This window comes from Mobula birostris, chromosome 29 (genome assembly GCF_030028105.1).
Source record: "Mobula birostris isolate sMobBir1 chromosome 29, sMobBir1.hap1, whole genome shotgun sequence".
NCBI lineage: Eukaryota > Metazoa > Chordata > Chondrichthyes > Myliobatiformes > Myliobatidae > Mobula > Mobula birostris.
This window is the reverse complement of record NC_092398.1, coordinates 30,959,701-31,031,789: the sequence shown is the minus strand read 5'-3', so window position 1 is coordinate 31,031,789 and position 72,089 is coordinate 30,959,701. Positions and strand designations below refer to the sequence as shown.

The 72,089-nt window shown below is 48.9% G+C and overlaps 2 protein-coding genes across 3 annotated transcripts; one reads left to right on the top strand and one right to left on the bottom strand.

Annotated features, from left to right (window-relative positions):
• The first annotated feature begins 12,356 nt into the window (after positions 1-12,356).
• Positions 12,357-39,037, top strand: ftsj1 (FtsJ RNA 2'-O-methyltransferase 1). 2 transcript variants are annotated; one of them, XM_072246935.1, is made up of 11 exons: positions 12,357-12,526; positions 13,442-13,575; positions 22,513-22,582; positions 26,501-26,603; positions 27,581-27,659; positions 28,886-28,938; positions 30,718-30,771; positions 31,648-31,750; positions 35,553-35,636; positions 36,677-36,780; positions 38,590-39,037. In XM_072246935.1, exons 2-11 carry the CDS (start codon positions 13,455-13,457, stop codon positions 38,854-38,856), a joined length of 1,038 nt encoding a protein of 345 aa, XP_072103036.1. In that variant the 5' UTR covers positions 12,357-12,526; positions 13,442-13,454; the 3' UTR covers positions 38,857-39,037. The 2 variants fall into 2 exon arrangements, with proteins under 2 accessions (XP_072103036.1, XP_072103035.1); XM_072246934.1 differs by having other exon boundaries at positions 12,357-12,538.
• On the bottom strand, positions 38,999-55,854 carry wdr13 (WD repeat domain 13). The gene is made up of 10 exons (XM_072246933.1): positions 55,729-55,854; positions 46,945-47,034; positions 46,134-46,371; positions 45,333-45,442; positions 42,870-43,000; positions 41,719-42,026; positions 41,054-41,234; positions 40,722-40,863; positions 40,518-40,636; positions 38,999-39,999 (listed from the first exon to the last, which is right to left on the bottom strand). The coding sequence occupies exons 2-10, from the start codon at positions 46,983-46,985 to the stop codon at positions 39,815-39,817; spliced, it is 1,455 nt and encodes a 484-aa protein (XP_072103034.1). The 5' UTR covers positions 46,986-47,034; positions 55,729-55,854; the 3' UTR covers positions 38,999-39,814.
• Positions 55,855-72,089: the final 16,235 nt, after the last annotated feature.

Below are 72,089 nucleotides of genomic sequence, written 5' to 3'. Positions count from 1 at the left end.
TTCATCCGCCTATACTATAGCCGTTGATATTTGCGGTCCTAGCTCATCCGCCTTCTCCATCATAAGTTCAGTTACTGAACTTGCTGGATCTGCCACTAGCCTTCGCTCGTATCCTGAGCAGGAACCCTTGCAGGTGCTACTGTTTCAGGATAGAGCGGCCCTGGAAGCAATGGATGACTGAGGGGTAACTCCACTTTCCCCAAAGCTCTGAAAGTCCCCAATCAGAGCCTCATCACCGGTTGCAGTTTAGAGTCATACCCAGGACTGAAATTTGGAGCCTACCCACACCTCTGCCTGTTGAGCCAAAGCCCTCTCACTCCACTGCCCGCTGTATATGGTGGTCTTTTTTTTTAAACCTTTGGCACTCTACATCACACGCCTGCGCAGTCTTCTTTTCCCTGAGTAGTGGAGGAAAAAAAAACACTTCTCTCCGAGATTTCTTACTCTTTCATTCTAGGCCACTCGCTCCGATTTTAAAAAGACCGTTGAAAATTCCTCTCCTTTTTAAACATTTGGCACTCTGTGTCACACGCCTGCACAGTCTTCTTTTCGCTGAACAGTGGAGGGAAAAAAAACACTCCTCTCTGAGATTCCTTACTCATTTACTCTCAGCCACTTGCTCCAATTTATTTAAGGGGTGATATTATATTACCTATTCTTTATTTAAGGGGTGTATACCTTGCCAAAAATCACTATAAGAATTATTCCCCCCGGATGGTACCGGTGGCCCAAATTTGTAGTCCTGACTCACAGACTACTGGGCCCTTGAGGCATGGGAGAAGGTGTTGCCTGCTTCGTACCGTTCTCCACTGGTTGGGAAGTCACCATGATCCAATCGGGTGGTGTGGCTTAGGGGGACAGAGGCTCTCTCAGGGAGTTCTGCGCTCTTAGTCGGACTCACAGCTCCCATATGGCTGATACTTATCTGGATGGTGGAAAGCACCATCTTCAATACTCCCAACTGCCATCTGGATTTCAGTCTCCACCTCAACCTCACGCTGATCCTGACTGTTCCTGAAGAGATCTGGCCTCTCCAAGCTGGTAACCTACCAGTTTAACCAGAATTTAGTACAAAGTACATTGGTCAAATGTATCTCTCACGCCACAGTAAATATATAATCGACAATGACTCATCCATCTCAACTGTAAAGGTGCAAGGGGACAGACTCAGAACACAATGTGGGGTGAACAAAATGATTACTCAGACATGCTGACAGGCCTTCCAGTAGAGACTAACAGGGGACAATGAAGTAGATTAGGTAACCGCAAAGGAACCAGGTACAAAATGACAATGAGTGATACCTTGTCGATACCAGGCAATGTTGCTGTAAGGCAAGGGTTATCATAATATCCAGGCATGGCAGGACTGCAAATATAGTCCAGAGAGGAAAAGTCTTTGAAGAACACTTCCCTTTGAACATCAGGGGTCTGGAGATGTGATCAGTGATCCAAGACACACACCATCTAAGGGACAATTGTTTCAAATTAACACGCACAACACACTGGAGGAAATCAGCAGGTCGGGCGGCATCCATGGAAATGATGAGTTGACGTTTCAGGCCGGAACCCTTCGTCAGGACTGTAGAGGGAAGGGGCAGAGGCCCTATAAAGAAGGTGGGGGAGGGTGGGAAGGAGAAGGCTGGTAGGTTCCAGGTGAAAAACCAGTAAGGGGAAAGACAAAGGGGTGGGGGAGGGGAAACAGGGAGGTGATAGGCAGGAAAGGTGAAGAAGGAATATGGGGAAAATACAATGGGTAGTAGAAAGAGGCGGAAACATGAGGGAGGTGATAGGCAGCTGGGGGAGGGGGCAGAGTGAGATAGGGATAGGGGGAGGGAATTACCAGAAGTTGAAGAATTCTATGTTCATACCAAGGGGCTGAAGACTACCTAGACGGTATATGAGCTGTTGCTTCTCCAACCTGAGTTTAGCCTTATCATGGCAGTAGAGGAGGCCATGTATGGACATGAATGGGAATGGGAAGCAGAGTTGAAGTGGGTGGCTACCGGGAGATCCTGTCTATTGTGGCGGATGGAGCAGAGGTGCTTGATGAAGCAGTCCCCCAATCTGTGTCGGGTTTCACCTATGTAGAGGAGGCAGCACCAGGAGCACCAAATGCAATAGGTGACCCCAACAGACTCAAGTGAAGTGTTGCCTCACCTGAAAGGACTGTTTGGGGCCCTGAATGGTGGCAAGAGAGGAGGTGTAGGGACAGGTGTAGCACTTACACTTACAGGGATAAGTGCCGGGTGGGAGATCCGTGGGGAGGGACGTATGGATAAGGGAGTTGCGGAGGGACCGAGCCCACAGAAGGTGGAGAGGGAAAGATGTGCTTAGTGGTGGGGTCCTGTTGAAGGTGGTGGAAGTTGTGGAGGATAATGTGCTGGATCTGGAGGTTAGTGGGGTGGTACGTGAGGACAAGGGGAACTCTGTCCCTGTTGTGGTGGCGGGAGGATGGGGTGAGGGCCGAAGTGCGGGAAATGGAGGAGATGCGGGTGAGGGCATCATTGATGGCGGTAGAAGGGAAACCACAATCCTTAAAGAAAGAGGACATTTGAGATGTCCTAGAATGGAATGCCTCATCCTGGGAGCAGATGTGGTGGAGGCGGAGGAACTGGGAATAGGGAATGGCGTTTTTGCATGTGGCAGGGTGGGAAGAGGTATAGTCAAGGTAGTTATGAGAGTCAGTGGGCTTGTAGAAGATGTCAGTGGACAGTCTGTCTCCAGAGATGGAGATCGAGAGATTGAGAAAGGGGAGAGAAGTGTCCGAGATAGACCAAGTGAATTTGAGGGCTGGGTGGAAGTTTGAAGTAAAGTCAATGAAATTGACGAGCTTATCATAGGTGCAGGAAGCAGCACCAATGTAGTCGTCAGTGTACCGAAGGAAAAGTTGGGGAGCAGTACCAGTACAGGTTTGGAGCACAGACTGTTCTACATAACCAACGAAGAGGCAGGCATAGCTGGGGCCCATGCGAGTTCCCATAGCTACACCCTTGGTCTGGAGAAAGTGAGAAGAGCCAAAAGAGATGTTAAGTGTGAGAACCAGTTCTGCCAACCGGAGGAGGGTAGTGGTGGTGGGGAACAGGGGAGGTCTATTATCCAGGAAGTAGCGGAGGGTTTTGAGGCCTTCTTGATGGGGAATGGAGGATTGGATTGGACATCCATAATGAAAATGAAGCGGTCAGGACCGGGAAACTGGAAGTTATTGAAGAAGTGGAGGGCATGGGATGTATCCCGGATGTAGGTGGGGAGGGACTGAACTATGGGTGACAAAATGGAGTCCAGGTAGGCAGATACAAGTTCGGTGGGACAGGAGCAGGCAGAAACTATGGGTCTACTGGGACAGTCAGACTTGTGTATCTTGGGGAGGATGTAAAACCGAGCGGTGCGGGGTGTGGGAATAATGAGTCTAGCAGCTGAGGATGGAAGGAGTTGATAGGGGCAGTGATGGTGCGGGACACAATGGTTTGATGTTTTTTGGTGGGGTCCTGATCCAGGGGTAAGTAAGAGGAGGAGTCAGAGAACTGCCGTTTGGCCTCAGTGAGGTAGAGGTCCGTCCGCCAGACTACTACAGCACCACCTTTGTCAGTGGGTTTGATGGTGAGGTTGGGATTAGTGCAGAGAGAGTGGAGGGCAGTGCATTCAGAGGGAGTGAGGTTGGAAGAGGAGAGAGGAGTGGTGAAGTTGAGATGGTTGATGTCTTGGCAACAGTTGGAGGTGAAGAGATCGAGTGCAGGTAGAAGGCCCGGGCAGGGTGTCCAGGATTGTTTCAAATTATCATCCATTTTCAGCTTAGTTTCTAATTACTTTTAATATGTGTATTGTGAAAGGAGACTGTTCTTTCAAATAGGGAAATCAAACATACAGTTTACCAAATCGTCAATGTTTGTAACTGCCAGTCGATTCTGTATAAAAATAGCATTTCTCTACTCAGAATTCTGAACAGTGTGGTGATGGGCCATGCTGTTTTCCTTGTGCACAAGTAAAATAAAGTCTGTGAGTCATAACTGTATTCTGTGTCTAGATATTTTATTATCGGTGACGTCACATGATGGCCTCCTACCCGGCAGCCTGACCTCACGCCAACAAAGCCAAATAGCTGAAACACTTCAGAAGGAGGGAGAGAGAATGGGGTGGGAGAGAGTAAAAGAGAGAGAATAAGGAGGGAGACAGCGATGGGTAAGTCTGTGCTACATTTCCCAACCTCGGGATGTTTCAAACGACATTTGCAAGAAACTAAGCATAGTGTAACATGGGAACACATCTGTAACACAGTCAAGTTGTAAAGAATAAGTCTGGAGATCAGACAATGTGATACCAGGGGATATACATGAAAGACTAGATCCAGCACCCACTCTTACTGGTGGGGCACTCGTTAAGTCTATCCCAGATTGTGTCCCAAACACAAACCATAACTCCATCCCTGACCCAAATCTCAATTTGCCATAAACAAATCTATAACTCAAAAGCCTCACCCTGCATTTATCACCTAATCTCTCATCCCTCACTTGTAACTTGTAAAACTAACCCTAGTCCCCAACTCTAAATAGTGTTCCTGATATATAACTGAACCTATAGACGTAATTCATGTCTAACCCTAAGTCCTGACTCAATCTGTAACACTAGCCCTCATCACTAACCCTAAGCCCTTGCCCTTGTCCCTGACCCTGATCCAGTCTCTAACCTTCCCTCATCTCTAGTCGTCATGTTTGGGTTATGGTTCAGGATTTAGTTAGGGATTGGGATTAGTGTTATAAATTTGGTATTAGAAACATAGAAAACCTATAGCACAGTACAGGCCCTTTGGCCCACAAAGCTGTGCCAAACAGGTACTTACCTTAGAAATTACCTAGGGTTACCCACAGCCCTCTATTTTTCTAAGCTCCATGTACCTATCTAGGAGTCTCTTAAAAGTCTCTATCATATCTGCCTCCACCACCGTTGCTGGCAGCCCATTCCACGCACTCACCATTCTGCGTTTTAAAAAAAAAATATATATATATATATATATATAATATTACCCCTGACATCTCTATACCTGCTTCCAAGCACCTTAAAACTGCCCTCTTGTGTTAGCCATTTCAGCCCTGGGAAAAAGCCTCTCATCATATACTCTTCTATCAGGTCACCTCTCATCCTCTGCGAGTACAAGGAGAAAAGGCCAAGTTCACTCAACCTATCTCATAAGGCACGCTCCCCAATCCTGGCAGCATCTTTGTAAATCTCCTCTGTACTCTTTCCATGGTTTCCACATCCTTCCTGTAGTGAAGTGACCAGAACTCAGCACAGTACTCCAAGTGGGGTCTGACCAGTGTCCTATATAGCTGGAACCTTACCTCTCAGCTCCTAAACTCAATCCCATAATTAAAGGCCAATGCTTTCTTAACCACAGAATCAACCTGTGTGATAGCTTTGACTATCCTATGGAGTCAAACCCCAAGATCCTTCTGATCCTCCACACTGCCAAGAGTCTTACCATTAACACTATATTCTGCCATCATATTTGACCTACCAAAATGAACCACCTCACACTCTTCTGCGTTGAACTCCATCTGCCACTTCTCAGCCCAGTTTTGCATCCTATTGATGTCCCCCTGTAACCTCTGACAGTCCTCCACACTATCTACAACAGCCCCAACCTTTGTGTCATCGGCAAATTTACTAACCCATCCCTCCCTTCCTCATCCAAGTCATTTATTTTTGGAATTGGGTTGGTGTTATAAATTTGGGATACAGTTCAGGAGTTATCATTACAGACTTAGAATTAGTTCCAGATCATCCTTTCTTAGATAAAGGGCCCACAACTGCTCACAATAGTCCAAGTGTGGTGTGACCAATGCCTTAGAAAGCCTCAGTATTACAACTATGCTTTAATATTCTAGTCCTCTGGAAATTAGAGTCTCTGTTAATTCTGCTGAAGTCACTAACTTCCCTCCAGCAGACTAGGAGCTCACTCCCATGACTGAATGCAGCCACTCATCACAGTCTGTGTTTGGTTCCCCTAGCATAGAGACGACAAGGTGCATACCAACTACAATATACTAGACTGGAAGGAGCATTATGGTCCCTGATTGGTGCGATGGGAAGAGGTGAGAGTGTTGTAAGCAGTTTCAAGACTGTTATCTAAGAAAGCATATGCTGCATTGGAGAGGATCCTGAAGAGGCTCAACAGAATTATCCTGGGAATGAAAGGGTTAAAAAAAAACGAGCATTTGATGGTTCTGGACCTGTACTTGCATAAGTTTATAAGAATGAGTGGGGAATCTCATTGTAATCTACAGAATACTGAAAAAGCAGATAGTGGATGAGGAGAGGATGTTTTCTATAGTGAGGGAGTCTATGACTGAAGCATATAACTTAGAATAGGAATGAGGGGGAATTTGTTTAGCCAGAGGGTGGTACATCTGCGGAATTCATTACCACAGATGGCAGTAGGGGCCAAGTCATTCAGTATTTAAAGTGGAAGTTTATAGATTCTTAGTTACAGGGAGAAGTCAGGAGAACAGTATTGAGGGGGATGCTATGCAATGATAGAGCAGACTCGATGGGCCAAGTAGCCTAATTCTGCTGCTCAGCCTATGGTATCTTAAAGGACATTGTGATTGCAAGGGGAAGTGCTGTGAGAAGAGTAGCGGTGGTTGCGGATGGACGAGGGAGTAACCAGCTGAATGTTCCCTGCAAAACCCATCATGTCATTCAGCTGGAAAGAGGGCAAATCTAGCCAAGGCTGTTTCTGGGACTCGGGGGACTGAGTTATGGAGGGAGGTTGAGCAGTTAGGGTCTTTCTTTCTTGGGGCATAGAAGAATGTGGGGTAACCATGTAGAGGTATGTAAAGTCATTCATAAGATGTTTTACTATTGACGCATGTACTAAGGTACAATAACAAGCTCATCTTGCATAATGTTCATCCAAATCAAATTATGACATGATGCATTGAGGTAGAACAAAGTAAAAGAAAAATTCAGAATAAAATGTCACAACTATAGAGAAGGTGCAGTGCAGGTGTGCAAGATGATAGGTAGGAAGCAGAGGGTGCAGGTTGAAGGTTGTCTCTGAAATGACAGCTGGGGACTAGAGTTGTGCCACAGGTTTAGATGCAAATGCACCAGGTCTGATCAGTAATGTATCCTGGAAAGTCAAACCAATGCAGGACTTGTACAACCAATTGTCGGGTGGAAGGGGACCTGAGGGGGGGGGGGGTGAAACAAATTTTTTTTTACACGGAGGGTAGTGAGTAAATGGACCTATCTGCCAGACAGAGTGTTTGAAGCAGGCACGGTAGTATCATATAAGAGGCATTTGGATATGTTTGGGAGCAAAGAAAATCAGTTTTATATTTTATATGAGTGTGCGTCATTGGCTTGATGAGGAATGTAGAAAATTGAGGAAAGCTGAGTGGGCACCATGGTGAGCATAGATTGGTTGGACTGATTGGCTTGTATTTGTGCTGGATTGCTCTCTGATTCTTAATACTCTATGATTCGAGGTAGATGTTCTCCTTGAGTTTGGTAGTGCATGCTTTCAGTCTTTTCTATCTTCTGCTTAATGGCAGGGGGACATCTCTGAGGGACATAAATAGGGTGAATGCAGACTCTTCCCCACCCCAACCCAACCCAGGATTGGAGAATTGGGAACTAAGAGACAAAGGTTTAGGTGAGACAGATGTAATAGGAACTTGATGGACAACTTTTACAAACAGAGAGTGATCCAGCTGCCAGAAGTTGAGTCAGAGTGGTTGTGGCAGGTACATTAAAAACATTTAAAAGAAACTTGGCCAGGTACAAAAGACATGGGAGTAGAGTGACATCCAGCTTGTTGAGAGGCTGATATCACTGCACCTCGTCTCTTGCCTCCTTCAATAACCTGGGGTAAACCCCATCAGGCTGCTGAGACTTATCCATCTTAATACTCATTATGTGGCCCAACATTTCCTTCTCCTCAACCTCCAAATGCCCCAATATATTTATACACTCAGCACTGACCTCTTGGTTTTCCATGTCCTTTTCCTTGGTAAATACTCAAAGTACTTATTAAGTACCTCACTCACATTCTCCACATCCAAGCAAATGTTCCCCCTTTTATCCTTGAGTGGTCCTACCCTTTTCCTAGTTACCCACTTGCTCTTGATGTATGTATAGAAAGCTGTGGGATTAACCTAAATCCTACTTGCCCCACCTAGCTTCCTAATTCCCTTCTTCAGTTCTTTTCTGGCTCCTTTATACTCGTGCTCCATTTGATCTTATCTTCTGAAGCTTTACCATAAGATTGAGGAGCGGAATTAGGCTATTTGGCCCATCGAGTATACTCCACCATTTCACCATAGCTAATCCAATTTTCCTTTCTGTCCCAATCTCTTGCTTCCTCCCTGTGTCCCTTCAGGCTCTGACCAATCTAGAATTATCAAACTGTGCCTCAAATATATGTAAAGTCTTGGCCTCCACAGCTGCCTGTGGCAAAGAATTCCACAGATTCACCACTCTCTGGCTAAAGAAATTTCCTCCTCATCTCTGTTCTAAAAAGACACCCCTCAATTCTGAGACTGTGTCCTCCAGCCTTAGACTTCCCACCATAGGAAACATCCACTCAAGACCTTTCACTGTTTGATGGGATTCAGTGAAGTCACCTCTCATTCTTCTGAATCCTAATGAATACAGGCCCAGAGCCAGCAAATGCCAGAGAAACCATTCAATCCTGGAATAATTTTCGTGAACATCTTTTGAACCCTCTCCAGTTTCAGCACATCCTTTCTAAGAAAAACCTGCTCTTAATACTCCAAGTGAGGCCTCACCAGTGCTTTATGAAGTTTCAACATTACATCCTTGCTTTTATATTTTAGTCCTCTTGAAATGAATGCTAACATTGCATTTGCCTTCCTCACCACTGGCAACGTACAAATTAACCTAAAAATTTAGGGAATCCTGCACAAGGACTCCTAAGTCCCTTTGCACTTCAGTTTTTTTGTATTTTCTCTCCATTTAGAAAATAGTTATCCCTTTCATTTCTTCTACCAAAGTGCATGACCATACACTTCCCAACATTCCATCTGTCTTTTCTTTGCCAACTTTCCTAATTTGTCAAAGTCCTTCTGTAGCCTCTATACTTCTTCAAAACTAGCTGCCCCTCCAACTATCTTCATATCATCTTCAAACTTTGCAACAAAGCCATCAGTCCATCATCCAAATCATCGACATATAACGTAAAAAGAATTGGTCCCCACACAGACCCCCGTGAAACACTACTAGTCACTGGCAGCCAGCCAGAAAAGGCTCCCTTTATTCCCACTCTTTGCCTCCTGGCAGTCAGCCTCTGCTTTATCCATGCAAGAATCTTTCCAGTAAAATCATGGACTCATAGCTTATTAAGCAACCTCATGCGTGGCACCTTGTCTAAGGACTTCTGAAAATCCAAGTACACAACATCAACCAATTTCTCCTTTGTCTATTCTGCTTGTTATTACTTCAAAAAATTGCTACAGATTTGTCTGGCAATATTTTCCCATGCTGACTATGGCCTTTTTTATCATGTTCCTCCAAGTACCTGGAGGTGTCCAAGAAAATCAACGCCAACATCTCAACCACAGAGGTCAGACTAACTGACCTATAGTTTCCTTTCCTCTCCCTTTCCCTTCTTGAAGAGTAGAGTGATATTTGCAATTTTCCAATCTTCCAGAACCTAATGATTCTTGAAAGATTAGATTAGATTAGATTATGAGGACACACAGTCCTCTTTTATTGTCATTTAGTAATGCATGCATTAAGAAATGATACAATGTTCCTCCAGTATGATATCACAGAAGCACAAGACAGACCAAGACTGAAAAACTGACAAAAACCACATAATTATAACAATAGTTACAACAGTGCAAAGCAATACCGTAATTTGATAGAGAGCAGACCATGGGCACGGTAAAAAAGTCTCAAAGTCTCTCGAAAGTCGCATCATCTCACGCAGACGGTAGAAGGAAGAAAAACTCTCCCTGCCATGAACCTCCAGTGCCGCAAACTTGCCGATGCAGCACCCTGGAAGCACCTGACCACAGCCAACTCTTGAAACCGTCCAAAAACTTCGAGCCTCCGACACCAAGCACCATCTCTGCCAAGCGCTTCAACCCCAGCCCCGGCCGCCAAGCAATAGGCAAAGCTGAGGATTTGGGGCCTTCCCCTCTGGAGATTCTTGATCGGACAGTAGCAGCGGCAGCGAAGTGGGCATTTCAGAAGTTTCTCCAGATGTTCCTCCGTGCTTCTCACATCTGTCTCCATCAAATCAGGATTGTGCACGGTACCCTACTTAACAAGTACAGATATCATTCCGGAGCGGCCATGCGCGCTGCGTCGCGCCGCCATCTTCTCCTCCCCTCTTTTACTAATCATTACTTAATGCCTCACAAAACTCTTCAGAACTCTGAGGTGTACACCATCTGGTCCAGGTGACTTGTCTACCCTCAGAGCTTTCAGGTTCCTAACAACCTTGTCTCTAGTTATGGTAACTTCACACACTTCATGCCCCCAGACACCTAGAACATCCACCATACTGTTAGTATCTTCCACATTGAAAACTGATGCAAAACTATTTATGGTTTTATACATATTACTATTTTAACTATTTATGGTTTTATTACTACTTAATTATTTATGGTGCAATTGTAACGAAAACCAATTTCCCCCAGGATCAATAAAGAATAACTATGACTATAACTAAAATACTTATTCAGTTCATCTACCATTTTGTTGTCCTTCATTACTACCTCTCTTGCACCATTTTCCATTGGTCTGATATACACTCTTGCCTCTCTTTTACACTTTACGTATCTGAATAAACTTCTGGTATCCTCTTTAATATTAGTGGCTAGCTTACTTTTGTATTCCGTCTTTACCTTCATAATGACTTCTTTAGTTGCCTTCCAATCCTCTAACTTCCCACTTAGTTTTATTCTATTATATGCCCTCTCTTTGGCTTTTCTGTTGACTTTGAGTTCTGCTGTTAGCCACAGTTGTGTCATCTTTCCTTTAGAATACATCTTTCTCTTTGGGATGTATATATCCTGTGCCTTCTGAATTGCTTCCAGAAATTCCATCCATTGCTGCTCTGCTCTTATCCCTGCCATTGTTCTTTTCCAATCAATTCTGGCCAACTCCTCTCTCTCATGCAATGTACATACTTTTCCTTTTTCTTCTTGATTAAATTCATCACCTCTCTGGACATCCAAGTTTCTCTCATCTTTCCATCCCTCTCCTTCTTTCTAAGGGGAACATTCCTTTCCTGTACTCTGTGCAATTGACTTTTAAACACCCTCCACAATTCTGATGTGGACTTGCTACGAAAAAAGGTGCTCCCAATGAACACTTCTTAGTTCCTGCCAACTGACCTTGTAACTTACCCTACTGCAATTTAAAATTCTCCCACAAGGACCTATCCTAATCCTTAAGGATATCTATCTTTATCTGTAGTTACCCTGAAAGTTCAGGATTTGTGGTCACTATTCCCCTGTAGACAGCATCCTAACATGCTACATCACTGATCAATACAGAAACTGCACTGCAGAGGACAAGAAGGCTCTATATCAGGTAGTCAAAACTGTCCAATGCATCACTGGCACCAGCCTACTCATCATCAAGGAGATATATATATATATATATAGATAGATAGATACATACATACATACACACACACACAGAATGAAATGAGCCAGTAACATCATGACCCCTCCCACCCTGCTCATGGACTGACTGTTTGTCCCACTCCCATCAGGGAGACTACATAGCATTCACACCAGGATGATCAGATTGAAAGACAGTTCCTCTCCCCAAGCAGTAAGGTTGATCAACACCTCCACCCACTAAGCCGCACCTCCCACCACCACTACTTCATTATTTCTTGATAGTCACTGTTTGTACAGGCACTTCTGAGTCTATTGTCACTTTATGCATATTCAATCAACCTATCTTATGTATTTATAGTAGTTAGTGTATATTTTATTTTTATTATTTTTGTGCTGTATTTGATCTAGAGTAACTATTATTTCGTTTACTAGTATCCTGGAAATGACATGAAACGATAAACATGAATCTTGAATTAATCCCCTTCAGTACTGGCAGTGGGACTGCGCCCTTGGTCTATAGCTACTCCCTCTTCACCACCCTCAGTACAACACATACAACATGCTGGACAACACATACAACATGCTGGAGGAACTCGGCAGGAAAGGCAGCACCTAGACAAATGAATGAACAGTCAGTGATACTGCACCATTACTGTATAACAGCACTGCCGCTCGCTGGTCACAAGCGGTACTGCAGCTCCACGCCACAGTGCCTCGGCAGGCCCCGCTGTGCCAGATGTGGTCCTGCGGACCGGGGGCTCCGGCGGAGGATCGATTTTCACCTCGGAACATCGACTAAATCCAACGTGTTGTCGACCGAAAATTATAATGGCGGCGCTGCACGGGGAGCGGTTTTCGGCTGAGGGTCGTGTCGGGAGGCTCAGGCACAGTGTGGACAGCTGCTGCTTGGGGTCCTTCCGTGCTGGCCGGTGATGCAGGAGGTGGTGGTGGAGGGGAAAGAGATGGCGAGGGAGGGGAGGCTGACAGGGAGGGAGGGAGGGGACGAGGAGGGGGAGGCTGACAAGGAGGGAGGGAGGGGACGAGGAGGGGGAGGCTGACAGGGAGGGAGGGGACGAGGAGGGGGAGGCTGACAGGGAGGGAGGGAGGGGACGAAGAGGGGGAGGCTGACAAGGAGGGAGGGAGGGGACGAGGAGGGGGAGGCTGACAAGGAGGGAGGGAGGGGACGAGGAGGGGGAGGCTGACAGGGAGGGAGGGGACGAGGAGGGGGAGGCTGACAGGGAGGGAGGGAGGGGACGAAGAGGGGGAGGCTGACAAGGAGGGAGGGAGGGGACGAGGAGGGCGAGGCTGACAGGGAGGGAGGGGACGAGGAGGGGGAGGCTGACAGGGAGGGAGGGAGGGGACGAGGAGGGGGAGGCTGACAGGGAGGGAGGGAGGGGACGAGGAGGGGGAGGCTGACAGGGAGGGAGGGAGGGGACGAGGAGGGGGAGGCTGACAGGGAGGGAGGGAGGGGACGAGGAAGGGGAGGCTGACAGGGAGGGAGGGGATGAGGAAGGGGAGGCTGACAGGGAGGGAGGGGACGAGGAGGGAGAGGCTGACGGAGGGAGGGGACGAGGAAGGGGAGGCTGACGGAGGGAGGGGACAAGGAAGGGGTTTGGGGTTGAGGGTGAAGAGGGACAATTGTGGCGGGGGTAGGGATTGGAGGGGAAAGGGAGAAGGGTTCTGGGAGAGACGGGTTGAGGGAAAGAAAGTGAAGGAAGCTTCCACAATCTGCCTGAGGGCTTCAGTCCCAGACTGGGGTAGTGCCAGTCAGGGAGGGCCCCAAGGAGAGGGGGACTGAGTCTTACAGTCGGCTCCACCTGACCAGAGTGCTCCTTGTCCCTCAGCTGACAACGGAGAATGGGGCGTTCTTCCAAGGATAAGAGGGACATCTACTACCGCATCGCCAAGCAGGAAGGCTGGCGCGCACGCAGTGCCTTCAAGCTCCTGCAGCTCGATGAGGAGTACGCTCTCTTTGAAGGTATGGTCCGTCTCACCTTCCAGCTGCCTCTCCCTCCCCAGAGACTGCCCAAACCGCCGAGACTTCCCGGCCGTTTTCTTCAGATATCGAAACAGAGCACAATGCAGGTCCCAGAGCCAGCGCTGCTGATTTGCACCCTTGGTGACCAATTAACCTGCTGACCGTACGTCTTTGAATTGTGGGGGTGGGGGGGAACCCTCGCAATTGTGGGGAAAACATACAAGCTCCTTATAGACAGAGCGGGAGTCCAGGCGCTGTAAAACGTTACACTGACCACGCTGCTCCAATGTTTAGTTTGGGTTTCGGTTGTTACATCTATTAGCGTCTTATTTATTATTATTTTTTGCATTAGTATAGTTTGTCAGTCTTTGTAGTTTTTCCCTGATTCTGATGTATATCTTTGTTCTACGATGAATGTCTGCAGGGAAATGAATCTCAGGGTGGTGTGTCTAAGCATCAAACACAAAAGGCTGGAGGAACTCAGCAGGCCAGGCAGTGTCTAGAGAGAGTGACCCAGAGAGTGGTGGATATATGGAATGCTCTGCCCCAGAAGGCTGTGGAGGCCAAGTCTCCGGATGCTTTCAAGAAAGAGATGGATAGAGCTCTTAAAGATAGTGGAATCAAAGGTTATGGGGACGGGGCAGGAAGTGGATACTGATAGTGGATGATCAGCCATGATCACAGTGAATGGCGGTGCTGGCTCGAAGGGCCGAATGGCCTACTACTGCACCTATTGTCTATACAGAAACATAGAAAACATACAGCACAATGCAGGCCCTTCGGCCCACAAAGCTGTGCCGACCATGTCCCCACCTTAGAACTACCTAGGCTCTACCCATAGCCCTCTATTTTTCTGAGCTCCATGTACCCATCCAGGAGTCTCTTATAAGACCCTATGTATCCGCTTCCACCACTGCCGCTGGCAGCCCATTCCACGCACTCACCACTCTCTGTATAAAAAAACTTTCCCCTGACATCTCTTCTGTACCTACTTCCAAGCACCTTAAAACTGTGCCCTCTCCTGCTAGCCATTTCAGCCCAGGGAAAAGCCTCTGACTATCCACACAATCAATGCCTCTCATCATCTTATACACCTCTATCAGGTCACCTCTCATCCTCCGTCACTCCAAGGAGAAAAGGCCAAGTTCACTCAACCTATTCTCATAAGGCATGCTCCCCAATCCAGGCAACATCCTTGTAAATCTCCTCTGAGAAGAGTCGATGTTTCGGGCCGAGACCCTTCATCAGAACTGGAGAAAAAATGATGAGGAGTCCGAGTTAGAAGGCGGGGGGGAATAAAGAGCCGGGAAGTTGAATGATGAAAGAGATACAGGGCTGGAGAAGGGGGAATCTGATAGGATAACATACAGGGAGGAACTTTGAACTTTTTATTTCCCGATTTCCCTGTTTTCCTGCCTGTGCAAAACTGGGGGACATCAGCTAAACTTCCGTTTCTTGGCAGCCACCTGCCACTTTTATCTCCCTTTTCCCCTAGTCACCGGTGGCTGAATTCTCCCAGTCGTGGAACACCCGGCTTTAATCCGAGCAGGAGGCTACTTGTCCAGGCTGCCTTGAAGTTACTGCGTTTCGTGGAGTGAGAGGTGAGGGGGGCGCTGGGCAGCACGGTGGCGTAGTGGTCAGCACAGCACTTTACAGTACCGCCAACCTGGGTTCATTTCCCCTGACTGTGTGGGTTTCTTCCTACAGCCCAAAGTCATACCGGTTCGTAGGTTAATTTGTCATTGCAAATTGTCCCGTGGTTAGGCTAGGAATTAAATCAGGGGATTGCTGGGAGGACTTAACTTAAAGGGCTGGAAGGGCCTATTGCATGCTGTATTATTCAATCGATAAATAAGTAAGACACGCTTGTTTGTTTCAGACAGGGTACTGAGTATAAGAGTTGGGACTTTAGAGACACAGGGCTTGGAAGTAGGTACAGAGGAGATGTCGGGTAAGTGTTTTACGCAGAGGGGTGAGTGTGTGGAAGGAGCTGTGGGCAACGGTGGTGGAGGCGGATACAATAGGGTCTTTTAAGAGACTCCTAGATAGGTACATGGAGCTCAGAAAAATAGAGGGCTGTGAGTAAGCCTAGATAATTTCTAAGGTAAGGACATGTTCACCACAGCTTTGTGGGTCGAAGGGCCTGTATTGTGCTTTAGGTTTTCTGTGTTTCTATGACATTGGTGAGACCTCACTTGGAGCACTGTGCACGGTTCTAGTCACCCAGATGTAGGAAGGATCTCATCAAACTGGAGTAGTGGGTGGGGGGGGAGTGCGGCGGGAAAGATCCACCAGGGTGTTGTGGGGATTCTAAAGACTGGGACTCTTTTCCTTTGAGCACCCAGGGAACCTTATAGAGGATTGTAAAATCACAAGGGAAACGGATAGGGGAGAAAGCCTCGAACAACACACACAAAACGCTGGAGGAACTTGGCAGGTCAGGCAGCGTCTATGGAGGGGAATAAACAGTCGCTGTTTTGGGCCGAAACCCTTCCTCGGGAACGGGAAAGGAAGCCAGAATATGAAGGTCACATCTCATCCTCCTTCGCCCCAAAGGGAAAGTCCCAGTTCACTCAACCTATCTTCCAAGACCTGCTCTCTAATCCAGGCAGCATCCTGCTGGATCTCCTCTGCACCCTCTCTAATCCAGGCAGCATCCTGGTGGATCTCCTCTGCACCCTCTCTAATCCAGGCAGTGTCCTGGTAGATTTCCTGTGCACCCCCTCTAATCCAGGCAGCATCCTGGTGAATCTCCTCTGCACCCTCTCTAATCCAGGCATCATCCTGGTAAATCTCTTCTGCACCCTCTCTAATCCAGGCAGCGTGCGGGTAAATCTCCTCTGCACCCTCTCTAATCCAGGCATCATTCTGGTAAATCGCTTCTGCACCCTCTCTAATCCAGGCAGCATCCTGGTGGATCTCCTCTGCACCCTCTCTAATCCAGGCAGCGTGCTGGTAGATCTCCTCTGCACCCTCTCTAATCCAGGCAGCATCCTGGTGGATCTCCTCTGCACCCTCTCTAATCCAGGCAGCGTGCTGGTAGATCTCCTCTGCACCCTCTCTAATCCAGGCAGCATCCTGGTAGATCTCCTCTGCACCCTCTCTAATCCAGGCAGCATCCTGGTAGATCTCCTCTGCACCCTCTCTAATCCAGGCAGCATCCTGGTGGATCTCCTCTGCACCCTCTCTAATCCAGGCAGCATCCTGGTGGATCTCCTCTGCACCCTCTCTAATCCAGGCAGCATCCTGGTGGATCTCCTCTGCACCCTCTCTAATCCAGGCAGCATCCTGGTGGATCTCCTCTGCACCCTCTCTAATCCAGGCAGCGTGCTGGTGGATCTCCTCTGCACCCTCTCTAATCCAGGCAGCGTGCTGGTGGATCTCCTCTGCACCCTCTCTAATCCAGGCAGCGTGCTGGTGGATCTCCTCTGCACCCTCTCTAATCCAGGCAGCGTGCTGGTGGATCTCCTCTGCACCCTCTCTAATCCAGGCAGCGTGCTGGTGGATCTCCTCTGCACCCTCTCTAAAGCATCCACCGCCTTCCTGTAATGATGTCACCAGACCTGAGCACAGTGCTTCAGGTGAGGAGGGAGTAACTGAGAAATTTGATGAAGGCGGGGAGGCAGAAGTTGTCTACCTAGACTTGTGTAAGACTGCTGATGAAAGTCCTACACAAGACCGGAAGACATAAAAATTTGATTGTGGCTGATTTCCCTCTCAACCCCATTTTCCTGCCTCCTCCTCATAACCTTTGATGCCCTGACTGTTAAAGAATCCATCAACCTCTGCCTTAAATACACCCGACTTGGCCTCCACAGCCGTCTGTGGCAATGAATTCCACAGATTCACCACCCTCTGGCTAAAGAAATTCCTCCTCGTCTCTGTTCTAAATGGACATCCTTCTATTCTGTGCCTTCTGCTCCTAGATTTTGTTTTTTAAAAAGTAGTGAGGTAGTGTTCATGGGCTCAATGGACTATCAGGTGGCGGAGGGGAAGAAGCTGTTCCTGAATCACTGGGTGTGTATCTCCTCCCTGATGGTAGCAATGAGAAGAGGGCATGTCCTGGGTGATGGGGGTCTTTAAACATGTCTTCCGCCTTTTTGAGGCATCGCTGCTTGAAGATGTCCTGGACACCACAGAGGCCAGTGCCCATGATGGAGCTGGCTAAGTTTACAACTCTGCAGCTTCTTTTGATCCTGTGCAGTAGAGCGCCCCCCCTATCCGCATACCAGACGGTGATGCAGCTCGTCAGAATGCTCTCCACAGTACTTTTTTGTGCGCCATACGCTGCCAGAGCCTGGGCGACCACTTTTTTTCACGTAGTTGTCTTGTAGGAAAGATTCTGTGAGTGGTCGCCCACGTCCTTCTCACAGCGCGTTTTTTTTTACGAGGCCCAGCTGCGAGCTCGACACTCGACACTCAACCCGGCCTGGGAGCGGCCCGACTGGGTGCAAACTCGGGAACCTTCACTCCAGTGTCCGGCGCTGATGTCACTGCGCCACCACCTGGCCTCTCCACAGTACATCTGTAGAAATACGAGTGTTTTAGGTGACAAACCATATCTCCTCAGACTCCGAATGAAATATAGCCGCTGTTGTGCCTTGTTTGTAACTGCATCGGTATGTTGGGTGCAGGAGAGATCCTCAGAGATGTTGACACCCAGGAACTTGAAGCTGCTCACTCTCTCCACTGCTGACCCCTCTGTGAGGACTGCTGTGTGTTCCCTCGTCTTGCCGTTTCTTTGTTCCTGGGTGTCAATATCTCTGAGGATCTAACCTGGACCCAACATATCGATGTAGTTATAAAGAAGGCAACACGGCAGCTACATTTCATGAGGAGTTTGAAGAGATTTGGTTATCACCTAAGACACTCAAAAACTTCTTCAGATGTACCGTGGAGAGCATTCTGCTAGGCTGCATCGCTGTCTGGTGTTGGGCCTGGGCTACTGCACAGGAACTCATGAAGCCACAGAAAGTTGTAAAATTAGTCAGCTCCATCATGGGTACTAGCGTCCGTAGTATCCAAGACACCTTCAAGGAGCAGCGCCTCAGAAAGGTGACATCTTTTATTAAAGACCCCTATCACCCAAGACATGCCCTGTTCTCTTTGTTAACATCAGGAAGGAGGTACAGGAGCCTGAAGTCACGCACTCAGCGACTCAGGAAAAGCTTCTTCCGATTCCTAAATGGACATTGAACCCATGAACATGACCTCACTTGTATTATTTCTGATTTTGCACTTTTTTAATTTAACTATGTAATATACATATATATGCTTACTATAATTGATTTACTTGTTTTTTTCTATGTTATCATGTACTGTATTGTACTACTGCCGATAAGTTAACAAACTTCGTGATATATCGGAGGTTGAAAGGTTCACCTTCTTATCAAAGTGTACAACACTGAAATTCTTCAATTCTCTGGATAGCTGTGAAACCAAGAAAGAAAAGAAAGGCCGATGATCGTCACCCCCAAATCCCACCTCCCTGAAAAAAAACAAACAAAATGAAACAGGCACATTGACACCCAAAACCCTCAGTTGGTTTTCATAGATCTGTAATCACACTGCACCGAAACAGGCCCTTTGGCCCCACCTTTCCATGCTGACTCTGTTGTCCCATCTGCCTGCATTTGGCTGTCTCCCTCTCCTGTCCGTGCAGTTAATAAGATGCCTCTTAAATGTTACTGGTGTCCCGCCTCAGCCACCATTTCTGGCAGCTCGCTCCCAATGCATGAAGAGGCTGGCCCGATGTCCCTTTGAAAGTCTCACCTCTGATCTTAAACATATGCCTAAACCCTCTTGTTCTTAACACCCCCTCCCTGCGGGAAAAGAAGGTGCTTTCAAATTGATTCTGCCCCTCACGATCTTCCTAACCTCTATCACAGTGGTTCCCAGCCCATGGACCAACATCAAAAAGCAACGTGTCCGTGTTGGGAACCCCTGGGACCAGCACATGAAGACAGGAACAGCCCCTTTAGGTTGGCCATTTCCACCAAACACTTCTCTAGGTGTACGGTGTTAACCATCCAATCTGGTTGCATCACGGAAACACCAATGTCTGGAGATGGGAAAGTGTCCAAAGAGTGGTCACCCACCACAGAAACATCCACTGGAAAGCAGCATCCCCACCGTCTGGCCCACCTTCTCACATAAGTATTATCATCAGGAAGGAGCTACAGGAGCCTTCGGATCTACACCGTTAGGTTCAGGAACAGTTATTACCCTACAACCATCCGGCTCCTGAACTGGCATGGGTAACTTCACTCACCTCAATAATAAACTCATTCCCAGTTTTATTTATTTGCGCAAGTTCTTTGTCAGTCTTAGTTTCTGTATATTTTTTTCATAAATTCTGTTGTATTTCTTTATTTTCCTGTAACTGTGATGAAGAAAATGAATCTTAAAGTAGTTGGTATCCGTCTGTCTCGAAGGACAATGGGTGATGATCATCATCACACGCCTGGGCAGAAGGTATGGAGATCCTGAGATGCCCAGTCGTCCAGATCCTCCTCCCGACCTCACCAGTGTGGTCCAAAGGAAAGCTTCTGAAGCAATACATTTGGCACCAGCTTGGATACAGGAGCTGCTGGAAGGATGTTCAATGACGTCCGGCCGCCTTAGGGGCTCCGCTCCGGATTTGCTGTCTGGGTTTACTCCTTTTCTCCCGGGGCTGCCCACAGGGCAGTGCGGCTATCCACCCATAGCTGGGGATCTGGTTCACGAGCACCAGGGTGTGTCCAGGCACCTGTGGGCCGCGTGCCACGTGTGCAGAGGCCAGACCTCCTCCGCCTCCTCTGTAGTTCAGCCCAAGTCTGAAAGGAGTTCAGTTTCCGTGTGTCACCAGCGAGGAGGCGCTACGTGAGGCTTGCTGTTGGGAGAGGCTATGTACTGGCAGGGAGAGACTTACATATTCAGCTCGTCTTTTCGCTGTTTGTGATCTGCTGCTGTAGCCCATCCACTTTAAGGTTCGACGTGTTGCGATTTGAGTTATTGTCACCTTGAGCTGGTGTGGCCATTCTCCTCTGACCTCTCTCATTAATGAGTTATTTTCGCCCGCAGAATTGCCACTCACTGGATTTTTTTTTTGTTTGTTTCTCGCACCATTCTCTGTGCACTCTACAGAGACTTCTGTCTGAAAAACCCAGATCTGAGCTACTCAAACCACCCCATCTGGCACCAATAATCACTCCTCGGGCAAAGGTCACATTTCTTCCCCGGTCTGGTGTTTGGTCTGGACGGCATCTGAACCTCTTGACCGTGTCTGCATGCTCTCCTGCATTGAGTTGCTGCCACATGATTGGCTGATTAGAAATTTGCATTAATGAGCAGGTGTAGCTCATAAAACAGCCCCTGAGTGTGGACGTAACCTGATGATAGACTTTACTCTGAGTTTGACTTTAGCAGCCTTGCGCCGTAAGCTCAGGTTTACAAAATTGTCCCTACTGCTCTTGAACGGGACGACAAAGTGGGCAGTGAATGGACGGACGTTTTCTCCCCGCAGGTTGGGCGAGACTGGAACTGGAGATCATAGGTTCAGGGTGAAAGGTGAAACATTTAATGGGAGTCTGAACACTTGCTCAATAATTTTTCCCTCTCTTTTTGCACTAATTTAATTTATTTTTAATACATACTGCCATTTATAGTTTTTATCACTATTGCATTGTAATGCTGCCACAGAAGAGCAGATTTTACAATATATGCCGGTGACGTTAAACCTGATTGCAATTTTAAAACTTCTTCACGCGAACGGGGTGCGAGTGTGGAACGAGCAGAAGTGGCGGATGCAGGTTCAGTTGTAACATTTACCCAAAGTTTTGGATGGGAGAGATGTGGAAGGTGATGGTCCAGCTGGCACCGAACTGATGGGCCAGATGGCCTGTTTCTGAGCTGTAGTGAACACACATCTGAGGAAAGACATTCTTGCCATAGAGGGAGTACAAAGAAGGTTCACCAGATTGATTCCTGGGATGGCAGGACTTTCATATGATGAAAGACTGGATCGACTAGGCTTATACTCTCTGGAATTTAGAAGATTGAGGGGGGATCTTAATTGAAACATATAAAATTCTAAAGGGATTGGACAGGCTAGATGCAGGAAGGTTGTTCCTGATGTTGGGGAAATCAAGAATGAGGGGTCACAGTTTGCGGATAAAGGGGAAGCCTTTTAGGACCGAGATGAGGAAAAACTTCACACAGAGAGTGGTGAATCTGTGGAATTCTCTGCCACAGGAAACAGTTGAGGCCAGTTCATTGCCTATATTTAAGAGGGAGTTGGATATGGCCCTTGTGGCTAAAGGGATCAGGGGGTATGGAGAGAAGGCAGGTACAGGGTTCTGAGTTGGATGATCAGCCATGATCATACTGAATGGCGGTGCAGGCTTGAAGGGCCAAATGGTCTACTCTTGCACCTATTTTCTATGTTTCTAATGTAGAGCGTTACAGCAAAGTGCTGCCCCTCCAATTTCAACCTGACACAAAGCCTCAGCATTACATCCTCTTCTCATCCACTTATCCCTCTGCGATAGATTCCATCTGGCTCTGGGAACCTATCTACCCTAATGTGTTTCTAACTTGTCTCCTTCCTGTCAAGAGCTGTCCAGACACTCCTGGTTGAGCCATTCCACACAGACGCCAGGATCGGGGGCAGGACGACATCACAGATTCAAAGAAAGAAAAAGATTCGCTTTATTTGTCATGTGTGCGTGGAAACGTGGTGGAATGCGTTATTTTCGTCAAATCAAATTATGCTGGTGGCAGCCCACCAGCGGTGCCACGCTTCCGGCGCTACCGTGGTGTGCCTGCAACTCTCTAAACCTAACCCGGACATCTTCAGAATGTGGGTGGAAACCGGAGCATCTGGAGGCTGTAGATCTGTGTTACTAATGGTATATCCCCCTCCTCTCTCCCCCCCACACCCCCACCACCCATTCACAGGTGTCTGCAAGGCAGTAGATCTGTGTGCTGCGCCTGGTAGCTGGAGTCAAGTCCTGAGCCGCAAACTCAAGTAAGTATTCTTCGGAATGTTCAGCAGGACAGGGCCCTTGGCCCAAATTGCTGTCGTCATCGCCTTCTCAAACCCATCACCCCTATCGGGCACAGATCACCAACAGCAGCTCACCAGAGTCCTCTGCCCTGGGCCAGCAGAAGGCTGATCGGCCTCGTGGCTCCTGCTTTCTCCCCATGACCTCCTACGTCTCTAGGAGAAGGTGCTTCCTCTCCCAGGGATGAGGTCTTTCGAGCTTCTGTAGCTCTGGGGTTTTACAGATGCGGTTGCTACCCCCATGCCCAACCCTCCTCCTTTCGCATTGGACCGTCCGTGGCAGAGTTCCATGATGTTGGAACTAATTATACTAGTAATTAAGCACGTAACTAAACTAATCCCTTCTCCGTTCTCGGCACACAAAAATTAGCTTTATTTGTCACTTCTGTTTTGTAACTTCAAAACGTTAAACTAATTCACATGAAGACACGACAGTCCAAAATGTAAGTCTTAACGCCGTCTGTAAGCGAGGCGCACACGCATCACATGGTAGCGTGAAGATGCATACAATTCATGTATTTATGCATCTAACCTGTAATGAATTATTTAAATAAACAATGCTTAATCAACCAATATATACACACAAGATTACTCAAATATTAAATACACAACATGGACATCGAATCACACAGTGAAATACGTCCTTGTGCCAATGACCAACGCAGTCCGATGATTGTGCTGGGCGCAGCTCACAAGTGTTGCCAATATATCATGCCCACAACTTACTAACCCTAACCCTTCACCTTTTGGACTGTGGTTGGAAACCCTCGAGGTCACAGGGAGACTGTACAAACACCGTACCGACAGTGGGAAACCCACAGGGTCACAGGGAGACTACAAACTCCTTACAGACAGTGACAGGAATTGAACCGGGGTCGATGGTTGCTGGCGCTGTAAAGCATTAGGGCCACCCTGCCGCAGCACCGCCTAAACTAGCTTCTCTCCCTCTGCAATCAAAGATTCAAAGTAGGTTTATTGTCAAAGTGTGTATGCAGTATACGACCCTGAAATTTGTCATCTTCACAGACAGACACAAAACAAATAAAACCATGGAGCCAATCCATTCAAAGAGAAAAAAACATCAAACCCCTTCCCCTCCCCCAGGAGCAAAAAAAATTGCACAAACGGCAACAAGACAAAGAGTAAAAACACAGAATATGAAGCACAGAAATCAAAAGGCATATTTCAGTACAGTTCAACTCAGTGTTCATTATCTACAGGGTAATCTCTCCATTCTCTGCACATCATGGGCCTATCTAAGAGCCTTTGAAATGCCTCTGTCGTATCTGTCTCCACCTCCACCCCAGCACCCACCATTCTCTGTGTAAAGAACTTATCCCTCACACCTCCATTGAAATTATCCCCCCCCCCCCCCACCACCACCTCCTCTGGTGTTAGACATTTCAACCCCGGGAGAAAGATACTGTCTACTCTCTCTATACCTCTTATAAACCTCTATCAGATCTCCACTCAGCCTCTGCCGCTCCAGGAGAAACAATCCAAGTTTGTCCAGCCTCTCGTTATAACATGCAGGCCGCATCCTGATGAACTTCTTCTGCACCCTTTCCAAAGCCTCGACCTCCTGCCTACAATGGGGGACCCATTCATTTTTCTTTTCTCTGAAGGGGTTGGTTCCACCGTTAGGGTTAGAACTGTATGCAATACTCTAGACGTGGGCTAGGTAGGGTTTTATAAAGTCACATGTTTTCGTGATTTTTCAACTCAATGCCCCCAATTAATAAATGCAAGCATAGCATACGCCTTCTTTACCGTACGGTGGGGGAGATTAGGACAAAACGGCACAGCATCAGATGAGGAATTCCTTTAGCCAGAGAATGGTGAATTTGTGGAATTCATTGTCACAAACAGCTGCAGAGGTCAAGTCACCCAGTAAATTTAAAGTGAAGGTTGGAAGGTTCCTGATTAGTAAGGGCCTCAAAGGTTACGGAGAGGAAACATAAATCAGCCATGATGGAATGGTGGGGTAGCGGGATATGTAGGGTAAGGCACTCCGTTCCTCTGCTAGCTGAAGGTCACCCTTGGGCAAGGTGTGGCACCTGCTTAGCCCCCAATCAGGGTCATGTGAAACCACAGGGGCAGGTGGTGGATGGTCGTATGAGCAGCCGGTGCAGATCACAAGTCCTGGTTGTGCAACCACTGACGCCAGGCAGACAATCTCTGAAGAGTATTGATAATGGCTGGGGTCACCCATCTTGTAAAGACACTGCCCAGAGAAGGGAATGGCAAACCACTTCTGTAGAAAAATTTGCCGAGAACAATCTTGGTCATGGAAAGACCGTGATTGTCCAAGTCAAACAACACAGCACATAATGAAAAAACAAAACAGTCAATCTTTCTAGAGCGGAAGTGTCTGGTACTGGTGGACGTTTGAGAGGGCTGGATGTTTAAAGGAGACGTGTGCAGTTAGTTTTACGGGGAGAGGTAGGTGCCTGGGGTACAGGTTGCTGGGGAAGGTGATAGACACAATTACAAAGGGTTGTTAACCCATGAATATGAAGGGGACAGAGGGATATGGATGATGTACGGGCAGATGGGAGACGCATGAGAAACTGCTGTGGCTGCAGTCTGTGAAAAAGCAAACTGCTGGAAGAACTCGGCGGGGTCAGGTAGTGGACAGTCAGCATTAAGGGTCGTGACTCTTTGACTGAAAGATAGAGGGGTGGGGTTGATAGCTGGTATAAAGAGATGGAGAGGAAGGCGTAAACACAAGAGATTCTGCAGATGTTGGAAATCTTGGAACAACACAGCGCTGGAAGAACTCAGCAGGTCAGGCAGCATCTGTGGAAGGGAACTAAACAGTGAACATTTCAGGCTGAGACCCTTCATCAAGACTGGAAAGGAAGGGAAGTAGAGCCTGAATAAGAGGTGATAGGTGAGGGGGAGGGGGATGAAGTGAGAAACTGGGAGGTGACAGGTGGAGGAGGTAAAGGACGTAAAAACTATCTGATAAGGGAGTACAGCGGACTGTGGGAGGAGAGGAGCCAGAGGGAGGTGATGGGCAGGTGAAGAGAAGAAAAGGGAGGGGTTGAGAGGGGAACCAGAGTGGGAAGTGAAAAAGTAGGTTGGGGGAGAGAAACTACTGGAAGTTAGAGAAATCAGTGTTCATGCAGTCAGGCTGCAGGCTACCCATGTGAGGTGTTGCTCCTCCAGCCTGAGTATGGCCTCATTGTGGCAATAGAGGAGGCCATGGACTGACATGTTGGAATGGGAATATGGATTGTTATAAAAATGGATGGCCATCAAGAGATCCAGCCTTTTGTGGCAGAGTGAGGGAGCTTGACAAAGCAGTCCTGCGATCTGGCCTGGATGGTGGATGCTGGTTTCCTGTGGCAGTGCCCCTGGTGGGTGTGCTCAGTGCTGGGGAGGGCCCAGGCCTTTTCTGTGATGCACGAGGTTGGTGGCTGGGATGGGCACGTACTGTAGACTTCCCTGATCGTGGGTATTGGTGTTTCCGTACCAGTCCATGGTGCAACCAGTCAGGACACTCTCCACTGTGCATCAATAGAAGATTGTCAAAGTTTCAGATGATATGCCGAATCTACACAAACTGTTAAGTGGAGGCACTGTTCTGCCTTCTTTGTGATGGTACTGGTCTGAGAACAGATCCTCTGATCCGATAAAGCCAAGGAATTGAACTAGTAATACTCTCTTTTTGCAAAAAAACAAATTTCAAGACATATTGTATTTCAGTGATGTCAACCCCACACTTCATTGCAGCCATTGGCCACCAGGTGGCTCTCTAGCCCAGAATATCCTCCACCTCTACCAACAGAAGGTAAACCCCATGATGAATTTACAAGGGAAAACACCAAACCCTATGCCGGCTTGAATGAAAGCCCCTGTATTTGTTCTTGCCCACAGAGGGAAGAGTGGAGATGGTCTGGATACCAAAATCGTCGCTGTAGATCTCCAGGCAATGGCCCCTCTCCCTGGTGTCATCCAGATCCAGGGAGACATCACTAAGGTAACGTTCCAGAGCTCGTTTTGGGCCCCTTACAGAAGAAAGGATGGGCTGGCACTGCAGAAGGGCTTCAGGAGAATAATCCTGGGAATGAAAGGGTTAACATATGAGGATCATTTGATGGCTCTGGGCCTGTACTCGCTGGAGTTTAGAATAATAAGGTGGGGATCTCATTGAAAGCTATGGTTTGGCACAGACTAGATGTGCTCTACTTTTCTATGACTCTATATATAGAGACCATAGAGAGCTCAGTGGCATGGTGTCATGACAACAACCTTCCCTTTCAGGTCAACAAAAGAGCTGGTCATTGACTTCAGGAGAGGGAGGTGGGCTGCACGCACTCTTGTCTACATTCACGGTATTGAGGTTGAGAGCTTCGAGTCCCGAGGAGTGAACATCACCAATGGCCTAATTCTGCTCCCCTATCTCAGGGGCTCTCCAGCCCTGGGGAAAAGACCCTGTCTATGGCCCGCATTACTTTTTCTACAAGGTCACCCTGCAGCCGTGAGCCTGTCCAATATCTCCTTACATCTAATGTGCTCCATTCCAGGCAACATCCTGGTGAATCTCTTCTGCGCTCACTCTATTGCAACCCTTTCTGTGGTGTGGAGACCAAAAACTGTCCCATGGTAGTGACATCGAGGGCTTTAAAAATAGATATTGCAGCCGGCCTTAATCTGGCTGAGCTTGACCAAATGGACAGCATTGAGCGAACGAATGTGCTTTCTTTTAGGATTAAAGTGAATGATCATTGACTGTCCGTGTCTCTCCAGGGATGTTGGTTGGCCTGCTGAGATTCTCTAGAAGGTGGTGTCTTGCTAGAGATTCCAATATCTGTGGTCATTTGTGTCTCTTATGACTGAAGGTTAGAAGTCCGAGACTATACATTTGAGGGGAAAGACAGGAAAACTACTCTGCAGAGCCCCCTGGTGTCAGTAGTGATGAATGACAGACATGCCATGGCTGCTTGTTCCTTGTAGGTCTCCACTGCCCAGGAAATCATCAGGCATTTCGAGGGAGAGGCTGCGGATCTGGTGGTTTGCGACGGAGCCCCAGACGGTACGTTTCCAGCTCCTCTGTCAAGGGTGGCTGTTCCGTGCTTGCTGGGACGGGTGCCAGTGTGGAGAGTAGGTGTTCAGTGTGAATATAGCCGGACCCGATGGTGAATGAGCTGTCCTCTCACTCTCTCCCTTCCATATTTTCTCCACCTAACTCCCACTCTCCCTCCCTCTCACAGTCACACACACCATGAGATTCCTAAAAAGTGCTGCCTCGGCCCTCAGAGTGTGTGATACGACAGTGTGGAGGGAGCTTCGCTCTGTGTCTGACCCCGGGAGTGTGTGGTGGGACGGTGTGGAGGGAGCTTCACTCTGTGTCTGACCCCGGGAGTGTGTGATGGGATGGTGTGGAGGGAGCTTCACTCTGTGTCTGACCCCGGGAGTGTGTGATGGGACGGTGTGGAGGGAGTTTCACTCTGTGTCTGACCCCGGGAGTGTGTGATGGGACGGTGTGGAGGGAGATTCACTCTGACCCCGGGAGTGTGTGATGGGACGGTGTGGAGGGAGCTTCACTCTGTGTCTGACCCCGGGAGTGTGTGATGGGACAGTGTGGAGGGAGCTTCACTCTGTGTCTGACCCCGGGAGTGTGTGATGGGACGGTGCGAAGGGAGCTTCACTCTGTGTCTGACCCCAGGAGTGTGTGATGGGACGGTGCGGAGGGAGTTTCACTCTGTGTCTGACCCCGGGGGTGTGTGATGGGACAGTGCGGAGGGAGCTTCACTCTGTGTCTGACCCCGGGAGTGTGTGATGGGACGGTGCGGAGGGAGCTTCACTCTGTGTCTGACCCCGGGAGTGTGTGATGGGACGGTGCGGAGGGAGTTTCACTCTGTGTCTGACCCCGGGGGTGTGTGATGGGACGGTGCGGAGGGAGCTTCACTCTGTGTCTGACCCCGGGAGTGTGTGATGGGACTGTGTGGAGGGAGTTTCACTCTGTGTCTGACCCCGGGAGTGTGTGATGGGACGGTGTGGAGGGAGCTTCACTCTGTGTCTGACCCCAGGGGTGTGTGATGGGACGGTGTGGAGGGAGCTTCACTCTGTGTCTGACCCCGGGAGTGTGTGATGGGACTGTGTGGAGGGAGTTTCACTCTGTGTCTGACCCCGGGAGTGTGTGATGGGACGGTGTGGAGGGAGCTTCACTCTGTGTCTGACCCCGGGAGTGTGTGATGGGACTGTGTGGATTGGTCTTTGGAATGACCCATCCCAAGTGTTGCCCTCTTTCTTTTGCAGTCACTGGTCTTCATGACATTGACGAATACATCCAGGCTCAGCTTCTGCTTGCGGTGAGTCTGCCGGCCGGCATTTAACAGTTCTCAGCACAGAGACGGTCCGGGGCTTTGATTTTCTCTACCGAACACCCAGGACCTTTAACCAAATGTACTGGAGCATCTCCACAGTTTGACTCTGTTTGAACTGTTCCAGGTCTATAGTGCACTGCCAAATTGTTTTGAAGAAATTGTCCTCCTAGTCCAGAGGAAGTGTGAGTTGTCTTCAAAATAGAAGATAGCACTTCACGGGCCTTCCAGCCCACAATGTTGTACCGATCTTTTAACCCACTCCAAGATCAACCAAACTCTTCCCTCCTACATAGCCCTCCATTTTTCCATCGCCCACCTGCCTAAGAATCTCCCTCCGTCACCACCCCTGGCAACATGTTCCACCATGCACCTCACTCTCTGTGTTTAAAAAAAAACCTATTGTACCTCTGCCATCCCCTTATACCTTCCTCCAATCCCCTTAAAATTAATCCCTCTCATATTATCCATTTCCAACCTGAGGAAAAGTCTCTGTCTATCCACTCAATTGATGCTTCTTAGCATCTTGTACACCTCTATCAAGTTACCTCTCATTCTCCTTCACTCCAGAGAGGAAAGCCTTGCTCTTTAATTCAGGCTGAATCCTAGTAAATCTGCTCTGCACCCTCTCTAAAGCTTCCACATCCTTCCTATAATGAGGCGACCAGAACAGAACACAATTCTCCAGTGTGATCTAAGCAGGGTTTTATAGAGCTGCAACTCTTGAACTCAATCCCTGGACTATCAAAGGCCAGCACACCTACACCTTCGTAACCGTTCTATCAAGTTGTGCGGCAGCTTGAGGCCAAGATCTCTCTGGCCCTCCACCACGTTGAGAACCCTACCTTGGTTTATGTGAATGATGAGAAGGCCACGTTAGTCAGTGAGTACACAGGCCAGCTATCTTGAATTTGTGTTCGTTGTCAGATGCAGGGATGCAATAAAAACTTACTTGCAGCAGCATTGCAGCCATGCTGCATCAGGTTAGCACCACAGGGTACCCAAAATTGCAAAGAGCCAATGAATTCAGTGATGAAAGGCGGAGAAAAGCAATATTGCAAAATTCATTCTCAAGGAAACCACGAGAAATAACAGTTGGAAAAACAAAGGTCCGTTGTGGTACCAAGTGGTCACAGTGTTGCTGGACTGAGGTGGTGATCAGGGTTGTGCCAAGTTGGTTCAAGAACCAAATGATAGAAGAGAAGTGGCTGGTCCTGAACCTGGTGGGATGGGACTTCAGGGTCCTGTACCTACTGCCTGATGGGAACTGTGAGAAGATGGCTTGGCCCAGAAGGTGGGGATGGTGAATGAATTGTCCTCTAGGCCACAGAAACTGTGTGAAGTAGAACGGAGCGCAGTGCAGATGATGCACGTCGTCTTTTCGAGGCAGGGCCTCCTGTAGATACGATGATGGTGGGGAGGGATGTGCACGTGACGTATTGGGCTGAGTCCATCACTCTCCGCCGCTCCTGACATTCCTGCAGATTCAAATTCCCAAACCAAACTGTGAGGCCGTCAGTGGTACATCAGATTAGATCAGGGTTCCCAACCACTGACCCCTACCATTAACCGAGGGGTTTGTGGACCCCAGGGTGGAAACCCCTGGATTAGATGAGCCAGAAGCTACTACAGCTCAGGGGGAGCAGCCATGTTGGGATTAGGGGAATGATTAGCTATTAAACTGTGTAATTAATTCTCCGGGTGGTTGGGGCAAATTGCTGGGATATCCTCTGCTTGGCTTACCTCTCAATCTTGCCCTTTTTCCAGGCCTTAAACATCACCACTCACGTGCTGAAACCCGGAGGGACCTTTGTGGCAAAGGTAGGCGTCTGTCAGATCCTACCCATGTGTGCATCCTCCCTCTCCACAGCACATCCGTCTTCACCATCTCTCACTCTCCACCCTGCTCCCATTTAGCCCCCCCCACCATTCCTTCTGCAGTGCTCCCTCCCCACTATCCACCTGCCTCTCACTCCGTTCACTCACCCCCCCCACTACCCCTCCCTCCCTACTGTCTGTCCACCTGCCTCTCACTCCGTTCACTCACCCCGCCCCACTACCCCTCCCTCCCTACTGTCTGTCCACCTGCCTCTCACTCCGTTCACTCACCCTGCCCCAGTACCCCTCCCTCCCCACTGTCTGTCCACCCCCCTCTCGCTCCGTTCACTCACCCTGCCCCACTACCCCCCCTCCCCACCGTCTGTCCACCCCCCTCTCGCTCCGTTCACTCACCCTGCCCCACTACCCCTCCCTCCCCACTATCCACCCCCCTCTCGCTCTGTTCACTCACCCTGCCCCACTACCCCTCCCTCCCCACTGTCCACCCCCCCCCCTCGCTCCGTTCACTCACCCTGCCCCACTACCCCTCCTCCCCACTATCCACCCCCCTCTCGCTCCGTTCACTCACCCCGGCCCGCTACCCCTCCCTCCGCACCCTTTCTAGCGCTCCATCGTGCCCCTTCCCCTCCACTGCACCCTCCCCCCGCATTGCTCACACTCTGCCGTACTCTCCCTCCCACACCACCCCTGCTGTGGTGCTCCCACCCTACCCACCGACCTGCTCTCTCCCTCCTGGGGCATCCCTTCCTTTCACTGCCCCCTCCCATGGCACTACCCCCCCCCCCCCCCCAGCACGCCTCCCGCAGCTCTCGCCCTCCTGGTCTTCTCACCCTCTCCTTTACAATCCCCACCCCACAGATCTTCCGCGGGAAGGACGTCACCCTCCTGTACTCCCAGCTCCGCCTGTTCTTCAGCGACGTCACCTGTGCCAAACCGCGGAGCAGCCGCAACTCGAGCATTGGTGAGAGCTGGAATTTCTCACCCCGCACTCCCCCCGCCACCACTCCGCGATGATCACCGCCAGTGCAGATCACGGTCCCGTCATTCCTCCCTCCTGCTGGGGTACAAATCCCCTCTCCCCAGACCCTTGCAAACAACTGTGGGGGGAGGAGGTAGAATCATGGGGTCACACAGCATGGGAACAGGCCATTCGGCCCAATGGCCCATGCTGACCAAGGTCCCCTTCTAAAACCATAAGACATAGAAGCTGAACTTGCTCCGCCTTTCCATCATGGCTGATTTATTATCCCTCTCAACCCCATCCTCCTGCCTTCTCCCCGTAACCTTTGGCACACTGCCTGATCGTGAACCTCTGTTTTATATATACCCAGCAGCTTGCCCTTCACAATCACCTGTGGCAATGAATTCCATAGAATCACCACCCACTGGCTGAGTAAATTCCTCCTCATCTCTGTTCTAAAGGGACGTCCCTTTATTCTGAGACTGTCCTCTGCTCCTAGACTCCCTCGCTATATGAAACACCCTCTCCATGTCCACTTTCTCCAGACCTTTTAACATTTGATAGGTTTCAATGAGATGCACCTCATTCTTCTAAACTCCAGCAAGTACAGGCCCAGAGCCACCAAATGCTCCACACACATTAACACTCTTACTCCCAGAAGCATTCGTGTGAACCTCCTCTGGATCCTCTCCAGCACATCATTTCTTAGGTAAAAAGCCCTAAACTGCTCGCAATACTCCGTGCAGTCTGACCAGGCCCTTATAAAACCTCAGCATCACATCGTCTCTTTTATGTTCTAGTCCTTTTGAAATTAATGCCTTCCTCACCTCCGGCTCAACCTGCAAGTTAACCTCTGGGGAATCCTGCACAAGGACTCCCAAGTCCCTTTGCACCTCCGATTTTTGAATTTACTCCCCATTTAGAATCTGGTCTGCCTTTACTCCTTCTACCAAAGCGCATGACCATACACTTCCTGATACTATATTCCATGCTTGTCCCATTTGCCCGTGTCACTCAACTTTCCTGTCCATGTTCCCATCCAAGTATCTTTCAGTACCTGCTTCAACCCCTTCCTCTGCAGTTTGTCCCATATCCTTACCAGCCTCTGGGTGAAAAGCATAGAAAGAGTGCCCACTTTATTAGATACCTCCCGATAGAGTGGCCACTGAGTGTACGTTTGTTATCTGCTGAAGCTGATCGTTATTTGAGGTCCTGTCTGGCCATTCTCCTCTGACCTCTCTTATTAATGAGGTGCTTTTGCCCACGGAACTGCCACTCTGTGGAATTTTTCCCCCCGTTTTTCATACCATTCTCTGTAAACTCTTGAGACTGATGTGTGTGGAAATCCCAGCAGATCAGCAGTTTCTGAGATACTCAAATCACCCCGTCTGGCACCACAAATCGTTCCATGGTGAAAGTCACTTCGATCACATTTCTTCCCCCATTCTGATGTTTGCCCTGAACAACAAGTGAACCTCTTGACCATGTTTGCATGCTTTTATGCATTGAGTTGCTGCCACATGATTGGCTGATTAGATATTTGTGTTGCTGTACATGTGTACCTCAAAGTGGCCAGTGAAGGTATAACTGTACGGCACAGTACAGGCCCTTCAACCCATGTTGTGCTGTCCCAAATAAAACCTACTCCATGATCAATCCAACCCTTCCCTCCCACATAGCCCTCCGTTTCCTATCATCCATCTGCCTAGGTAAAAGTATCTTAAATGTTCCTAATGTATCTGCCCTCTACCACCATCCCTAGCAACGCATTCTATGCACACACCACTCTGAGTAAACTAAAACCTTCCTCCAACATCCCCCCTCTACTTTCTTCCAATCATCTCAAACGGATGTGCTCTGGAACTGGCCATTTCTGCCCTGTGAAAAATTCTCTGGCTGTCCTCTTATCACCTTGTACACCTCTATCAAGTCGTCCGTCACTTCAGGGAGAAAAGCCTGTCGCTCAGCCAATCATTGTGTGCTAATCCAGGCAGCGTCCTGGTAAATCTCCTCCACACCCTCTCTAAAGCTTCCACATCCGTCCTATAACGAGGCGACCAGAACTGAACAGAATTCTCCGAGTGTGGTCTAACCGGGGGTTTATAGAGCTGCAATATTACCTCAGGGCTCTTCAACTCAGTCCCTCAACTAATAATGTGTTCTTAACCACTCGATATGGAACAGTTTGCGTTCCAACGCCTTCATTCTATTCGGACACCCAGCCAACGGGACCCCCCCCCCCAAACCGGCATCTGGATTTCAACAGTTTCAGAGAGTCGTACAGTACAGAAAAAGGCCCTTCACCCCACACTGTCCATCTGAGCTAGTCCCATTTGTCCGCGTTTAGCCCATTTACCAGTGACCCGGGTTCATTTCCCTCCTCTGTCTGTAAGGAGTTTGTACCTTCTTCCCCTTTCTGCGGTTTTCTCCCACAGTCCAAAGACATACCGGTTGGTAGGATAGTTGATCATTGTAAATTGTCTCACATTGAGGGGTTGCTGGGCAACGCGGCCAGAAGGACCCGTCCCACACTGTACCTCAGTCAGTGAGTGAATGAATGCTTTTCACCTCCGTCTCAACCACAGCTCATTCCATATACAAACAATCCTCAGGCTCCTACCAGAACTCTCCCCTTTCACCTTCAGCCTCTGCCCTCTAGTTCCTGATTCCCCATCTGGGGGAATAAAACTCTGGGCATTCACCCTATTTATACAGGATCAGTCTTCATCCAACCTGCTCAACCTCTCTCCGTAACTCAGTCTCTTGAATCCCGGCAACATCCTCGTAAATCTCCCTCCACAGTCTTTCCAGCTTAATAGCCGGCTGATCGAAACTGAATGGTGTATTCCAAATGCAGCATCTCGTACAGCTGCAACTTAACGTTCCGACTCCTGTACTCAGTGCCCTGACTGATAAGGCCAGCGAGCCAAACACCCTGTCTACCTGTGATGCCACTTTCAAACAACAATGTTCCGAGTTCCCTTCTGTTTCTTAACACTCCCCTGGTTTGATCTCTCCAAATGTAATACCTGCCGTTCATCTTGACTGAAAGCCATTCCTCAGCTCACATCCCCAGCGGATCAAAACCCCCGTATTTTTTCATAACCTGCGATGCCACCTGTCTTAATATCATCCACACATTTACTAACCTTGTGCCTTCCCATCCAAGTCGCTTATACACCACACCAATATCCAAGGCAGGCCACTCCGAGAATCAGCCCTCGGCTATCACCCTCTGCTTCCTACCAATAAATTCAATCTATCATCTACCCTTCAATTCAGTTTCTTCTGTCCACTCGAGAGGGTGAGCTGATATCATTCATAGAACACGACAGCACGGTCCAGGCCTGACAGCCCACAACCTACTCTTAAGATCAATCTAACCCTCCCCTTCAATGTAGCCCATCCTATCTAAGAGTCTCTTAAATGCCCTACCACCACCCCTGGAACTGGGGGTGCCAGGGTTGCAGGGACAGAGGCTCTCGGGAGCTGGGGAGGATGGGAGGGGTGCACTGGGATTGAGGAGGGTTAGGAGTGAAGGGGTGGGGTGTAGCAGGACAGAGAGGTGTTGAAGAGGATGGGAGGGTTGAAAGTGTACAGAAGGGGTTGAGAAGGGAAGGAGTAAAGGGACAGAGGAGTGGGAGGACTGTAGAGAGGGTCAGGGAGAGAGGATTGCAAAGGGATAGATGAGCTGCAGTGGGGCCTGAGACACGGATAATTTGCTGGTAACACAGCTGGACTGTGCAGGGACCAGGGTCTGTGTTTGGGGGGTTGCCAACTGCTGTTTCTGATCTGTCCGCAGAGGCGTTTGTCGTTTGCCAGGGTTACGCACCTCCCCCCGGCTACGTGCCCAATATGTCGAACCCGCTCCTCGACCACTGCTACGGTAGGGAGGGGCGACGGGAGAGGGAGGGAGCACCTTGGGTGGGGAGAGGGGGTCTTCAAAGTGGGAGTGCTCTGCTGCGGAAGGGGCGGCGGTAAGGGGGGACCACGGAAGGAGTGGGGAGGGGGCAATGTCATGAGAGGGGCGGTAGGAAGGAGGCTGTAGCACGCATGGGAGAAACTGTGGTCCTCTGTGTTAAGCCAGTGCTATGTTGAAGGACATTGCTTGGGAGGGAAGGATTGCCACACTGTGGAAGGGGTGGCAGAGGCGCAGAGGGCAGTCAGTCATTGGTGTGCGTGCGCACCCAGCTGTCGGCTTTCCGCCCCGGTACCCTGCAGAGATACCACCCTCCGAGATGGCACGTGCTGCTTTCTCCGCTGGAGGCGTTGCGTGCCACTCTGAGGGAACTGCCCTGCTTCTACAACAGGTTTTTGAGCTGGTCCAGCTGTCCATTCTGTGGGCGGGAGGAGTGTGTGTACCTCGCGTACATGGAACGTGAGAGGGTACAGCCACTCTCGGGGGGCTACTGCTGAGGGTCTGGCTGCACTTTAGTCCCACGCTCCTCAGTTTGGAAGGGGGCAGAGAGTGTGGAGGGTCTCCTGATGGGCTCGGACCGGGATGGCCATTCACGGGTCTAGGCGGTGGAAAGGGTAGGGTGTTACCCGGGCTGACTGCCTGCCCCTGTTCCGAGGGTACGTTCTTGCCCAGCTGTCCTTGGAGAGGGAGCACGCAGTTGCAGTGGGTACAGTGCGGGACTTCCGGAGCAGTGAGACCCCCGGGGTATTGACTGTTTTATAGATGGTAGTAACCATATTTTAATCTGAGTGTACTTACTGTTTTGTAAATATTGAATGTCTGTACCTTGGGTATATGTGTTGTAAATAAACTTCTATAGTTTTGTGTTTAAAAGAAGTGGCAGGGAGGAGGGATTAGTGGCCACGGGAGGGGCTATGGTTCTCTATGTTAAGACCGTAATGTGTGTTGAAGGATGTTATTCAGAAAACCCTCTCTCCCCCCCACCGCCCCCCAACGTTCCCCTGCAGATGTGGACTTCAACCAGCTGGAGGGTGCCAACAGGGTCATCGTGCCCTTCCTGGCCTGCGGTGACCTCAGTGCCTACGACTCCGACAAGACCTACCCCCTCCAGGTAGGCACATCCTTCCTCCAGCAGAGATGCAAGCTGTGAAACTGTCAACGCCCAGACTCTCCCTCCCCACCGGCTGAGACCAGCTCTCTGCTTTTGTTTTCAGACACCACCTTTCACAGTTACTAGCGTCAGTCCTGTTTTGTTGAGGATTAGTGTGATGTGAGGTCTTGGTGAAAAGGGAGATGAGAGTGGACTGTCATATGAGGAGCATTTGATGGCTCTGGGCCTCTGCTCACTGGAATCCAGAAGAGCTGAATGATGCAAGGCCTCGATAGACTAGCTGTGGAATTTCTTTAGCCAGAGAGATTGAGTGTGTGAGGTTTAGAGAATATACACTCGGGCCACTTTATTAGGTACAGGAGTGTATGTTCATGGTCTTCTGCTGCTGTAGCCTGTCCACTTCAAAGTTTGACATGTACATTCAGAGACGCTCTTCTGCACATTACTGGTATTTGAGTTATTGTCCCCTTCCTGTCAGCTTGAGCCAGTCTGGCCATTCTCCTCTGACCTCACATTAACAAGGCATTTTCACCCACAGAACTGCCGCTCAGTTTTTTTTTGCACCATTCTCTGTAAACTAGAGCAGGGGTTCCCAATCTCTTTTTATGCCATGGACCCTACCATTAACTGAGAGGTTAACCCCTGCTCTAGAGAATGTTGTGCATGAGAAGATGCCAGGAGCACAGCAGCGTGAGATGCTCAAACCACCCTGTCTGGCACCAACAATCATGCCACAGTCAAAGTCACTTGGATCACATGTCTTCCCCGTTCTGATGTTTGGTCTGAACCTCTTGACCGTGTCAGCGTGCTTTGATGCATTCAGTTGCTGCTGTGCGGTTGGCTGATTAAATATTTGCCTTGACGTACAGGTGTACCCAATAAACTGGCCACTGAATATAGGTGCTCCACAGAAAGCAGGCAGCAAGCAGAGGAGGGTTGAGTACAGAACCAGTGTTCCATTTGTTTAGGGAACTGTTTAGGGAATTGCAGTTCAAAAGAGACTGACCAAGCTAATTCCTGGAACGAGGTTTGTCTGTGTAGCAGTGGCTGGAGGAACTGGATCTGAGTGAAGCACCCCACGCCCCGAGGTAGATGTGGAGGTGTTTCCACTGGCAGGAGGGTCTTGAACAAGGGGAACGCGGTCATGAAATTGAGGTGGTAACAATGATATCTTACAGAACTGCTAGGATTTTTCTACCCACGAGGAGGCATTTTGTCGAGAAACACAAAATGCTGGAGGAGCTCGGCAGGACAGGCAGGGGAATCAACAGTCGATGTTTCAGACCAAGAACTGTCTCCAGGACTCACTGGGAGGGCTGCAGCAGCTGAGGGTAGATCACTTTCCCGGATTCCCATTCTGCCATCCGCCATCAGAGGTTTATGCTTGCAGTAGGAATGAGGGCTGGCGACCCCGAGGCCACTGTACAAATCTGAGGAAGGAGGAGGCCCGTGGCTGGCGGGGCCTCGGGCTGGGGAGCCGGGCGGCGGCAGGGTCTGCTGTGTGGGGCCACCGGGCTGGGGAGCCGGGCGGCGGCAGGGTCTGCTGTGTGGGGCCACCGGGGCGGAGGGAAGCTCGTTGTGTTCTGCCGAGCATTGTGGGCATGCTTCGTTTGTGCCAGACTGTGTACTGACCGGGTGAGGGTATTGTTTGTTAATACAAACAACACGTGGAATTTGAATTATATAGGACAGCAGGAGACAGGCCAATGCTGCTGCTCCTGTCCCTTTTTTCCACCCAGTTAGAAACAGTTTGCGATTCTCATCGCACTGCCTCAAGTAACCCCCGCCTTTCCTCCTCATTTCCTGCAGCTCGAGCCCGGCCAGGAATACACCTACATTCCCCCGACACAGCCACCCATCCGACCCCCCTACCAGGAGGCCTGCTACCTCAAGAAGAACAACCTGCTGGCTGCTCGCCAGGCCCCCACGCCCGAGCACACGATGACCAAAGCACTGGACAGCTTGTGTGTGACCCAGGACGGCCGCCAGGCCCCCTCACCGGAGGACACTGTGGCCAAGGCACTGGACAGCTTGTGTGTGACCGAGGGAGAACGGCTGTCAGGAACCCTCGCCTGAGCTTGCTGTGGCCAAAGCAGTGGACAATTTCTGTGTGACTGAGGGAGCATCTTCTCAGCATTTCATGACAAATAAAGGGGGGGGGGGGATTAACAGAGGTCATCTCTGAGGTGTGGGGTGGACTACCACTCTCACAAAGGTGTTTGTGACGCATAAATTAATGTTTATTAAAATACACAGTGGTGAACATCTTCACATCTATTTCTACAAACACACGGGCAGTCTCGTAGACAGAAATCCCGATGATCTGCAGAACAATCTGCCCCCATCACCACCCTTCGCGTTCAGTTGTCCTAATGCTGCTTCTAAGAGGGTGGGGCTGGTCTGCTGTCCATGTTCATGGAAGCTTGTGTTAAATTAGCAGAGTCAAACTGTATCTGTGGGCACACTTCACCTTTTCTCCACAGATCCGGCTCCCTGGGAAGGGGTTAATCTCTGCTACGATTTACAAGAATTGGAGAGCACCAGGTTGAGACCCTGGTGGGAGGGGAGGTCAAGAGGCCTGTGCACTTTTGTTAACCCTCTCCTACCCCAGGCAGCTGGTCAGCTCAGTAAACCCATTTCTGCACAGAGAAGGGGAGGGAAGGTTCCCTGTCTCTGCACAGGTGAGGGGAAGGAGTTAAGGGGAGGTGGAAGGATCTGGCTGTCCTTCCCCCGCAGCCCCCCCCCCACCATGCTTGCCCAGTCACCCTGAACAGCCAGGTTGCCGGGGGGGGGGGGGGGGGTCTTATCTGGAATCATGCTGTGCCCCCATCTCCTCTCTTTCTAGGGGGAGGACGCAGATTCCCCGCAGTTTACCGGTCGTAGGGATGTCGAGAGGAGAGCCCACAACTTTTGCCCTCCCACGTCCCTCAATTCTGAGGGAGGGAGAGGGAAAGGGGGAGATCCTCAACCACTGTAAACCCCCCACAGAGCAGCCAGTGGGTCACCACTTGTCTTGGTGCGGGAGGGGCTGTCGTTACTTCTGCTCCCGGCGCCAGATGATGACCATGCCCCGAGCGTCACTGGAGGCCAGCAGGCTCTCGTCGCAGTTGAAGCTGACGTCCAGCACAGCCCCACTGTGGCCCTGCAGTTTGTTGACGATGGCGCGGGTGGCACGCTCCACGTCGAAGAAGTAGACGCACATATCCTCACTGCCTGTGACTGTGGGGGGGGGGGTGAAGGGTAGGAAGAGAGTCAGGGCAAATCGAATAGTACTATTCTTCAAGACACAGAGTGGAGCTCCCTCCACACCGTCCCGTCACACACTCCCTCCACACCGTCCCGTCACACACTCCCGGGGTCAGACACAGAGTGAAGCTCCCTCCGCACCGTCCCATCACACACTCCCGGGGTCAGACACAGAGTGAAGCTCCCTCCACACCGTCCCATCACACACTCCCGGGTCAGACACAGAGTGAAACTCCCTCCGCACTGTCCCATCACACACTCCCGGGGTCAGACACACAGTGAAACTCCCTCCACACCGTCCCATCACACACTCCCAGGGACAGACACAGAGTGAAGCTCCCTTCACACCCCATCACTCATGCCCGGGGTCAGACACAGAGTGAAACTCCCTCCACACTGTCCCATCACACACTCCCGGGGTCAGACTGTGGGTGAAATCCACCCCCCCCACCACCACCCATCCCATCCACCAGCTGAGAAGGATGACTCACCAACACAGGCGCCCTGTCTGAAGGACATGAGGGGGCAGAAGATGCTGCGGACGGGGTTGGAGCTGTGCTGGATCTCGAAGGTACGTTTCAGCTGCAGCGTTCCTTCGTTGTCCACCACCCTGGGGGGAGATGAGAGTGAGTGGTGTGGGGGTCCGGGGGGGGGGGGGGAACCGGCTCCCTCGTGCGCCCAGACCCCAGCCTCACCTGTAGAGCAGCAGTTTGTTGATGCAGGCGTTGACGAGCAGGGAGGGGTCGCGGGCCTCACGGCTGATCCAGGACCGGGCTGAGATGCTGGTGATGGGGCTGCCCTCGTTCACCACCAGGCGCTTGGCCTTGGTCAGCTTACCTGTGTGGGGGAGAAGGAGTGGGTCAACAAGGGAACAGAAGGGGGGAGGAATCCTGAGGTGCAGTGGGATAGGGGCACAGAACTGAAGGTACGGAGGGGGAAGCCAGTGGCAGGGGCTGCTGGTGAGGGAAGCAGGAGGAAGGGGCCATGGACGCTGGGGCAGAGGATGATCTGATCCCAGTTCTCTTACCCGTGGCCATGTCGAAGAGGAAAGAAAAGATGCTACCACGATCATCGCCGGCCCACAGGATGCGTCCTGGAGCGTCAAAGGACAGCGAGAGTACCCTCCCTGTCAGCTTGCTGGATCCCCCCTTCACCTTCTTCCCCGTCGAGATGTTCATCACGTGGACGTTCTGCTTGCTGTTACCCACCTGTGGCTCACAGGCAAGGAGCAGAGGGGGGTGGAGTCCATGGACACAGGGTGAGAGAGAGAGAGAGAAGCCACCATTAGTCCAATTCACATTGTGTGTCCTAACGTCATACAGTGGGGTCCCTCTGTCCCTCAAAACTCCCCACCATTCACGTGTCCTACCCTTGTACACTGAGGTCTCTCGACGCTCCCCATCATTCACAATGTGTGTCCTACTATTGTGTATCGAGATCCCCGCCCTCAATTCTCCCTATCCCCACCATTCACAGTGTGCGTCCCTCCCTCAATACTCTCGAGGGCCCAACAGTTGTGTTGTGTAGGTGTGTGCTGAGTCCAGGCTCAGCCTTGATCAAGGTGAATGAGTCTGAGGGTTCATTGCCACTGCTGTTGTCTGCTGTAGACCCGTGCCCTGCAGTGTTAGGGGTCTGGTGGGGGAAGGCAGGGGCTAGGTGTGCCTCTGCGCTGGACCCACACTTACCACTTACCACAGTCAGGTTGTTGTTCATGGGCTGGAAGGTGCAACACAGGAGCTCTGCGCCCTCGGGGTCGGGAATCTCGCGGATGCACTTGCCGTCCTCGGTAGCCCAGATACGGACGGTGGCGTCAAGGGAGGTGCTGACGATGATGTCGTTGGAGAGGGACCAGGCGAAGTCGGTGATGCCGCGCGAGTGCCCCCGCAAGGACAGCAGCACTGACGGCGGGCTGGGCACCAGCTGGAAAATGGAGACTGTGCCATCCAGGGAACAGCAGGCCAGCCGGTTCCTGTCGTCGTTGGCAAACTGCACCTTGGGCACTGTGCAGGGCGAGGGAGACAGACAGGGTCACGGAGAGGGGAGGGGAATATGTGGAATTTTTAATTGCCTAACACTGTACAACTAATATTATTGGGTTTCCTTCAGTTTGAGTTGGTAGCAAGGAAAGAAAATACAATGTTAATGTACATTTTAGGAAAATTAGAACATAAAAGTTAGGATATAATGCTGAAACTTTATAAGGCATTGGTCAGACTGCACTTTGGATTACTGAGAGCTGTTTTGGCCCCTAATCTGAAAAAAGATATGCTGGAGACGGTCCAGAAGACATTTCCCAGGAATGAAAGGGTTAACACGAGGAGTGTTAACTCTGGGCCTGTACTCACTGGAGGGAGGGGGAAATCTCAAGCTTATCGAATGCTGAATGGGCTGGATAGAGATGTTTCCTGTGGTGGGGTAATGTAGGACCAAGAGAGCACAGCTTCAGAATACCAGGATGTCTCTTTAGAACAGAGGAGAGGAGGAACTTCTTTAGCCAGAGGGTGGTGAATCTGTGGAATCCATTGCCACAGACACATGTGGAGGCCAAATTATTTAAAGCAGAGGTTGATACGTTCTTGATTACTGAAGGAGCCAGGTTGCGGGGAGAAGGCAGGAGAATGGGGTTGAGAGGGATAATAAATCAGCCATGGCTGAATCACACAGTGGATCGATGGGCTGAGTGGCCTAATTCTGCTTCAATGGTGAGGCAGCTGCATAGGGACAGGCCTCAGTATACTGTCACAGGGTCATAGAACAAGTACAACTCTTACCCGACCCGACCCAGCCCACCTCCCCTTCTCTGCGCACCCCTCAGCTGTCCCTCTCCCCCAGCCCACACTCACCGGCCTTGTCAACGTGCTGATCGAAGATGTGGTACATGCCGGCGAAGGCGTAGTTCTCACTGAGGGTGGTGTCGCCGGCCATGGCACGGCTCGCCTCCGCCGCACACGTGGGGACCAGACTGCCTGGGGGCCTGCACAGGACAGGGGGGAGTCACATTCCCTTACCACACCCTACCTGCTCCCCACCCACAGGGGGCAGTCGTAACCTGTCTCGTCTCCCCTTCTCCGCACTCTGACACAGAGAGCCTCCGGTTCCTGACAAGACATTGCCTCTCCCCACTCACCCCTCTGTATTGCTCAGCGTGACCCACTCACACTCACCATGCCATCTCACACACACTCATACACACCCCTCTCTCTCTCACACACACACACACTCTCACACACCTCTCTCACACACACACACTCTCACACACCTCTCTCACACACACACACTCTCACACACCTCTCTCTCACACACACACACTCATACACACCCCTCTCTCTCTCTCACACACACACACACTCACAAACCTCTCTCACACACACACTCCTCTCTCACACACACACTCATACACACCTCTCTCTCACACACACACACTCATACACACCTCTCTCACACACACACTCATACACACCTCTCTCACACACACACACTCACACACACAGCCCTCTCTCTCTCTCTCACACACACACAGACACACAGCCCCTCACCCACACACAGTCCCACACACAAACTCACACACAGCCCCACACACACACTCTCTCTCTCTCACACACATACACACACACACAGCCCCCCCACACACACACACGCTCACACACACACAGCCCCTCACACACTCACACACACACAGCCTCACACACTCACCCACACACACTCTCTCTCACACACACACACACAGCCCCTCACACACACACTCTCACAGCCTCACACTCACACACACACACACACACACACACAGCCTCACACACTCTCTCACACACACACAGCCCTACACACACTCACACACAGCCACACACACACACACTCACCCACACAGTCCCACACACAAACTCTCTCACACACACAGCCTCACACACTCTCTCACACACATACACAGCCCCTCCCCCACACACACACACACTCACACAGCCCCACACACACACTCACACACAGCCCCTCACACACACACAGCCCCTCACACACACACACACCGCCCCACACAAACACACACACTCTCACACACACACAAACACAAACTCTCTCACACACACACACTCACACACACACTCACACAGCCTCTCACACACACACACAGCCCCTCACCTGCACACACACAGCCCTTCACCCGCACACACACAGCCCTTCACCCACACACACTCTCACACAGCCCCTCACCCGCACACACACACACAGCCCCTCACACACACACAGCCCCTCACACACACACACACAGCCTCACACACTCACCCACACACACACTCTCTCACACACACACACACTCTCTCTCTCACACACACACTCTCACAGCCTCACACTCATACACACACACACACACACACACACACAGCCTCACACACTCTCTCACACACACACAGCCCTACACACACTCACACACAGCCACACACACACACACTCACCCACACAGTCCCACACACAAACTCTCTCACACACACAGCCTCACACACTCTCTCACACACACACACACACTCTCTCTCTCACACACACACACACTCTCTCTCTCACACACACACTCTCACAGCCTCACACTCACACACACACACACACACAGCCTCACACACTCTCTCACACACACACAGCCCTACACACACTCACACACAGCCACACACACACACACTCACCCACACAGTCCCACACACAAACTCTCTCACACACACAGCCTCACACACTCTCTCACACACACACAGCCCCTCCCCCACACACACTCACACAGCCCCACACACACTCTCACACACAGCCCCTCACACACACACACACACAGCCTCTCACACACACACACAGCCCCTCACCTGCACACACACAGCCCTTCACCCGCACACACAGCCCTTCACCCACACACACTCTCACACAGCCCCTCACCCGCACACACACACACAGCCCCTCACACACACACAGCCCCCCCCACACACAGCCCCACACACACACACAGCCCCACACACACAGTCCCTCACACACACACTCACACACAGCCCCACACACACAGTCCCTCACACACACACACAGCCCCTCTCACACACACACTCTCTCTCACACACACACACAGCCCCTCTCACACACACACTCTCTCTCTCACACACACACACACGCACTTTCTCTCTCTCTCTCTCACACACACACACACTCTCACACACAGCCCCTCACACACACAAACACACACTCTCTCTCACACACACACACACACAGCACCGGGAGCTGGGATCGAGCAGCGGCTCCACCCGCCGGGTCGTGTAGTCTTCCGCGAGCCGGAGCCGGGAACTCACTTCTCTTCGTACACCACGCGGTTCATCTGGGCCTGCAGCTGGTAGGAGCCCCGGCTGACAGAGCGCCTGTGACCCCTGGAGCCCTGTGCTCGCAGCTCGTCCTCGAAGTCCTGCGGGGAGACATGGTTCGAGAAGACTGAGCAGTGGGGCGGAGAGAGGATGGATTAAAATCGCAGGCGAATACTGGACTCGCTCTCCAAATAAAACCCTACATCAGATATTGCAGCCCAGTGCTGGTGGGCTTATGGAGATGATGCTAGCCCCTCCAGCAGTCCTGTTGTATTTACTCCCAGTAGCTCCTCTGGGCACTCCTCAAACTGTCTGTCCCTCTTGTAGCGTTCAGTCCAAAACCCATGTCCCCACCCCAACACCCAGAAATTCACCGCCACTGTTGGGGGCGTAAGTCCTCTCCCACCTTCACCTCAGCCTCTGAACTGATCTCTTACCCCATTACCCACTTCCTCCAAAGTCCCACAAAGAGGGAGCCTCCCTCCCTACAATCGCCTCTACTCCCACCCTCTCTGTCTTCCCTCCACTCCTTTCATTCTTCCCCTTCGCTCCTCTTCCTCCCCTCACCCCTCTTCTCCCCTTCCGCTTTCTCCCAATCCCTCCCAAGTCCTGGTAACACCCTTGTGAGTATTTTCTGCTGGGGGGAGAGGAGAAAGAGGGAAAGGGGGAGGGGAGAATTATCATGCCCTGGATTCTCTCCCTCGCCTCTGAGAACCGCACCCGCTCCTTCCCTGCCTGCCCCAGTGTGAGGAAGGTGTTCTGCCCTCCCTCCCTCCCTGGCCCCGTCGTTACCTCCATGCGGTCGAGAGTGGTGCGGCTGCTGCGGACGCTGTTGCTGTGGGCGCGGAAGCTGCTCTGCTCAGACAGAGCTCCGTAGCGCTGGGCGAGGAGGAGGCTGCGAAGTCTCAGGTACTGGTGACGCAGCAGGGGGTTGTAGCCGCCCTTGGCATTCTCCCGCAACAGCTGACTGCGCCGCCGGATGTACTGGGTGCGGAACTGCGGGAAGTTGGAGGTGCGGTAGGCGTTGTACCTGGGGGTGGGGGTGAGGAAACCGCAGTGAGAATAGGCTGGCAGGGCGGCTTCAGAGCTGGTAGTGGGAAACGGGCTGAGAGACTGCCGGGCTGAGGGGAGTCGTGGGGGAGACGAGGTGAGGAAAGGCAAGCGAGTGTTGGAGGTTTCAAGAGGAGAGGCAGGGTGAGAGGTGAGACGGGGGGATGAGTGATGAGACGGGTGGGGGTGGCTGGTTGAGGCTGAGGGGTGAAAACGGGAGATGGAGGTGGAAAGGGCAGATCGAGGAGGTGGAAAGGGCAGATCGAGGAGGTGGTGTGTGACAGGGAGAGGGAGGGAGTAAAAAATAATATGCCCGATGGGCATTGTGTTAACAGCATCCCTGCCCCACCACCTTCTGTCTGTATAAAAAAGGGATTTCTCTGTTCACAAGCTGACAGACATCGGCACCAGGAAATGAAGTGTGATTGAGGAACGATACAGATTAGAGGTGACAGGGTGAGGACTCCTGGTGACTCTGTGTGTGGGAGGTAGCAGAAAGACCGCACTAAGGAGCCCCTGGTCTTGAGCGATGTGGACAAACGGGCTTGCTTACCTGGCATCTACGGCAAGAACCTGCTGCCAGACTGCTGCCATCCCAGAGGCACTGGGAATCCGTCAGGGAGAGGTGGGATCACGCGCCCCTCTGCGGAGAGAGAAAGGAACGGGTGCTGAACAAGGTGGCAGCGGGGAGAGGGATCAGGGTGCAGGTCAATGGGACAAGGCAGATCAATTGTTCAGCACAAACTAGATGGGCCGAAGGGACTGGTTTTACTCCCATGTCTTACAGTCTCCTGGTCTCAGACTGAGCAACATGACCCAACTCCAACACCAACACCAGTCTCTAATGTTCTTTCCCCACTGGATTAAGCTCCCTAACTTCCTCTCTGTTCCAGATAGAGGAGTTACATTCACCACTCTCCCCTCTAATGGAACCTTCCCCAAATCGGCAGAATTTTTGGTGCTCCTTGTAAGATCCCAGGATGTTGCAGTCGGACCCCAAGACTTTAGCCACTCTCCTTCCTTCCCATGAGGCATGGGATCCCACACTCTGAAGACATGCAGGTTTGTAGTTAAATTGGTCACATGGGTTGGCTCACTGGGCTGTATTGGAAATTAAGTTAGCCAGATCAGAGAACGTGCCTCTTATTAGAGACAGCTGAGTAAGCCCAGGCTTGTCTCTTGCAATGAGGGATGACGAGAAGCAACCTGACAGAGAGTGTGCAAGATTGTGAGAGACGTCGATGGAGGAGTGGATAGCCAGCACCTTTCTCCAGGACGGCAATGCCTAGTACTACAGGAGAGAGCAGCCAAGTTTAGGGGAGACGTCAGAAGTAGTTTTTCCATATACGGACACAGAAAGTGATGGGTGTGTCAGGGCTGGTGATAGAGGCTGATATGTTACAGACACAAACCCAGCACGGTAGCAGAGTGCTTTATGGCACAGGCAATCCAGGTTCGATTCCCAGCGCTGCCTGGAAGGAGTGGAACGTTCTCCCAATGACTGACTGCGTGGGTTTCCTTCAGGTGCTCCGATTTCCTCCCACAGTCCAAAGACATTCCAGTTGGTAGGTTAATTGGTCATTGTAAATTGTCCCATGATTGGACTAGGATTAAATCGGACGATTGCTGGGCGGCACGGCTGGAAGGGTCAGAATGGCCTATTCCACACTTAAATAAATAACATAAGAACCAGGGGCAGGAGTTGGCCAACTGCCCCGTTGAGTCTGATCAGCCTTTCAATAAGAACCAGGGGCAGGAATCGGCTATCCAGCCCGTCGAATCTGCTCAGTATGACTAATGTTGATCTGCCTGTGATCACCCACCCACCTTTTCCCCACAACCTTCAATTCCCCTGCTGTACAAATAAAAATCTGTCTAACTGTGTTGTAAATCTATTTAGTGAGGTCGCCCCTGCTGTTTCCCTAGGCAGAGAATTCCACAGGTTCACTACTCTCTGGGAAATAGACAATAGGTGCAGGAGTAGGCTATTCAGCCCTTCGAGCCAGCACCGCCATTCACTGTGATCATGGCTGATCATCCACAATCAGTACCCTGTTCCTGCCTTCTCCCCACATCCCTTCACTCCGCTATCTTTAAGAGCTCTATCTGACTCTTTCTTCAAAGCATCCACAGAATTGGCCTCCACTGCCTTCTGAGGCAGAGCATTCCACAGATCCACAACCCTCTGTGTGAAAAAGTTTTTCCTCAACTCCGTTCCAAATTGTCTACCCCTTATTCTTAAACTGTGGCCTCTGGTTCTCCGTCCTAATCTACTCCCCAAATCTTGAGGCTAAGTTCCTTAGTTCTAGTCTCACTCACCAGTAGTAAGAACTTTCCTGCCTCGATCTTATCTATCCCTTTTGTAATTTTATACATTTCTATAAGATCCCTTCTCACTGTGGTGAACTCTACCAAAGACAGTCCCAGGTGACTTATCTCTCCTCATCTCCAGAATCAACCTGGTGAACCTCCTCTGCACCGCCTCCAAAACCAGAACATCTTCCTTCAAGTAACTGCATGCAGTTAAGACTCTTAGATGGGCACATGGAGGAAAGGAATATCAAAAGAAGAGATTCTGCAGATGCTGGAAATCCAGAGCAACACACAAAATACTGGAAGAGCTGGGCAGGTCAAGCAGCAACTATGGAGAGGAATACACAGTCAATGTTTTGGGCCCAGACCTTTCACCAGGACTGGAAAGGAAGGGGGTAGAAGCTGGGAGAGGGAAGGTGGCTGGGTGAGGGAGAGGGATGCAGTGAGAAGCTGGGAAGGATAAAGGGCTGAAGAAGAAAGAATCTAATAGGAGAGGAGAGTGCACCGGGCAATGGAAGAAAGGGAAGGAGGAGGGGCAGCAGAGAGATGTGATGGACAGATGAGAGAAGAGAAGGGGTAAGAGGCAAGTCCGTCAGGAGAGGAAGATGAAGGCATCTCAGCCAAAACATCGACTGTTTATTCCCCTCCACAGATGCTGCTGGACTTGTTCAGTCCCTTCAGCATCTTTTTGAGAGGGATGAACAAACAAGAGTTATTGGCTATGTAGAAGGGGAGAAGTTAGATTGACCACGAAGCAGATTCAAAGGTCAGCATATCATCATGGGCCGAATGGCCTGTACAGCATTCTGTTCTAATAACTTTCCAGATCCCTTACCCCACGCAGACATCTAGGTATATCAGCAATGTGGCCAATCTGCTGAATATCATTCTCATTCACCAGTTAGAGACTCATTCTTTTGAAATGCAAATATTGGAATGAACTGGAGGAGCTCGAAGAGAGGAAATGCAAATTTCCAGAGAGCATTCAGAGTGCTTGCATCACAGCCTGGTATGGAACAGAGGATGCCAATTAACTGGGCCATCAGTTAATCAGAGCAGACGTTTATTTGGATCAACTCTTAAATTTTAAAAAATCAACAAGATACAGTGGCGTGTAAAAGTTTGGGCACCCCGGTCAACATTTCTGTTACTGTGGACAGCTAAGCGAGTGAAAGATGAACTGATTTTCAACTGGCATAAAGTTAAAGATGACACATTTCTTTAATATTTGAAGCAAGAAAATTTTTTTTATTTTCATCTTTTAGTTTCAAAATAACAAAAAAAGGAAGAAGGCCAGAAGCAAAGGTTTGGGCTCCCTGCATGCTTAGTAACACCCCCTTTGGCCAGTATCACAGCTTGTAAGTGCTTTCTGTAGCCAGCTAAGAGTCTTTCAATTCCTGTTTGGTGGATTTTCGCCCATTCTTCCTTGCAAAAGGCTGCTAGCTCTGTGAGATTCTTGGGCTGTCTTGCATGCACTGCTCTTTTGAGGTCTATCCACAGATTCTCGATGATGTTTAGGTCAGGGGACTGTGAGGGCCATAGCAAAACCTTCAGCTTGCGTCTCTTGAAGTAGTCCACTGTGGATTTTGTGGTGTGTTTAGGATCATTATCCCGTTGTAGAAGCCATCCTCTTTTCATCTTCAGATTTTTTTTTACAGACGGTGTGATGTTTGCTTCCAGAATTTGCTGGTATTTAATTGAATTCATTCTTCCCTCTACCAGTGGAATGTTCCCCGTGCCACTGGCTGCAACACAAGCCCAAAGTAAGATCGATCCACCCCCGTGCTTAACAGTTGGAGAGGTGTTCTTTTCATGAAATTCTGCACCCTTTTTTCCCCAAATATACCTTTGCTCATTGCAGCCAAAAAGTTCTACTTTAACTTAATCAGTCCACAGAACTTGTTTCCAAAATGCATCAGGCTTGTTTAGATGTTCCTTTGAACCTTTTGAATAGAACTTTTTGGCTGCAATGAGCAAAGGTATGTTTGGGGAAAAAAGGGTGCAGAATTTCATGAAAAGAACACCCCTCCAACTGTTAAGCACGGGGGTGGATCAATCATGCTTTGGGCTTTTGTTACAGTCGGTGGCACGGGAAACATTTCACTGGGAGAGGGAAGAATGAATTCAATTAAATACCAGCAAATTCTGGAAGCAAACATCACACCGTCTGTAAAAAAGCCGAAGATGGAAAGAGGATGGCTTCTACAACAGGATAATGATCCTAAACACACCTCAAAATCCACAATGGACTACCTCAAGAGGCGCAAGCTGAAGGTTTTGCCATGGCCCTCACAGTCCCCTGACCTAAACATCATCGAGAATCTGTGGATAGACCTCAAAAGAGCAGTGTATGCAAGACGGCCCAAGAAGCTCACAGAACTAGAAGCCTTTTGCAAGAAAGAATGGGCGAAAATCCCTCAAACAAGAATTCAAAAACTCTTAGCTGGCTACAGAAAGAGTTTACAAGCTGCGATACTTGCCAAAGGGGGTGTTACTAAGTACTGACCGTGCAGGGTGCACAAACTTTTACTTGGGGCCCTTTTCCTTTTTTGTTATTTTGAAACTGTAAAAGATGGAAATAAAAAAGTTTTCTTGCTTAAAATATTAAAAAAATGTGTCATCTTTAACTTTATCCCTTTTGGAAATCAGTTCATCTTTTACTCACTTAGCTATTCACAGTAACAGAAATTTTGACCGGGGTGCCCAAACTTTTGCACGCCACTGTACCCAGATTCGCCTTGTTTATTTGGGACACTAAATGGGACAGGACACTGTTGCCAAACAGTTTCTTACTAGCCTCAGTCGCGTACATGTCGTGCGGGAGTTAAACACTATTCCATGGTTACAGCGATCAGTGTTTAAATAACGTCAGTCACGTCTATGTTTAAAAAGCAATGATTTTTGTCTGATAGTTGGCAAGAAATAAGCAGCAAGACAATTCAGAACTGTTTTGTTCATTGCACTTGCAAGCATTTACGCCTGGAAATGCAGAAACAGCCGGAAGTGAAAATGATTTGACTTCACTGTTTCAGGTTGGGGACTATGAATCATTCTTGAATGTTACAATGAAAGTAGATCAGGAGGATGCAATCGTAGATAGCATTGTTTAAAGTCAGTCCATTATTTGCACTAGGTATCTGCACTGATTTTGTTTGTTTACAGTCAATCGAAAGTACACAGCAGTGTATACTGGATGAATTCCTCTGCCAATAACTATTAGGAACTAATACACAGTTTTATAGTACTGTAGTAGAATTGGTAGTGCTATAATCTGTCCTGTTAAATACATAATTTGTTATTCAGTTGGGCTGGCAGGTGGCGCAACCACTTCGGACCCGGACTCGGAAGCGGAGGTTCCCGGGTTCGAAACCAGTCGGGTCCGCCCCCGAGTAGGCTTTCTATCTGTGCCGGATTGAGTGTCGAGATCGCAACTCGACCTGGTAAAATACAGGGAAAATACTACGAAAATGTCTGTGTGAGAAGTGGTGTGCCACACGGTCTCTCTCTCGCTCCGCGCCTTGTAAAAAAGCCATGAAAAATTCATCATCACGGACACGCAGACGCACAGACTCGCACGCACACAGGCACACGCCAAAAAAAAATTTGTTATTCAGTTAAAAGTTTATCTTTTTCATACTTTTTAAAACTATTTCCATGAAACTTCAGCTAATTGGGAGAGCCGCTTAATTGGGCCAAAGCGTACCGTCCTGATGTGTCCCTCTGTATTCTGGCTGTAATTTTTCTGTATCGCTCTACTGCTGATGTAAACACACACACTTCAGGACACACGTCAGTGATTCTGATCTCTGTATACATTTGCTCGTCTGATTCCCACTGACGAATGGGGGACCTGTACACACACGTAGTATTAGTGCTGCCACAAAACAACACATTCCCCAACGTATTCCCAGTGAGGTACACCTGCTCGATAATGCAAATATATAATCAGCAACTCAATGCATAAAAGCATGCCGACATGGTCAAGAGATTCAGCTGTTGTTCAGACCACACATCAGAATGAGGAAGAAATGTGGTCCAAGTGACTCTGACCGTGGACTGATTGTTGGTGCCAGATAGGGTGGTTTGAGCATTTCAGAAACTGCTGGTCTCCAGGGATTTTCACACACAATATAGTCTCTAGAGTTTACAGAGAATGGTGCAAAAAAAACCCCAAAAAACATCCAGTGAGCGGCAGTTGTTTGGGTGAAAACACCTTGTTAATGAGAGAGCTCAGAGGAGAATGGCCAGACTGGTTCAAGCTGACAGAATAACCACACGTTACAAGAGTGGGGTGCAGAAGAGCATCTCTGCACACACAACACTTTGAACCCTGAAGTGGACGGGCGACAGCAGCAGAAGACCACGCCAGGTTCCACTCCTGTACCTAATAAAGTGGCCACTGAGCGTATGTGATGACACACCCGATTTCCATTCTCCTCACAGACTCCGCTCGACCCACAGAGTCCCCCCGGCAGGTCGATTTCTGCCCTCTCCGGTTACTCTGTCATTTCCTCTATCACCTCAACTGCTGTTTTAGCAATCAATGAAAGCATTTGAAGTGCCGGTGGTTCACTGACACGGCTGCAGAGAACCTCCATTTAATCCCAACAGCAGCTGGCAAAGCCAGCCACTTTTTATTGAGTAGCTATGTATGACACAGCAAAAAATGCTACATTACTTCCGAGGAGTGTTTATTATTTTGAAATACAGAGCGCCCAGCATCCCCAATTTAACCCTGACCTAATCACAGGGCAATCAGCGACTGACCTGCCCGGTACGTGTTTGGACTGTGGGAGGAAACCGGAGAACCCGGAGGAAACCCACACATTCCACAGGGAGGAAATACCGAGACACCTCACCACACTGGGTCTGACAGTGCCAGGACGAAGAGGAGAGAGGGGCAGCGGGGCTTCAGGAGAGAATTCTGGAGCTGGGAGAAGGGGTGGGGAGTGAGGAGAGGGAGGTGGAGGAGTGTGGGGAGACTAGTGGAACACAGCCACAGGGAGGGGTGGGGGCCTGTAAATGTTCACAGCAAGGAGGCGTGCGGTTGGGCTGGGCTGGAGAGCTGCAGCAGGGGTGCGGTGGGCAGGGAGGCTGGGTGTGTCATTTAAGCACAGAGGAAGGTGGAGGGCAGCTGAAATGGAGGAGGGGAGGGGGAAGGTAATGGAGTAGAGAGATAGTTAAATACTAAGAACAATGATTAACTAATGATCAATCACCTTGTGGGTGCCTTAGCTTACTGTTTTGGACAAGTCAAAAAGAAACAGGTGACGTACTAGTCATTATTCTCTAAAGAGAGGCAAAGGTTGAAATAAATCTGATCGTGCAAAAGCATCTCAAGCTAAATATGGGAAGAATAGTGTAGGGGTTAGAATGTTTTTAGAGAAAAGGGGAAGGTGCCCGAATGAGGAACTGATGGGCTGGCTTTGGCTTAAAATAGTTATAACTAATGATCATTTTACATCTAATTGTATCTTAGCATGTGATTGAAATGAATCTAATATTGTCTAAACTTGTAATTGTAAGATTTCCTGCTACCTGATCAATGTTAAAAATTGTGGAGAATTGTGTAATTCCGAGCCAGTCTCCGGACTGGCTCCTTTGGGAGATCAGTCTGTAACTTCCCCCATAGCATGCTATGAATAAAGAGTAAAGTTTGAGAAAGGATTGCGTGTGTTAGTTAGTGTATTTGTGGTACTGTTGTCCTTGCATCGGGTCGATCCACTACGACGAAGGGCAGCTTTGGGTCCCATGTCTCAGAAAGGCTGCAGTGGCATTGAGCGGGTCCAGAGGAAGTTCAGGAGCATGAAAAGGGTTACTGTATGAGGAGTGTTTGATGGCTCTGGGCCTGTACTCACTGCTCAGAAGAATGAGGGGGGCATCTCAGTGAAACCTATCAAATATTGAAAGGCCTAAATAGAGTAGACGTGGAGAGGATGTTTCCAAGCGTGGGGGGAGTCTAGGACCAGAGGATACAGCCTTAGAAGAGAGGGACGTCCATTTAGAACCGAGATGAGGAGGAATTTCTTCAGCCAGATGATGGCTAATCCGTGAATTCATTGCCAAAGTGGGGGCTAAGTCACTGGATTTATTTAAAGCAGAGGTTGAGAAGTTCTTGATTAGTCAGGGTGAAGGCAGGAGAATGACGTTGAGAGGAGTAATAAATCAGCCACGATGTAACAGCAGAGGAGCCTCGATGGGCTGAAAACCTAAGGTTCTGCTCCTATGTCTTATGGAGGGCTGGGGTCCACTGAAGCAGGGATAGGTGAGTGACAGAAGTGGGTAAGCACTGGAGTGACGGACGCAGGGACTGATTGGGAGCACTCAGATGCAGCGGCTTCTATGGGGTCCAAAAGTATTACTTTTTTTAAAACATTTCCTTTACAATCGCAAGACCCTGCTGGGCATGAAGAACTTGTGAAGAAGTTCCCCCCTCCCTCATGTTTCCCTTAAACAATTCACCTTCCATCCTTAACACATGACCTCTGTTTGCAGCCGCAGCCAATCTGAATGGAAAAGGCCTGCCAGTATTTACAGTATCTCTACCCCTCACAACTCTACCAAATCTCCTGCACTCCAGCGAATGAAGTCCTAACGTATTCAACCCAAGTCCTCAAACCCCGACTTGACCACTGGTCAAATATAACCGTGAAACACATTAATGCGGGTAAAAGTTAACATTAGATCGGTAGCAATGGGTAGAAATGACATTCTTTTCGGAAGGGAAACTGCTTCGTTAAAACTTGACAATGCCCCCACGACAGCTCCCACAACTGATTGACAGGCTGCGAGACCAATTAACGGGCCACTCCGCCCATAGATATGAAAAGGCCCGCCCCCCCACCGGAAGCGCCCGTTGCCCCGGGACGCGCAGCGGAGGCAGCCAATTGGTCGAGTCCCAAGCGTGACGCAACGACGTTCCCCGAGCCCGCCCCCATCCGCCTCCAACCTAGAAACGTATCACAACCGAATGAAAATACGTTTAAAAGAATACAAGGAAGGGGCATTTTTGCTGAAAACCCACCATCGCCTCGCCATCTCCTGCTTAAACACTCTGTCGTGGATTTGCATCGAGACGCTGCTCCGACTAACAGGAGACCGACCGTTCACCACCCGCCTCCTCCTCCTTCTCTCCTCCTCCTCCCCAGGCAACGCCCTGTCACGTGGCCAACGACCAATGGCGAGCGACTCTCCAGTCACATGCCCGAGTCGGGAGACGTCCATGTCACGTGGTTCAAGTGGCAACCACGTTCCCCCGGACCCCGAACACCCAATGACAAGCGCCACTCCAATCACGTGCAGGGGTACAGAAAGGGGGTGGTGCCCAGGTCACGTGATTTCTGAGCCGCTCCTGGGAAGGTGTGACGAGAAATGAATCTTGTATGTTCCAAGTTTGTTATCAGTGATGCTGTATACGTCGTGAAAATAGTTGTTCCGCGGCTGCAGTGCAGGATATAAATCTAAGCTACAAAAACAGATATACAAATATTTTAATTTCTTAGGAAAGCACCATCCAGCTTCAGGGATCCCCCAGCACCCAGGACATGCTCTCTTCTCACTGCTGCCATCAGGAAGAAGCTACAGGAACCTCAAGACTCACACCACCAGGTTTAGGAACAGTTATTACCCCTCAACCATCAGGCTCTTGAACCAACTGAACTTCACTTACCCCCTCATTGAAATAGCCCTACAACCTCACCTTCAGGGAGTCTTCATCTCAAGTCCTTGATATTTATTGCTTATTTATTTATTTAGTTATTATTATTTCTTTCTTTTTGTATTAACACTGTTCGTTGTCTTTTGCACGCTGGATGAACACTCAAGTTTGTGCAATCTTTCATTGATTCTATTAAAGTTAATATTCTATTGTGCATTTGTTGACTATGCTCGCAAGAGGATCGATCGATTGATCACTCACTCACTCACCCAGTTCATTGTGACCAGTACATTTTGGCCCAATGCGATGAAGTTTCATGAAGGTATAAATATGACAAATTGCTATTTAACTGAGCAACAAATTATGCATTTAAATAAAGAACAAGTTAGAACACTACCACTACTACAGTACTATAAAATTGTATTAGTTCCTAATAGTTAATGCCAGAGGAATTCAGACAGTGTGTCTGGGGGGCGGGGGTTGCCCATTTGGTGAAAGGGCTTGTCGTGTCCATTCCAGGGCAGGTGACTCACCTTTGGTCTCCACCGGACACTCAGCTCTCACCTGTGGCTCCGAGTAGTGGTTTGTGTGTGTGAGTGGCTGCACCCCAGTACACCGCTTTGACAGGCAGGCCTCATACCCTGGCGAAATAGGGACATGTGTGTCCTGGCCTGTGACGTCAGCTCCAGTGGGTGACATCAACAGTAGGATCCAATGGCCAACAAGGCGGTTCTGCAAAGATTTCAGGAGAGCGAAGGGCATGACAAGGTCATCCACTGCACCCAAGGGAGAGCCCAATTTGTGACGACTAATCACAACTTTCTGAGCTTCAGAGTGAAACTGTCCCAGTACAGCAGCTTTTCCACTTTAAAAACGTCCCTGCACAGGTCTCATGGTTATCGTCAGATACCACAAACAACTAACACACTGCCATGTTCTTTTCATTGACTGTAATCGAACAGAATCAGCACAGACACCTGGTGCAGATAATGGACTGCCTTCTCACAACTGCATCTTCATTTTCATTGAACCTTTCAAAATGATCAACAACACCTTCAAATCCTTCGTTGTTCTTAACTTGTTGAAGTAGTGAAATTGTTTCATTTTCACTCCCATCTGTTTCCGGCATCTGCAAGCCACAGTGCACAAAGCAGCTCTGAATTGTCTTACTGCGTACCTCTTGCCAACCATCAGTGACGAAGGGGGGAGGAGAAGATGGCGGCGCAACACAGCGCGTGCGGCCGTTCCGAATTGATATCGATATGTGTTAACTAGGGGGCTGTGCACAATCCGGATTTGATGGAGACAGCCGTGAGAAGCGCGGAGGAACACCTGGAGTAATTTCTGAAATGCCCGCTTCGCTGCCGCTGCTACTGTGCGATCCAGAATCTCCGGAGATAAGGCCCCAAACGCTCGGCTTTGCCTATTGCCTGTTGCCGGGGCCGAAGTGCTCGGTGCTCAGTGTCGGAGAGCTGGTCGGAGGCTCAGAGTTTTCGGACGGACTCGGAGTCGGACTGTGGTCGGATGCTTCCAGGATGCTGCATCGGCAGGTTGGCGGCGCTGGAGGTTCACCGTCTGCGTGAGATGATGGGACTTTCGAGAGACTTTGAGACTTTACCGTGCCATGGTCTGTTCTTATCAAATTACGGTATAGCTTTGCACTGACGTAACCTTATGTTATAATTATGTGGTCTTTGTTAGTTTTTAAGTTGGTTTGTTATGTGTTTTCGTGACAAACATTTTATCACTTCTTAATGCATGCATTACTAAATGACAATAAAAGGGGAATTCGTGTCCTCATAATCACAAAAATCACTGCTTTTTCAACACAAGCACACGCAGCTGACACTGCTTACAAACGGTTTACTCTAAGCACGATGTGGTGTCGGGCAGCCGCGCAAGTGCACGTGACTGATGCTCGTTAGAAAGAGTTTAGCAACAGCCTTTCATCCCAAATAAGTGGCATAGTGTCCCAAGTAAACAAAATGATCCCAGATAGTTTCTCAATTAGTTTTTGTTCTTCAAAAGAGTTGTCCAAAATACGAGAGGTGATTGATAAGTTTGTGACCGAAGGAGTCAATTTTAGAAAACCTAGCTCATTTATTTTTCAACATAGTCCCCTCCTACATTTACACACTTAGTCCAGCGGCTGTGGAGCATGTGGAACTTGGACCTCCAGAAAGTGTCCACAGCAGGGGTGATTGATAAGTTTGTGGCCTGAGGTAGAAGGAGATGAGTTAATAATTTCAAACTTCTTGCATAATCACTCAAAGAGTTGAACTGCACGTGCATGTAACAAGAGCTGTATAACTCATCTCCTTCTACCTTAGGCCACGAACTTATCAATCACCCCTCTTAAGTGGCCGCCCTGATTAAATGAAGGATTAGTTAACCAAAATCCACTGTATACACATTCATGGGTTAGTGAGTTAAAATTAATCATTGTAAATTGCCCTACAATTAGGCAAGTGTTAAATATGTTACATGGTGTGGCTCATTGGGTCTGTATCTCTAAAATCTTTTGAAGTACAAAAACAGAGCTAACTTGTGAGGTTGTGTTCGTGGTTTCGTGGGCCATTCAGAAATCTGACGGCGGAGGGGGAGAAGCTGTTCCTAAAATGTGGCGTGTGGGTCTTCAGGGCTGCTGTACCTCCTCCCCGGTGGTGGTAATGAGAAGAGGGCACGTCTCAGATGGTGATGGTGCTTGACGCTGTCATGTTGGGACGTCGCCCTTTGAAGCTGCCCTCGATGGCCGGGAGGGTTGGGTGCGTGTTGGAGCTGAATCTACGACCCGCCGCAGCATTTGCAATCCAGTGATGCAGCCGGTCAGAATGCTCTCCACGGCGATTCTGTAGAAATTTGAGAGTGAGTGTCTTTGGTGACATACCAATTCTCCTTGAGCTCCTAATGAAATACAGCCGCGGGAGCAGCCTGATTGCATCAATACGCGGGGCCCAGGGTCGATGCTCTGAGATGCTGGCGCCCAGGAAGTAGAAGTTGTTCACGCTTTTCACGGCTGTCCCCTCGATAACGACTGGTGTGTGTTCCCTCAACTTCTCCTTCCTGAATTCTGCAATCAATTTCTTAGCCTTGCCGATGCTGGGCGAGAGGTCGTTGTTGCGACACCCCTCAACCAGCTGATCGATCTCACTCCGGTACCCCTCAGAATGATCCCTACCATTAATACCTCACTCCTGTACCCCTCAGAATGATCCCTACCATTAATATCTCACTCCTGTATGCCTCAGAATGATCCCTACCATTAATACCTCACTCCTATACGCCTCAGAATGATCCCTACCATTAATACCTCACTCCCGTACGCCTCAGAATGATCCCTACCATTAATACCTCACTCCAGCACCCCTCAGAATGATCCCTACCATTAATACCTCACTCCAGCACCCCTCAGAATGATCCCTACCATTAATACCTCGTTCCTATATGCCTCAGAATGATCCCTACCATTAATACCTCACTCCTGTACACCTCAGAATGGTCCCTACCATTAATACCTCACTCCGGTACCCCTCAGAATGATCCCTACCATTAATACCTCACTCCCGTACCCCTCAGAATGATCCCTACCATTAATACCTCACTCCTGCACCCCTCAGAATGATAACTACCACTAATACCTCACTCCTGCATGCCTCAGAATGATCCCTACCATTAATACCTCACTCCGGTACCCCTCAGAATGATCCCTACCATTAATACCTCACTCTGGTACCCCTCAGAATGATCCTTACCATTAATATCTCACTCCTGTACCCCTCAGAATGATCCCTACCATTAATACCTCACTCCTGCATGCCTCAGAATGATCCCTACCATTAATACCTCACTCCGGTACCCCTCAGAATGATCCTTACCATTAATATCTCACTCCTGCATGCCTCAGAATGATCCCTACCATTAATACCTCACTCCGGTACCCCTCAGAATGAATCCTACCATTAATACCGCACTCCTATACGCCTCAGAATGATCTCTACCATTAATACCTCACTCCTGTACGCCTCAGAATGATCCCTACCATTAATACCTCACTCCTGTATGCCTCAGAATGATCACTACCATTAATACCTCACCCCGGTACCCCGCAGAATGATCCCTACCATTAATACCTCACTCCCGTACACCTCACTCCTGTACCCCTCAGAATGATACCTACCATTAATACCTCACTTCAGCACCCCTCAGAATGATCCCTACCATTAATACCTCACTCCTGTACACCTCAGAATGATCCCTACCATTAATATCTCACTCCTGTATGCCTCAGAATGATCCCTACCATTAATACCTCACTCCTATACGCCTCAGAATGATCCCTACCATTAATACCTCACTCCCGTACGCCTCAGAATGATCCCGACCATTAATACCTCACTCCAGCACCCCTCAGAATGATCCCTACCATTAATACCTCACTCCAGCACCCCTCAGATGATCCCTACCATTAATACCTCGTTCCTATATGCCTCAGAATGATCCCTACCATTAATACCTCACTCCTGTACACCTCAGAATGATCCCTACCATTAATACCGCACTCCTATACGCCTCAGAATGATCCCTACCATTAATACCTCACTCCTGTATGCCTCAGAATGATCCCTACCATCAATACCTCACTCCTGTACACCTCAGAATGATCCCTAACATTAATATCCCACTGTTGTACGCCTCAGAATGTTCCCTACCATTAATACCTCACTCCTGTACGCCTCAGAATGTTCCCTACCATTAATACCTCACTCCGGTACCCTCAGAATGATCCCTACCATTAATACCTCACTCCTGTACACCACAGAATGATCCCTACCATTAATACCTCACTCCTGTACGCCTCAGAATGTTCCCTACCATTAATACCTCACTCCTGTACCCCTCAGAATGATCCCTACCATTAATACCTCACTCCTGTACGCCTCAGAATGATCCCTACCATTAATACCTCACTCCTATACGCCTCAGAATGATGCCTACCATTAATACCTCACTCCCGTACGCCTCAGAATGATCCCTACCATTAATACCTCACTCCTATATGCCTCAGAATGATCCCTACCATTAATACCTCATTCCTATATGCCTCAGAATGATCCCTACCATTAATACCTCACTCCTGTACACCTCAGAATGATCCCTACCATTAATACCGCACTCCTATACGCCTCAGAATGATCCCTACCATTAATACCTCACTCCTATACTCCTCAGAATGATCCCTACCATTAATACCTCACTCCTGTACGCCTCAGAATGATCCCTACCATTAATACCTCACTCCTGTACGCCTCAGAATGATCCCTACCATTAATACCTCACTCCGGTACCCCTCAGAATGATCCCTACCATTAATACCTCACTCCTGTACACCTCAGAATGATCCCTATCATTAATACCTCACTCCTGTACACCTCAGAATGATCCCTACCATTAATACCTCACTACTGTACGCCTCAGAATGTTCCCTACCATTAATACCTCACTCCTGTACCCCTCAGAATGATCCCTACCATTAATACCTCACTCCGGTACCCTCAGAATGATCCCTACCATTAATACCTCACTCCGGTACCCCTCAGAATGATCCCTACCATTGATACCTCACTCCCGTACCCCTCAGAATGAACCCTACCATTAATACCTCACTCCTGTATGCCTCAGAATGATCCCTAACATTAATATCCCACTGTTGTACGCCTCAGAATGATCCCTACCATTAATACCTCACTCCTATACTCCTCAGAATGATCCCTACCATTAATACCTCACTCCTGTACGCCTCAGAATGATTCCTACCATTAATACCTCACTCCTGTACGCCTCAGAATGATCCCTACCATTAATACCTCACTCCTATACTCCTCAGAATGATCCCTACCATTAATACCTCACTCCTGTATGCCTCTGAATGATCCCTACCATTAATACCTCACTCCTGTATGCCTCAGAATGTTCCCTACCATTAATATCTCAGTCCTGTACGCCTCAGAATGATCCCTACCATTAATACCTCACTCCTGTATGCCTCAGAATGTTCCCTACCATTAATATCTCACTCCTATACGCCTCAGAATGATCCCTACCATTAATACCTCACTCCTGTACGCCTCAGAATGATCCCTACCATTAATACCTCACTCCTGTATGCCTCAGAATGTTCCCTACCATTAATATCTCACTCCTATACGTCCCAGAATGATCCCTACCATTAATACCTCACTCCTGTACGCCTCAGAATGATCCCTACCATTAATACCTCACTCCTGTACGCCTCAGAATGATCCCTACCATTAATACCTCACTCCTGTATGCCTCAGAATGATCCCTACCATTAATATCTCACTCCTGTACCCCTCAGAATGATCCCTACCATTAATACCTCACTCCTGTACGCCTCAGAATGATCCCTATCATTAATACCTCACTCCTGTATGCCTCAGAATGATCCCTACCATTAATATCTCACTCCTGTACCCCTCAGAATGATCCCTACCATTAATACCTCACTCCGGTACCCCTCAGAATGATCCCTACCATTAATACCTCACTCCTATACTCCTCAGAATGATCCCTACCATTAATACCTCACTCCTGTACGCCTCAGAATGATCCCTACCATTAATACCTCACTCCTGCATGCCTCAGAATGATCCCTACCATTAATACCTCACTCCGGTACCCCTCAGAATGATCCTTACCATTAATATCTCACTCCTGCATCCCTCAGAATGATCCCTACCATTAATACCTCACTCCGGTACCCCTCAGAATGAATCCTACCATTAATACCTCACTCCCGTACACCTCAGAATGTTCCCTACCATTAATACCGCACTCCTATACGCCTCAGAATGATCCCTACCATTAATACCTCACTCCTGTATGCCTCAGAATGATCCCTACCATTAATACCTCACTCCTGTACGCCTCAGAATGATCCCTACCATTAATACCTCACTCCTGTACGCCTCAGAATGATCCCTACCATTAATATCTCACTCCTGTACCTCTCAGAATGATCCCTACCATTAATACCTCACCCCGGTACCCCGCAGAATGATCCCTACCATTAATACCTCACTCCTGTACGCCTCAGAATGATCCATACCATTAATACCTCACTCCTGTATGCCTCAGAATGATCACTACCATTAATACCTCACCCCGGTACCCCGCAGAATGATCCCTACCATTAATACCTCACTCCCGTACACCTCACTCCTGTACCCCTCAGAATGATACCTACCATTAATACGTCACTTCAGCACCCCTCAGAATGATCCCTACCATTAATACCTCACTCCTGTACACCTCAGAATGATCCCTACCATTAATATCTCACTCCTGTATGCCTCAGAATGATCCCTACCATTAATACCTCACTCCTATACGCCTCAGAATGATCCCTACCATTAATACCTCACTCCCGTACGCCTCAGAATGATCCCGACCATTAATACCTCACTCCAGCACCCCTCAGAATGATCCCTACCATTAATACCTCACTCCAGCACCCCTCAGATGATCCCTACCATTAATACCTCGTTCCTATATGCCTCAGAATGATCCCTACCATTAATACCTCACTCCTGTACACCTCAGAATGATCCCTACCATTAATACCGCACTCCTATACGCCTCAGAATGATCCCTACCATTAATACCTCACTCCTGTATGCCTCAGAATGATCCCTACCATCAATACCTCACTCCTGTACACCTCAGAATGATCCCTAACATTAATATCCCACTGTTGTACGCCTCAGAATGTTCCCTACCATTAATACCTCACTCCTGTACGCCTCAGAATGTTCCCTACCATTAATACCTCACTCCGGTACCCTCAGAATGATCCCTACCATTAATACCTCACTCCTGTTCACCTCAGAATGATCCCTACCATTAATACCTCACTCCTGTACGCCTCAGAATGTTCCCTACCATTAATACCTCACTCCTGTACCCCTCAGAATGATCCCTACCATTAATACCTCACTCCTGTACGCCTCAGAATGATCCCTACCATTAATACCTCACTCCTATACGCCTCAGAATGATGCCTACCATTAATACCTCACTCCCGTACGCCTCAGAATGATCCCTACCATTAATACCTCACTCCTATATGCCTCAGAATGATCCCTACCATTAATACCTCGTTCCTATATGCCTCAGAATGATCCCTACCATTAATACCTCACTCCTGTACACCTCAGAATGATCCCTACCATTAATACCGCACTCCTATACGCCTCAGAATGATCCCTACCATTAATACCTCACTCCTATATGCCTCAGAATGATCCCTACCATTAATACCTCATTCCTATATGCCTCAGGATGATCCCTACCATTAATACCTCACTCCTGTACACCTCAGAATGATCCCTACCATTAATACCGCACTCCTATACGCCTCAGAATGATCCCTACCATTATTACCTCACTCCTATACTCCTCAGAATGATCCCTAAAAATAAAAACCTCACTCCTGTACGCCTCAGAATGATCCCTACCATTAATACCTCACTCCTGTACGCCTCAGAATGATCCCTACCATTAATACCTCACTCCGGTACCCCTCAGAATGATCCCTACCATTAATACCTCACTCCTGTACACCTCAGAATGATCCCTATCATTAATACCTCACTCCTGTACACCTCAGAATGATCCCTACCATTAATACCTCACTACTGTACGCCTCAGAATGTTCCCTACCATTAATACCTCACTCCTGTACCCCTCAGAATGATCCCTACCATTAATACCTCACTCCGGTACCCTCAGAATGATCCCTACCATTAATACCTCACTCCGGTACCCCTCAGAATGATCCCTACCATTGATACCTCACTCCCGTACCCCTCAGAATGAACCCTACCATTAATACCTCACTCCTGTATGCCTCAGAATGATCCCTAACATTAATATCCCACTGTTGTACGCCTCAGAATGATCCCTACCATTAATACCTCACTCCTATACTCCTCAGAATGATCCCTACCATTAATACCTCACTCCTGTACGCCTCAGAATGATTCCTACCATTAATACCTCACTCCTGTACGCCTCAGAATGAGCCCTACCAATAATACCTCACTCCTATACTCCCCAGAATGATCCCTACCATTAATACCTCACTCCTGTATGCCTCTGAATGATCCCTACCATTAATACCTCACTCCTGTATGCCTCAGAATGTTCCCTACCATTAATATCTCAGTCCTGTACGCCTCAGAATGATCCCTACCATTAATACCTCACTCCTGTATGCCTCAGAATGTTCCCTACCATTAATATCTCACTCCTATACGCCTCAGAATGATCCCTACCATTAATACCTCACTCCTGTACGCCTCAGAATGATCCCTACCATTAATACCTCACTCCTGTATGCCTCAGAATGTTCCCTACCATTAATATCTCACTCCTATACGTCCCAGAATGATCCATACCATTAATACCTCACTCCTGTACGCCTCAGAATGATCCCTACCATTAATACCTCACTCCTGTACGCCTCAGAATGATCCCTACCATTAATACCTCACTCCTGTATGCCTCAGAATGATCCCTACCATTAATATCTCACTCCTGTACCCCTCAGAATGATCCCTACCATTAATACCTCACTCCTGTACGCCTCAGAATGATCCCTACCATTAATACCTCACTCCTGTATGCCTCAGAATGATCCCTACCATTAATATCTCACTCCTGTACCCCTCAGAATGATCCCTACCATTAATACCTCACTCCGGTACCCCTCAGAATGATCCCTACCATTAATACCTCACTCCTATACTCCTCAGAATGATCCCTACCATTAATACCTCACTCCTGTACGCCTCAGAATGATCCCTACCATTAATACCTCACTCCTGCATGCCTCAGAATGATCCCTACCATTAATACCTCACTCCGGTACCCCTCAGAATGATCCTTACCATTAATATCTCACTCCTGCATGCCTCAGAATGATCCCTACCATTAATACCTCACTCCGGTACCCCTCAGAATGAATCCTACCATTAATACCTCACTCCCGTACACCTCAGAATGTTCCCTACCATTAATACCGCACTCCTATACGCCTCAGAATGATCCCTACCATTAATACCTCACTCCTGTATGCCTCAGAATGATCCCTACCATTAATACCTCACTCCTGTACGCCTCAGAATGATCCCTACCATTAATACCTCACTCCTGTACGCCTCAGAATGATCCCTACCATTAATATCTCACTCCTGTACCTCTCAGAATGATCCCTACCATTAATACCTCACCCCGGTACCCCGCAGAATGATCCCTACCATTAATACCTCACTCCTGTACGCCTCAGAATGATCCATACCATTAATACCTCACTCCTGTATGCCTCAGAATGATCACTACCATTAATACCTCACCCTGGTACCCCGCAGAATGATCCCTACCATTAATACCTCACTCCCGTACACCTCACTCCTGTACCCCTCAGAATGATACCTACCATTAATACCTCACTTCAGCACCCCTCAGAATGATCCCTACCATTAATACTCACTCCTGTACACCTCAGAATGATCCCTACCATTAATACCTCACTCCTATACGCCTCAGAATGATCCCTACCATTAATACCTCACTCCCGTACGCCTCAGAATGATCCCGACCATTAATACCTCACTCCAGCACCCCTCAGAATGATCCCTACCATTAATACCTCACTCCAGCACCCCTCAGATGATCCCTACCATTAATACCTCGTTCCTATATGCCTCAGAATGATCCCTACCATCAATACCTCACTCCTGTACACCTCAGAATGATCCCTAACATTAATATCCCACTGTTGTACGCCTCAGAATGTTCCCTACCATTAATACCTCACTCCTGTACGCCTCAGAATGTTCCCTACCATTAATACCTCACTCCGGTACCCTCAGAATGATCCCTACCATTAATACCTCACTCCTGTTCACCTCAGAATGATCCCTACCATTAATACCTCACTCCTGTACGCCTCAGAATGTTCCCTACCATTAATACCTCACTCCTGTACCCCTCAGAATGATCCCTACCATTAATACCTCACTCCTGTACGCCTCAGAATGATCCCTACCATTAATACCTCACTCCTATACGCCTCAGAATGATGCCTACCATTAATACCTCACTCCCGTACGCCTCAGAATGATCCCTACCATTAATACCTCACTCCTATATGCCTCAGAATGATCCCTACCATTAATACCTCGTTCCTATATGCCTCAGAATGATCCCTACCATTAATACCTCACTCCTGTACACCTCAGAATGATCCCTACCATTAATACCGCACTCCTATACGCCTCAGAATGATCCCTACCATTAATACCTCACTCCTATACTCCTCAGAATGATCCCTACCATTAATACCTCACTCCTGTACGCCTCAGAATGATCCCTACCATTAATACCTCACTCCTGTACGCCTCAGAATGATCCCTATCATTAATACCTCACTCCTGTACACCTCAGAATGATCCCTACCATTAATACCTCACTACTGTACGCCTCAGAATGTTCCCTACCATTAATACCTCACTCCTGTACCCCTCAGAATGATCCCTACCATTAATACCTCACTCCGGTACCCTCAGAATGATCCCTACCATTAATACCTCACTCCGGTACCCCTCAGAATGATCCCTACCATTGATACCTCACTCCCGTACCCCTCAGAATGAACCCTACCATTAATACCTCACTCCTGTACGCCTCAGAATGATCCCTAACATTAATATCCCACTGTTGTATGCCTCAGAATGATCCCTACCATTAATACCTCACTCCTATACTCCTCAGAATGATCCCTACCATTAATACCTCACTCCTGTACGCCTCAGAATGATTCCTACCATTAATACCTCACTCCTGTACGCCTCAGAATGATCCCTACCATTAATACCTCACTCCTATACTCCTCAGAATGATCCCTACCATTAATACCTCACTCCTGTATGCCTCTGAATGATCCCTACCATTAATACCTCACTCCTGTATGCCTCAGAATGTTCCCTACCATTAATATCTCAGTCCTGTACGCCTCAGAATGATCCCTACCATTAATACCTCACTCCTGTATCCCTCAGAATGTTCCCTACCATTAATATCTCACTCCTATACGCCTCAGAATGATCCCTACCATTAATACCTCACTCCTGTACGCCTCAGAATGATCCCTACCATTAATACCTCACTCCTGTATGCCTCAGAATGTTCCCTACCATTAATATCTCACTCCTATACGTCCCAGAATGATCCCTACCATTAATACCTCACTCCTGTACGCCTCAGAATGATCCCTACCATTAATACCTCACTCCTGTACGCCTCAGAATGATCCCTACCATTAATACCTCACTCCTGTATGCCTCAGAATGATCCCTACCATTAATATCTCACTCCTGTACCCCTCAGAATGATCCCTACCATTAATACCTCACTCCTGTACGCCTCAGAATGATCCCTACCATTAATACCTCACTCCTGTATGCCTCAGAATGATCCCTACCATTAATATCTCACTCCTGTACCCCTCAGAATGATCCCTACCATTAATACCTCACTCCGGTACCCCTCAGAATGATCCCTACCATTAATACCTCACTCCTATACTCCTCAGAATGATCCCTACCATTAATACCTCACTCCTGTACGCCTCAGAATGATCCCTACCATTCATACCTCACTCCTGCATGCCTCAGAATGATCCCTACCATTAATACCTCACTCCGGTACCCCTCAGAATGATCCTTACCATTAATATCTCACTCCTGCATGCCTCAGAATGATCCCTACCATTAATACCTCACTCCGGTACCCCTCAGAATGAATCCTACCATTAATACCTCACTCCCGTACACCTCAGAATGTTCCCTACCATTAATACCGCACTCCTATACGCCTCAGAATGATCCCTACCATTAATACCTCACTCCTGTACGCCTCAGAATGATCCCTACCATTAATACCTCACTCCTGTACGCCTCAGAATGATCCATACCATTAATACCTCACCCCGGTACCCCGCAGAATGATCCCTACCATTAATACCTCACTCCCGTACACCTCACTCCTGTACCCCTCAGAATGATCCCTACCATTAATACCTCACTTCAGCACCCCTCAGAATGATCCCTACCATTAATACCTCACTCCTGTACGCCTCAGAATGATCCCTACCATTAATATCTCACTCCTGTATGCCTCAGAATGATCCCTACCATTAATACCTCACTCCTATACGCCTCAGAATGATCCCTACCATTAATACCTCACTCCCGTACGCCTCAGAATGATCCCTACCATTAATACCTCACTCCAGCACCCCTCAGAATGATCCCTACCATTAATACCTCACTCCAGCACCCCTCAGATGATCCCTACCATTAATACCTCGTTCCTATATGCCTCAGAATGATCCCTACCATTAATACCTCACTCCTGTACGCCTCAGAATGTTCCCTACCATTAATACCTCATCCCTACCATTAATACCTCACTCCAGCACCCCTCAGATGATCCCTACCATTAATACCTCGTTCCTATATGCCTCAGAATGATCCCTACCATTAATACCTCACTCCTGTACACCTCAGAATGATCCCTACCATTAATACCGCACTCCTATACGCCTCAGAATGATCCCTACCATTAATACCTCACTCCTGTATGCCTCAGAATGATCCCTACCATCAATACCTCACTCCTGTACACCTCAGAATGATCCCTAACATTAATATCCCACTGTTCTACGCCTCAGAATGTTCCCTACCATTAATACCTCACTCCTGTACGCCTCAGAATGTTCCCTACCATTAATACCTCACTCCGGTACCCTCAGAATGATCCCTACCATTAATACCTCACTCCTGTACACCTCAGAATGATCCCTACCATTAATACCTCACTCCTGTACGCCTCAGAATGTTCCCTACCATTAATACCTCACTCCTGTACCCCTCAGAATGATCCCTACCATTAATACCTCACTCCTGTACGCCTCAGAATGATCCCTACCATTAATACCTCACTCCTATACGCCTCAGAATAATGCCTACCATTAATACCTCACTCCCGTACGCCTCAGAATGATCCCTACCATTAATACCTCACTCCTATATGCCTCAGAATGATCCCTACCATTAATACCTCGTTCCTATATGCCTCAGAATGATCCCTACCATTAATACCTCACTCCTGTACACCTCAGAATGATCCCTACCATTAATACCGCACTCCTATACGCCTCAGAATGATCCCTACCATTAATACCTCACTCCTATACTCCTCAGAATGATCCCTATCATTAATACCTCACTCCTGTACACCTCAGAATGATCCCTACCATTAATACCTCACTCCTGTACGCCTCAGAATGATCCCTACCATTAATACCTCACTCCTGTACGCCTCAGAATGATCCCTATCATTAATACCTCACTCCTGTACACCTCAGAATGATCCCTACCATTAATACCTCACTACTGTACGCCTCAGAATGTTCCCTACCATTAATACCTCACTCCTGTACCCCTCAGAATGATCCCTACCATTAATACCTCACTCCGGTACCCTCAGAATGATCCCTACCATTAATACCTCACTCCGGTACCCCTCAGAATGATCCCTACCATTGATACCTCACTCCCGTACCCCTCAGAATGAACCCTACCATTAATACCTCACTCCTGTACGCCTCAGAATGATCCCTAACATTAATATCCCACTGTTGTACGCCTCAGAATGATCCCTACCATTAATACCTCACTCCTGTACGCCTCAGAATGATCCATACCATTAATACCTCACTCCTGTATGCCTCAGAATGATCACTACCATTAATACCTCACCCCGGTACCCCGCAGAATGATCCCTACCATTAATACCTCACTCCCGTACACCTCACTCCTGTACCCCTCAGAATGATACCTACCATTAATACCTCACTTCAGCACCCCTCAGAATGATCCCTACCATTAATACCTCACTCCTGTACACCTCAGAATGATCCCTACCATTAATATCTCACTCCTGTATGCCTCAGAATGATCCCTACCATTAATACCTCACTCCTATACGCCTCAGAATGATCCCTACCATTAATACCTCACTCCCGTACGCCTCAGAATGATCCCGACCATTAATACCTCACTCCAGCACCCCTCAGAATGATCCCTACCATTAATACCTCACTCCAGCACCCCTCAGATGATCCCTACCATTAATACCTCGTTCCTATATGCCTCAGAATGATCCCTACCATTAATACCTCACTCCTGTACACCTCAGAATGATCCCTACCATTAATACCGCACTCCTATACGCCTCAGAATGATCCCTACCATTAATACCTCACTCCTGTATGCCTCAGAATGATCCCTACCATCAATACCTCACTCCTGTACACCTCAGAATGATCCCTAACATTAATATCCCACTGTTGTACGCCTCAGAATGTTCCCTACCATTAATACCTCACTCCTGTACGCCTCAGAATGTTCCCTACCATTAATACCTCACTCCGGTACCCTCAGAATGATCCCTACCATTAATACCTCACTCCTGTTCACCTCAGAATGATCCCTACCATTAATACCTCACTCCTGTACGCCTCAGAATGTTCCCTACCATTAATACCTCACTCCTGTACCCCTCAGAATGATCCCTACCATTAA

Excerpts from the sequence above, each read along its gene's own strand:
- ftsj1 (XM_072246935.1), top strand. The coding sequence starts at position 13,455 with ATGGGGCGTTCTTCCAAGGATAAGAGGGACATCTACTACCGCATCGCC. Across the intron at positions 22,583-26,500 it reads GTCCTGAGCCGCAAACTCAA|AGGGAAGAGTGGAGATGGTC; the intron begins GTAAGTATTCTT and ends TCTTGCCCACAG. Across the intron at positions 36,781-38,589 it reads ACAAGACCTACCCCCTCCAG|CTCGAGCCCGGCCAGGAATA; the intron begins GTAGGCACATCC and ends CATTTCCTGCAG.
- wdr13 (XM_072246933.1), bottom strand. The coding sequence starts at position 46,985 with ATGGCAGCAGTCTGGCAGCAGGTTCTTGCCGTAGATGCCAG. Across the intron at positions 43,001-45,332 it reads CGCGTGGTGTACGAAGAGAA|GCCCCCAGGCAGTCTGGTCC; the intron begins GTGAGTTCCCGG and ends TGTCCTGTGCAG. Across the intron at positions 42,027-42,869 it reads TCAGCACGTTGACAAGGCCG|TGCCCAAGGTGCAGTTTGCC; the intron begins GTGAGTGTGGGC and ends CGCCCTGCACAG.